The 72,089-nt window shown below is 39.1% G+C and overlaps 3 protein-coding genes across 3 annotated transcripts; 1 reads left to right on the top strand and 2 right to left on the bottom strand.

Moving 5' to 3' along the window:
• Window positions 1–1,933: 1,933 nt before the first annotated feature.
• LOC126969126 (mitochondrial fission 1 protein) lies at window positions 1,934–8,215 on the bottom strand. Its single transcript, XM_050814437.1, has 5 exons — window positions 8,017–8,215; window positions 7,799–7,912; window positions 7,127–7,297; window positions 5,063–5,202; window positions 1,934–2,281 (listed from the first exon to the last, which is right to left on the bottom strand). The coding sequence occupies exons 1-4, from the start codon at window positions 8,059–8,061 to the stop codon at window positions 5,077–5,079; spliced, it is 456 nt and encodes a 151-aa protein (XP_050670394.1). The 5' UTR covers window positions 8,062–8,215; the 3' UTR covers window positions 1,934–2,281; window positions 5,063–5,076.
• A 4,965-nt stretch (window positions 8,216–13,180) lies between these two features.
• LOC126969121 (ubiquitin-like-conjugating enzyme ATG3) lies at window positions 13,181–23,774 on the top strand. The gene is made up of 7 exons (XM_050814432.1): window positions 13,181–13,610; window positions 13,691–13,879; window positions 14,074–14,187; window positions 15,184–15,336; window positions 16,908–17,063; window positions 17,955–18,082; window positions 20,279–23,774. The coding sequence occupies exons 1-7, from the start codon at window positions 13,539–13,541 to the stop codon at window positions 20,430–20,432; spliced, it is 966 nt and encodes a 321-aa protein (XP_050670389.1). The 5' UTR covers window positions 13,181–13,538; the 3' UTR covers window positions 20,433–23,774.
• Window positions 23,775–24,303: 529 nt separating this feature from the next.
• On the bottom strand, window positions 24,304–42,171 carry LOC126969117 (transmembrane protein KIAA1109 homolog). The gene is made up of 9 exons (XM_050814427.1): window positions 42,053–42,171; window positions 39,609–39,808; window positions 37,744–37,881; window positions 36,126–36,284; window positions 34,488–34,685; window positions 32,078–32,257; window positions 30,911–31,041; window positions 29,711–29,814; window positions 24,304–27,341 (listed from the first exon to the last, which is right to left on the bottom strand). The coding sequence occupies exons 1-9, from the start codon at window positions 42,142–42,144 to the stop codon at window positions 27,158–27,160; spliced, it is 1,386 nt and encodes a 461-aa protein (XP_050670384.1). The 5' UTR covers window positions 42,145–42,171; the 3' UTR covers window positions 24,304–27,157.
• Window positions 42,172–72,089: the final 29,918 nt, after the last annotated feature.

The raw sequence follows: 72,089 nt of genomic DNA, 5'->3' as shown, positions 1-72,089 counted from the left end.
TATAAATTTTGATAAATAATAATAATTTTGATATTTTATATAAATATTTGCATATCTTCCTGTGTTATATAATAATATAAAGATCCGAACTCATTTCGAATATTACCATTGTAATGAGATTACTTTCTAATACGAGTATAAAATAGTATTGCGATTGAAATCTCTCGAAGGTTAAGGAAGCAATTTGTTATTTTTAAAGTAATATTCCTTACTTCTGGAATTAATTTGACGTAATTCCAGAAAAACGTTCCAAACCACAATCATGTCGAAATTGAGTTATGAACACAATACTGGTCACGTGATTCATATTAACGGACTGACAAAAAAATGGCAGCCCTAATGTCACTCTTTAAATGACATCATGACTTAGTAGCCCAACCCACATGTGTGAAATACGCTAATATTTATTAAACTTTAAAATCGAATTCCTTAAAATGTGATGTTTGTTGTGTGGCTTGGAACGTTTTCAGGAATCACGTCCCAATTAAAATTATAACCAAATAAATATGCAAATACTGGGGTTGAGCAGGTTATCATCTGTAAAGTAGATCCTGTAGATGAAGCCACAACTTGAGAGTTGAACTTGATTTACCAAGATTTACGAACCATGTGTCACTCTAACGGCTCAGTTGGTAAGAGCGTTCAGACGGAACCCGAGAGGTCGCGTCCCTCGTCGTTCATAAACTTTGGTTATAATTTTATTTTCTACACTCTACATTTATTTATTTATTGTCCAATTAGCACGGCAGTGCCACTTACACTAATTAAACGAAACACTAAAAGGAAGAATTACGAACAAAAAAGGAATATTAAAGAATAATTGAATTAATTGTACAATATCAATGCTCCCCGCGTACCTAAGTATTTCAGAAACTAGGGAAGTCCACCCATCATTGAATGAATCCCATTGAGCACTCTTGTCCAAGAGCGCGTTGAAAGATGCCAATGAACGCGGTATAGGTGCCATGTCTCGGGCAACGGTGCGATGAAGCGGAACCACGAAAAGTTTATTTTGTCGTGGGCGAAGATTATTGCAATTCGGGACACGTATACGACACAATCACTCATGAAGATCTGGAGCATCAACGTCTGCTGGTAAAATTTGACACATAATTTTTAACTGGTCGCAAGTCGGCCAAACCAAGAGAAATAGGGTTAGATACATGAAAGGATGTTATCCATAGAAACTTTTGTACAGTTATCTTAGGAAGGCTTTCTGCACTTTTTCTAATAATAGTCCATACTTTTTCTCGTACGGATCCCAGGTGCTTGTTTCCAGATAGCTTCGGACTATGGCATAATATATTAATTGTATTACGAATGGATTATGGAAGTCTCGAGAGTTTCGCAGTACGAATCCTAATCTTCGAAATGTGTCAGCGTTGCTTTTCAATACATTTATGATAATGTTCTGTATGTTCATAAGCACATTGAGGAATTTTCTAGAAACTGTGACATTCATAATGTTAACACGAGGAACAAACATAAATTTGTTATGGCTACTACTCGGTTGGGTCGAGTTAGTCTTTTATTGGGCGATGCTTCTACAATTTGATCCCAGAAAATGTACAAAACAAATGTGTTACGAAATTTAAAAGAATTGTTAAAAAACGTTTGTGTTGGAAAGGTTATTATAGCATAAACGATTTTCTTAATGACACCACGGACTGGGAATAAAGCGAACACCCTAAGGCTCTTTAATTATAAATGTTTACTGTACGATATCACATCCATATTTTATATAAAAAAAAAAACCACTTAGTTTCTTGCGCCCATTGTTCTCAGGTCTGAGGCAGTCTCTTTTGAATGGGTGGTAGTTTTTGATGTTCAAAAAGTTAATAATTCAATAGTTAACCTAGGTTAGGTTCAGTCCATTTTCACTTCAATTTGTAGAAACTTGCTTATCAGAGCTCTTCGGGAATTAAAAACACCATAGCCATAATAGTTCTAATTTCATTATAATTTTGAAGCGAAACACATCACAATATAAAACATTACAGTAAATTGCCATCACAAGCATCTTTATCACTTAACCACTAAACCCTAAACTATAATAAATTACACATAACAATAAACAAATTAAAATATTTAATTCCCTTCAGCGAATACAAGAATTTCTAAGTTCCTATAAAATGTGTAAATTAATTCGATATAATTTTGTATTATGCTGTGAATATCAAAACAATTGTGATTACTTTTCTTAAATTTTGGTATCAAACTTCTTCATCCTTCTCGTCTCTTATTTTCCAGAAAATAATGAATGCCTGACAAAGCGCTCATTCTGTAACAAGCAGGAGAAACAAGTTTAAAAAAACATTAATAAATGTGAGAATATTATATTCATAAACTTAGTATACCACCGTAATAGAAGTACCCTGTGTGTGATAACTATCCTCGCATAAAAACCTAGGTGTGAGAAAAAGACGGAAGAGATCAAGACCATGAAATTGTTTTGAAACAATTTAGTGTCCATTTGTTTCCTGTCAAATTAGACCGCGTTTCAATTAACGTTGAATGTTTGTTAACGTCTGTGTTTAGTCCATATTGTAATTTTTTATGTAAATATGTGAAATATAATAATATTGAGCTTTAAATATGTAATGTAGAGTGTATTTTGTGTAATATTGTGTTGTTCCAGGCTAGAAACTAACCATATAAAATAACGCTATACTCAAAAAACCTGCCACTTATAAATTATCCAAATTAAATTCATACAAAATTTCCATTCAGAACGTGTCTCTTCAATTCCACTCGACATTGGCGAAATAATTTGCGCCCGACTGGTGCAGCCACACGCCATATCACAAAATTAAATTGAATTGAATTAGTGTTTTTATCGTTATTTTTCTGTGTTTTAACAGATATTTATTAAAGAATATAATGTGTGGTGTCCTGTATTAGACAGTTGTTACATATAGCAGCAATCCAACTAAAGAATCATTTCACAGGTAATTACTGATTCTTCACTCAAATACTAAATATTACATTTGACTTATGCAGTAAACACTTTAAATTTTTCTTTGAGAGACTGTCTATAACCAAGCTGATATATAGCACGAACAGCTCTCTTTTGCAGAGCAAACACTATATCAATGTCAGCAGCATGACCCCATAGTAATATACCGTACGTCATGATGCTGTGAAAATAACTAAAGTACACTAATCTAGCGGTCGCAACATTCGTGTACTCTCTAATCTTTCTAACTGCATATGCCGCAGAGCTGAGTCTATCTGCTAGATGGGTAATATGTGGACCCCACTGAAGCTTTTTATCTAACGTGATACCCAGGAAGACCGTAGTGTCCACAAGTTCCAATCTCTGGTCATTTATAAGTACGTTGGTTTGTACCTCCGCTGTGTTTGGTGTAATGAACCGTAAACACTTTGTTTTTTTACTGTTTAAGTGCAGATTATTCGTCTCAAACCAACGCACTATCTTTGAGAGTGCATTGCTTACCTCGTCATCAATATCCGCACGTCGCTTCACTTTAAAAATAAGTGAAGTATCATCAGCAAACAATACAATCTCATGGCTATCATCCACCACAAACGGTAGATCGTGAATATATATAAGAAACAAGAAAGGACCGAGAATAGAACCCTGTGGAACACCTATTCGCACAGGTTTACCCGAAGACCGTTTGCCATTTACTTCGACTATCTGAACTCTTTCGCTTAAATATGATTTTAACAGATTTAGGGCTCTATTTTTTACTCCATAATGCTTTAGTTTTAGGAGTAAAGTTTCATGGTGGACGCAGTCAAATGCTTTTGACAAATCACAAAAAATGCCCAATGCATCCTGTGACTCTTCCCAGGCGTCAAAGATGTGCTCAATGAGTCTAGTACCCGCATTAATTGTTGATAAACCCCTAGTGAAACCAAACTGATTTTTGTTCATTAATTTACAAAAATGCATTTGTAGCTGTTGAAGCAAAAGTTTTTCAAAAATTTTTCTAAAAACAGGCAGCACTGAAATAGGTCTGAAATTAGCAGGGTCAAAAGAACTGCCCGATTTAAACAAAGGTATAACTTTGCTGTATTTCATGAGGTCAGGGAACACACCCTCATCTATGCATTCATTAAATATTATTGCTAATTCAGGTGCTATAATGTCAAGTATGTATTTAACAATATTAGTCGAATGGCCCCATAGGTCTTTTGTATTTTTTAGGTTAATTAATTTGAAGATTTTTATTATATCGCTACCTGTAACATACTTAAATTTCAAGTCAGTAGAAGATACTGGTACGTGTAATTTAAGCATATCATATGCTGCTTTTGGCGAAGCGTTAAGGTATTTGGTCGTGACAATCGGGATTTCGGAGAAGTATTTATCAAATTCATTTGCAATTTCTATTTCCGAATTTATAACGCGATTATTAATATTTAAACAGATAGAGGTGTTACGGCAATTCGATCTACCAGTTTCATTGTTAATTACACTCCAAGTCGCTTTTACTTTATTATTACTGTTTTTAATTTTATCTGCAATGAAACGTGTTTTCGCTTCATGACAAACTATTTTAAAAAGCTTGGAGTATTTTTTTACATATATTTTAAATTCTTCACTATTATTGTAATGTTTCTCATAATAAAGGTCATATAAGCGTTTACGACTTTTGTGGATACCCATTGTTGCCCAATCATTAAAACTATGTTTGTTGTTTACTGTCACCGTTACTGGAGTAAAAATCCTGTCAAATTCCTCACAGAAGGAATTGAAGACTAAGTTATAGTGAAAATTAGCAGTTTCACCACAGTGTAAAAATGGTATCGTATTTACCAAATTATTTCTAAACCTCTCAAGACGGCTACCCGTAACTGGCATAATCGTCACCTTTTTTGGTCTGACATTGTCCAATCTTGTATTTACTTTTATAAGTTGCCCACTATGGTCGGACTGAAGATTATAAAATTAATTCAACTACCCTCATAATATTTCCATCTATTATATTATGGATGATTAAAGCTGATTTAGGTAGACTAGTCTAAATATGAGAGTAAACATGTGGGGTATCACACATCATGATAGCACAAAGGACATTTAAAAGATACTCACATGAAGGCTAAATGTTATTTGTTAGTGCTCTTAGCGAGTGCAATTCCAAGGCCTACCAGTCCTCCGATAGCAAGAACAGCCCCACTAGCCACCGCTATCCCAATCAGGCCCTCCTTCTCCATTCTTTTATTGATTTGATGCTGAAAATATTAAACACACTTATAAAACCTCTTATATGCTGTTTACTGCAAAAAACAAAAATGTTCCAAATTTTGATGCCTTAACTATAAATAACCAAGAATAAAAACAGTCGGAAACAGAAAAATATCTTGGTCTTGTACTGGATTCTAAATTGATGGCGGGCGCATTTAGATTATTAGCAGTCAAAAATTACATCATTGAGTGGAGATTTGTGTAAATCTGCACGGCGTGTACATGTGGTCATGTGGCCGGCTAGATTATGGGTACGACAAAGAGCCGTGAAGAAGTAATGTGTAAACATTATTGTGTTTCGGTCGGAAGGGCGCTAAGAATAGCTAGTGAAATTACTGGGCAAATGAGAGAATGATTAACATCTTATGTCTCAAGGTGATGAGCGCAATAATTGTAGTGCCACTCAGAAATTTTGGGTTATTCAATAATCCTGAGTGGCACTGCATTGAAATGAGCAGGGCATATCAATTACCAACTGAACGTCCTGCTCGTCATATCTTACTATCATAAATGTTGTTTTTTTTAATCAGAAGGTCAGGAAAATGTATATTATTATTATAGTAATGAAGCAGTCATGCAAAAAAACCGATTAAGTGTTTTTTGTTAAACAATACAAAACAACATAAAAGGAAATATCCAAACTAAATATAAATTTTCTTTGTTTCATTGCCAAAGCACTTTTGATGCTATAATGGTCTTAACCTTGACAAAGGTTACTGTACTTACAGATAAAGATAAAACAATATTGATAAAATCACAATGACATTTGTTTTATATAGTAATAAATATTATAATAGATCCCATATAATAATTATATTTAAATAAAATATATGATTATTAATGTAAAGGCACATAACAATGAAAATTACTGTCCAAACGGATTTTTTCAGATTTGGTTTCAGTTTTAAAACTATAATAATGATTTATTTCTTTTAACACACATTGGAACAAAAATTCGTCAATAAGTTTGATAGATATTCTGCCAATTCCTACACCACCTGTGTAGACGACTTTTTACCAATATTGGCTCAAGTTGAATCTTGGGTCATTTAAAAGTAATCTTGAATCATACAAATTTATTGTGTGTTTGTTTATCATGTATGATTTTGCAGAACCCTTTTGTGTGCCAGTTTTTAACTCACACTTGACTGGTATTAAATTGTTACCTTAAATTTTGAATACTGCATATTATGTCGAGAATTATTCACAAGAATATCCACAATTCTTAATTTTAATATTATTACAGTAGAAACTCAATAAACCAAAGAAATAATAAAGTAATGGTGAAGCATTTGGATAATTGAAAATCCAGATAATTGAATGTATTAAGAAACGTGAGTTTTGTGTACAAAAATCAAGTCTATTAAGGAATTATTTAGAGATACATTTTCAAGATACAATTCATACATTCTTAGATTACATACATACATACATACTGAATTCTGTACTGCAGCAGCCTTAATCATAAAATAAAATATTGAGGCACATTTATGCATACAATTTGTATACACTATGTATTTGACAACTATGAAATGAAATAATTAATTTAATATTTGGTAATTGGCCTTTGACATTAAAAACACTTTTCAGCTGTAGTAAACTCACAGTATCACAGATTGTATTTCAAACACTTGAGAGTTATGAAGTGGTTTATCATGAGATGGTTCACCATCATTTCACATTCATATCAGGGGGACAATACCAGTTCCAACATGTTCTACTGTATATTCAAAACATTATATAATACTAAACCAGATGTCATTAAGGACTTCTAATCATAATTGGTTTTAAAAATATATTAACAGCATTCCATATCAGTAATTTTCAAAATGTAGTGAAGATCAGATGATTGTAATGAAGTGTTATATAATAGATTTGATTGTAAAATGTAATAAAACAGTAATAATGTACCTCTAATGCTAGGACCTGCTGGTTAGCAGGTTCTATTTCCAGGAATGATTTTACATAATGCAGTGCCTTATTGTATTCTTTGATTCTTGCATTGCCTATGGCGAGGTAAAAAAGATAATCTCTTTTGCCTTCTGCATGTGAGTTGAATAAGTCCTTCAGTAATAGAATACCCTGAAATATAGCGGAGAATGTTTACATTATATTTCTCTTAAATTAGGTTGTTCTTACATTTTAGATAGTTTTTACATTAGCTAATAATGCTTTAAGTTAATAAAACAAATAATATTATACAGATTTAGTAACTTCAACATGCGGAAGACAATCAGGTGACTGCACAGTGAAGAGTGCAGCTTTTCCTTTTAAAACTACAATATTTAACAATAATTATTACCTAAATTAAATGGTCATGAAGAAGAAAATAATTTAAATGAGCATTATTGTTTATTGGACCTCCTGTAAGTTTTATTGATCATACACATCACATAATTTAAATAGGTAACACTATCATTTACACCATAACTTGCCTGACATTGGATATATCACATGTAACATAATATATTTATTATAATTATAAAAAATCAAAGTTAACATCATAACAAATGCTTTCATACAAATCAATAACATATTATTCTGGTCAATAAGAAAAGTCATAATATACCTATTAATACAAACCTTTCTTATATCAGTCGCATATTTGCTACGCACAAGGCACCAAGCATATTCAAATTGAGCCTTGTGTGTTACGTTCCCCTGATGTAGTTGTTCATGGTAGACTTTTTCAAACTTCTACAAGACAAGCAAACTTTAGATTAACAAAACAACAATGCAGTATGTATTACTATGAGTCATAGTTGATAGTACACACAAAAAGTGAAAATAACGATTCATACTTGCAAATCTTCTGAAGACACGATTTCGTCTAATACATCTTCCATTACGCCGAAAACAGATATTCTAATTAGATATGATATACATTGATTATGAGGTTGATATTTTATTGTAAAAATATTTGGTCAGCACAGTCGGATTCAGGATAATATTTGACATTAAAATTTGAAATATAGTATTCTGCGAAATATCACGAATTACGAATATCACGAAAAAATAACTAATGTCTGTCAACTGTCATATGCGTAACTGCGTCAGTGTTAATTTCAAAGTCAGATATTCTAACCCTTCACTTGGCAGAGAAAAAAATCATTGACAAAATATAATTCATGCGGCGTAATTTTTGTGACCCATAGACGTCTAGAAAAATGCAGAAAAAAATCTGTTGAGAGTAGTTTTAAAAAAAACACATGTATCCTGTGGGATACAGTGCCAAGAGTCCTTGATAATATCTTATCATTTCAATGTATCTCTAAAGATATATAGCCAGGTTATCGAGACTTACTTGTAAAATAATTTGGTTAGAAAATAAGTAAAAACAAAAGGTACTGCCTTTTGTTGAAATCTAAAAAAAATAACATATACTGTCATTCCTGTAGAGAAACCAAAAATCAATCAAAAAAGCTTCTCTGAGAAACAATATGGCAAAATGAAGCTTTGCTATGGAAATTAAAAAGACAGACGGGCAGTAGGCATGGTTTCATACCGCACTTCATACATATGACCTTAGTATGATCTTCTATCCAAAGTTTGCATCAACCGTTAGGCCCAAATGTCGGAAAATCTGACGTAGAAGTTCGCCTTGAGTACGAGGTTTTTTTATGGTTTTCTAGTTTTTATGGATAGTTATTGTCTCTAAGAATTCAGTAGCCCTTGTATTATATGATAATACTAGCTGACCCGGCAAACGTTGTTTTGCCATATAAACTATTTTTAGAGTTAAACCGTTTCTTGGACATTGCAACATTACTTTATTTTTCTAAATTATTTTAATTTATATATATAAATTTTTATTTAAGAATTTTTAAAATAAAAGAAGCGACCATCAATATGTTATTCGTATTTCGTATAGTCTTGTATTGTTTTCAATAATATACTGTTAAGCTCGTTTTCTTACATTTGATTCTTGCATCTGAACACAATTCATAATAATTAGTAATTATTTTAAGATGTACCCAATGACGTTGTATACATATATATAAGACAATGCACCTCATACAAAATCAAAGCCGAAATATGGCACATGCCAAAGATAACACCATTATAAGCTCCGACTGCTATGTCTATACATTTCTGCGTTCACTCCAGTTTTTAAAATATTATTGGTCAATAGGCAGCAACGTATACATTATTTCAGTTTCAGCTGCGTATTTTGAATTTAGAACCCGATTTGGACAGTGACATCAGTGGTGAATCAGTTAGGTATTTCTTAAACCCAGACGAAAAAGAAGGTTGCTATAAGTTTTACGTTCGTTATTCCGTCCCTATTTACCGATCAAGATTTGTTCTGTCGGAGGTTTTTATTCAAAAATCTCTTTCATATTATAAAGGGGAAAGTTTGTATGTTTATTTATTGGCTTCTGTTTATATTTGTTACTTCGTAACATTCTAAAGGGATTTGGATTTAATTAGTTAAGGTAACCTGAGAGAAACTAATACTCAAATATATTTTTTTTATTACATAAAATAATTCGTTAAACTATTTATTTAAATGTTAGCTTCCTTGAACTAAATAAAATTAGTCTTTTAGACTTAGATATCTTTTCCAGGGTATCTTTTTGGTTTATGTAGTGTAAGCGGACATTAACATAATATATTTATATGACATGTTTTGTCAAATTTTAAATGTGGTTAAATCCAAAAAACTACTGCTTAAGAAGAGTTATTAGTTTTTGGCCATTCTTTCGATTGGCATCATAAGAGTAGGGATGTTTTTTTTTACATTTAAGTCGGTTCTGTTCCCAGACAAGACAAGTAATTTTTAGAAAATCTTTGAATGCAGAATTACTAACTTTTAAAAATAACATAAAGTCTTCTTTCAGTAAAATAGCCTATCTTCGATATTTAAGGTACTTTCCCTTCGTGTCCCATAACTTTGGGACATCCTATATATATAATATGTTCTCCTGGTGCCTCTGTATATATAATATGTTCTCCTGATGCCTATGTAGTAATACGTCGTGCGCTTGGAGTCAATATATTAAGGTATACTCGTGCCATACTTAAGACAATCTCTTCTTTAACTATGATCGCCTGGTACCAAATCATTGTATTATGCTTCCCTCTCATCTCTCCCATGTTAATATTATGAATTGATGTGACTGCTCTTTTTAATAATAATAATAAACTTTATTGGCAACATAATTACACTGCTAAAATTAGTCATAGTTTATAATATAATAACTTTAACAAACAAGTAATTTTAACGTAAAATATTAGATTAAAATTATAAGTTAACAAAATTATGAACTTAAACTATAAAAACCACTAAAAAATAATTAAAACAGACCTAGTAAAATAAAAATAAATAAAACAATTAGATTGAGGAGCAGTGCAATCACTTTAGTATTGCCAATCGGAGGCCCACTCAGTATACGTCGAGCCTTCAGAGACTCGACACAGATTTTCAGTAGGCACCGTGTTACGCAGCACGGACAGCGACTGCGGTATACAAATACTTCCTACATCTTAAATTACAATTTAAATACATATTTCTACACTAAAAGCAAAATTTTATAACTATATTAGCAAAATAAATAATAAATTTTTATAACACAACTACAGTCATAGTTTATTGTTGAAAAATGTAAACTTCGCGGACACAGGGTATAAAGAGAATAAGAAGAAAGAAAAAATAAAAAATAAATTGGCAATAGACACGTTATTTGGCCATAACAAAAAGGTAATATTAATTTATTTTCCAATATTTTCAGAATAATTTTAAATAATAATAGTTGGTTTGTACAATATGTTTGCATGGGAAAAAATATTATAATTTCAATTTGTAAAGATCCAGGGTGTTTCAAGTAATGCTACTTTATGTATTATAAATTGAAGTTACTGTTTTTCTAATACTTATGGGTTATTGATTGCTTAATTGTTTCTGAAATAAAAGAGTCTTATATTTTAATTTGAAACCCGAAGTTGTTTTCAGGTCACAGAGAGGAGGTGGCAAGTCATTCCAACATTTAGTGGCTGTAAACTTAAAACTACCCCGGAAAGTTGCACTCCTGTGTAACGGCATTTGTAATCTATACTTAGATGCTCTTGTGACGTATTCACTAGTATTATCTTTCAACCAATGTAATTTACTATAAAGATATAGCGGCACTTTATACTTTATTATATTGAAAAGAAGCGAAACAAAGTGTAAATGCATACGATAATCCATTTTTAAAATTTTATTATTATTTAAATAAGGTGTTACGTGAGCACGCCGTGGAATGTCGAAGCAGTAGCGTGCACATGCGTTTTGCACACGTTGTATTAAATTCTTAGTATGTGCAAGTAAGCGTGGCCCTACTACTGTATCAGCATAATTAAACTTGGATAAGACCAGGGCTTCGCATAGCTTGATGCGCACTACCGGTAAAATAAAATCTCTTATGCGATAAAGAATCTTTAAACGGTAAAAGCAATTCTGAGAAATATTTAGAACGTGTTTTTCGAAACGAAGCCTTTCATCCATTATAACCCCCCGATTGCGCGCCTCGGTAACTCGTTGTTTTTACACGTACACTGTACTCGTTGTTTTTACTGTCGCTTTTTCGTTTCATCGACTTTCAAATCACAACGATGATAAAGGAGTTTTCATTTCAATAGTATGCATATTTCTGTCTCATTCTTTGCCGGCTTCATCCTACACATTTTTGTATTTGTGTCTCTTACCTGTCGTTTTGTTTTTTTCTCTTACCGTTGCATCCGGTTTGAAATCACAACGATTCTAAAGAAGTTTCACTTCAAAAATATTCGTTTTTATTAAATTATTTACGCTTTTTGAATATCAATCTTAAACAAATAAAATACTCTTACTGATGATAAGTCACACCATTTTTTTTAAATCATTAATGTATCATTTATGCACTTTTTATAGCACACTTAGGCTTGTTGATTGACACACGACTAAGGAGAAAAGTGTGCTTAGATTGTCTTTAAGCACACAAAAGTGTTTCACATTCCGTTTTCAGACTACGAATGATATGTCCATATGTATAGAACGTCATTGGTTGTACCACAGAGTAGGGATGGATACTTACGTTGTACGGAATATAATACAATAAAATAGTTCATTTAATATTGCAATCGGAATATTTTTAAAATTAGTATGTTGAATTTGTAACATAATAATGTATACGTTCCTTGAAATTTTCGTCTTTACGTCCGGTAGTCCAACAATTAACGTCCCTTAACTCAAAAAGTATGGACATTAGAAAAAAGTTCCGGAGAGAAAAGAGATCCGGAGCGCGCCGATGCGGAAAGATTAAAAGTTGTAGAGATTATGTTTAATCTAAATTGATGGATTTTTTTATTAATCCAATATTTTAAGAGTTATCGGCCCAGTTAAAAAATCTGCTTCATTAAATGGGCCATAAATCGTAAACAGTAAGTTTTACAAAAAAGTTTTCAGGAAATAAAAGATACGAAACTTATTCTCTACAGTAATGGTTTCAGAGATATCGGCCAAAAACTTTTTTCACTAGCTCGTCCTAGATACGCAATAGGCCTGCTGGATCTGGCAGCAGTTTGTGATTTTATGCTCAGTAGTGACCCTAAGCCTTCCAAAAAAAAATTGGATCAAAAATATAGTGCAACGTTAAATTATTCTACTTTTACTGGCCAATCAAGTAATTTAAACCGGTTTCGTTGAGTTTTTTGCTGACCACCTATAAATGACTTAGGTTGACCGGGTTGAAGGTGTAATCACACTACACAGTTTGTAAACTCGAATTGTACTCAAAACGTGGTAGTCTACCTTCGACATTGGCTTTGTTTGTTTTTATCTTTGTCGCCCCTTCCACAGAAGTGAGGAAGAATAGATAGAGCACTTTTGTGAGTTTGTATTAAGTGGATGATTTGTAATTTGAAATTTCGCTCATTCATCATTGCTGGCTTTTGATACTCGAAGTACCTAGCTTTGGTACCTAGTTGCTACTTGCTAGTAGTAGTAGCCATAGATAGACGGTCTGGCTTAAGTATAAAGTTGTAGGCAGGAGGCAGAACACATTACTGTAACGAGCATTTAAGAATCCGTTGGTTAATTCTTAACAAATTGTGGATAGTGACATAGTAAATATTTTACTCTTTGTTAATGATAAGACTAGATGGTTAAATATTGAATAGTGATTTGTGACCACCAACGTACACACACTACAGTGTACGTGTAACACGTAGTAAGAGGATCTAGAATTGCCTTTGTAGTTTGTAAGCTAGAAATATTAAATATTGCGATTTCTGGGAGTACAACTGACTACCTACTAAATTTACTTGCGATCATAAGGAAATTAGCCAGGATCTGATAAACAACATGCAGAGTGTTATTAATACTGTAAAAGGAACGGCTTTAGGAGTTGCCGGTTATTTGACACCAGTTCTGAAGGTAATAATTAATAATAAGACATGAAATAGTATTTCATAGATATATTAATACAACGCCTATATAATATTTGCGGTATTTAGGAATCAAAATTTCAAGAGACTGGTGTGTTAACTCCAGAGGAGTTTGTGGCCGCCGGTGATCATTTGGTACATCACTGCCCGACCTGGCAATGGGCAAAGGGGGAGGAGGCCAAGATCAAACCTTATCTGCCAGCTGATAAACAATTCCTTGTTACAAGAAATGTACCTTGCTACAGGAGATGTAAACAGGTAAACAAACTCATAATAATAAAATATCATTAGAAAAATGCAAATAAAAACTGTTTAATTTTATCCTGCACATAACATTATATTTAATTGAGTCAACAAGTTGTGATTGTGACATTTAACATTGTTATTTTCTAGTTGAGTTTGCTTCATGTCTATGGATTGTCTCTTATGACAATGAATAAATAATTTTGTAGATTGAATACTGCGAAGACAATGAAAAAATAATTGAAGATGAACAGGATGAGGATGGGGGCTGGGTAGATACACATCATTATGATTCTGCCGGTTCACCAACAGTTGAGGAGAAGGTATATTAATAACTATATAAGGTGCCACTGGCCGCTACAGTTATTAATTTATTTATTATTAACAAATTACACAAAAAATCTTATACATACATATGAACTTATTCGAGTTTTACAGTGTACAAAAGTTCGTCAGAATACGTAATAATATAAAGATGATTTAAATTTGAAGTGTAATACTTATTACAAAAAAGGTAAAAACTTAAGATTACATACAGATATTAATTATTAAGTTCAAAAAAAAAAACAAAAAAGCATAAGCATTTACATGTTAATATAATGTTTGTGGGTTCTTTGACAAAATATCTACTTAGATTCCTTCAACAGGTTTTTAGAAAAATTTACTAATATTTGTTTCATTATAAGCCATTTTTATGAAATAGGAGAATGAATCACCCGTTGGTAAGAAGTCACCACTGAACAAACTAGTGGGTAGCCTGTGGTCACAGCTCTTAAGCTATCTTACTACTCCTGTTTTAGTAGTTGTATGTTAAAATAATGTCCATTTGATGCTCAAACAAATGCATGTTTGACATCAAAATTTCCAGATTGAAAATGCTTAAACCAATTATAATGTCAATTCAATTTTTAAAAATTCACTCATTTTGATAAAAACAAATGTAAAATAGTTCGAACAATTAATTTTTTGGAAATTTGTTTCTTGTTGTGAAACTTAACCTTTTTTCATGCCATCAAAAGCAGCATTTACATACTGTACACAAAAAAAAGTGTGTACATCTTTATCCTTTAAGGCTGGCAACACTCCTGTGATTCCTCTGGTGTTGCAAGAGAATGTGGGAAAAAATACTTCCCTGACCTATATCATAAACTATACTAAGTAAGAAACTGCCATGTACACAAATGTAAAGGCATTGCTTGCTTGGATTTCTTTCTTTAACTAATTAGTATTTAATTTCAACTCATAATAACTAAATATTCCTTAATAAAAATTATAAACATCGAACACCTGCATATCATCATATTTGACTGTTATAATAGGTATGTGAAATGACTCTGGAAGCTGCTGAGACTGGAGACAGTGATGGAGGTGGTGATGAAGAAGATGATGATGATGAAGAAGATGGAGATGATGGCGAGGCTGAGGATATGGAGCAGTTTCAGGAGTCTGGACTTTTGGATGAAGTTGACCCGGTATGAAGGTTTTGTGCATGCCATTAACCATCCTAAAATCAGGAAAGGTCTAAACTCAAAATTAATCACCAGTATAATTATCTCTAAATACCACTCTATGGTGGTCCAAAAAAGCTAATGTTCAATGGCTGGCTTTTGAGTTGATAACTTGTTCAAATTGGCAAAAAATTTCTTGTGAAATGCGACATTGTGAAACCAGTCATCAATTTGAAGCGGATTGAATTTCATTTTTCATTTTGCTGATATGTCCGGTGATGGAAATTGGCTGCTGGTAACCTGAACAACCTCCTCTAATAAAAGATGATATATCGAATATGTAAAACTGTATAAATACAGTTTATTCTTTATCACTGTTTATGAAATATTTGATATTATTCAAACACATTTCATATATTGCATACAATACCTTTCAAACTATTTTGTTATGTTTATTACAGCCATTATAAAATACTCTATTTGCCTTTTAGTTTCTTGTGCTATGTTTTCCTGACAAGCTCTATTTTTTTCGAACATATGGTAGATTCAGTAATTTAAAAGAAATATTTATTGTGACGATTAATAAGCGCTTAGTTTTAGCTTATATAGAATAAAGTTTATACTTTGAGTATATGCAGTAGAAGATTTAGAGAGACCATATATTTACAATGCCAAAGAATTAAACGGATTTAATACTAGATGATTAGCTCTTTATTATTTTGTTCAAATGGAAGTAGCTACTTACTTAGTACTAGCTGGTACTGAAAAGTGTACACTAACTGAGAAGATATGACAAGGGTACTTTTTAAAAGTTTATCTCCACCCATGCTTTAAATCCTCTATTAAAGATTCTAAAACACCCAAAGTCGTAATAACCATTACATCATCCAAACCAAAGTGTTGTAATGTTGTACTGAATTTCATAACAACACTCCTTGGTATTTTTTTCAATCCCTTCACGCGCAAAGAGTTTCAACAAACAGCCACATTCTTATTGCTCGATGCGTGGTATCTGTACGAATTTCAAAAAAAGAACATTTTCGTTTACGCGCGTTCCACATCACCAGAACGTGGCGCGCCGTAAAAAAAGTAGGTTATTCGAAACCCCGCCATTTTTGTTGAATAAATGAGCGATTCAAGTTTTGACAGCACACCACCGGATATTAAAGATTAAATGCTGATCATAAATAACATAATATTCAAGTGAATTTTAATAATTGCACAATACAAAATGTAAATTACTACTAAAATAAATAATTCTTGAGTTTATTTGTATATAATCAGTAATGGATGATATTAGGTTACTACTAGGACTGGCTGTTTTAATGTTAGCAGTAAGCTGTTTCAGAATATTTTAGAGGATTCATATTCTGGGTGCAGATAAACTGTTGATAATTAGGTATCAAACCCACATTTGTGTTTTAATACCCCTTATTACACAAAAGTTGCATAAATAACTAATAAAACATAAAGGGCTGTCAGGTGTCATTGTTTTAAGATATTATTAGTTTATGGTTTTATGTATGAGTATGTGACTTGTGTTTCATTAGTATGAGCCCATGTAAAACATTAAAATGCTTCCAATATCCTTGTAGTCTACAGCGCTGGCGCCACGTAAAGAAGTAAAACAGAAGGAGCGCAAACAGAAGACTGACGGGGACGAGATCGTACGGACTCGAACCTACGACCTCCACATCACGTACGACAAGTACTACCAGACGCCGAGGCTGTGGCTCATCGGGTATAACGAGGTACACATTTTGTGGCATGGCAGAAACCATTAAGATTACCTAAATACATTCAAGTAAAACTACAACATACATTAGAAATGATAATGCGTTTCTTACAGACACTCAGACATTCATGAAAAATAATTTGATGATGTTTGTCGGCTATATTAAATAAATCTAAAACATATTTTACAACTTCTACTACTAATAAAAAGAAAAGTGTGTGTGTACTTGTACATGCACACAAGAAGTTATACTTCTTTGGCCTTACAAAGCAAAAAACCTTAAAATTATTTATTCCTCATGCTATTCTATTTTTGTAGAAAGAACAATATTGTAAAAATCTTGCACCGATGGCTTTGGCAATTAATTATTAAATAACGAATACGGCTGTACGGGCTTGCACCCTTTGCCTATCCTAATAATGGACGAAGAAACAAAAAAAAATTAACAAATGTCACGCGCATCTTAAAATTTCACTTTCATCATTTTTTATAACGCTCCTAAAGAAGTATAACTTCAAAAATATATTTAAAGAACAAATTTAAATTCAATTATTATTTAAAAAATTACAAAGCCTACGCTTTAATTAATTTTGAATTATGGTTAATGTCTAAACCCTCAAACCTTGATTATAATAATTATTGTATGACCGCGAAAGCCTTATTAAAGTTTAGTTACGAGGACTTACGAGAACATGGATAAGGGACATCAAGAGAGCAAGGCACTCAATTTTACTGTTAATTATTTTGTACAGAAAAGTTATAAATGGTGGGATTTTAATAATAGGATTTGATAATGACGCAGACGATCGTTATACGAAATCAAGTCTCGTACGTCGGTCAGGTGAGATTTAACTGCTATTTAGGAGAAAGTAGCTAATTATTGTAAAAGTATTGTGTTAAAATGTAGGACCGCAAGTTGCTGACAGAGAGAGAGACTTACGAGGACGTGTCCCAAGACCACGCCAAGAAGACTGTCACCATGGAGACCCACCCGCACCTCTCCGGACCCAGCTTGGCCTCTGTCCATCCGTGCAGGTATATAGTGAACTAATGATAAATTGAATGATTTAAAAATGTGAATGACAAAAATGTTTAAATTTGAATTGAATATTTTATTCAATTTCGTACAAGAGAAAGTCTCGACCTATTGTCGATAGTCATGCAGAGTAAAAATGAAATGTATTGAAATACAAACAGAGAAATGGACAATAGAAAAAATTATAAAAAATACTTTTTTGCCATTATTGTTTGAAGAAAACAAAAAGGCAATAAAAGGCATTTTTTTTTCATCAAAATTGATTCCTTTAGAATTGTTTTAAACAGACTTCAAAAAAGGAGGAGGTTCTCAATTTGTCGGTATGTTCTTTTTTTTTATGTTTGTTACCTCAAAAGTTTCGACTGGATGAACCGATTTTGATAATTCTTTTTCAATTTGAAAGCTAATGCTTCCCGTGTGGTCCCATTGTAATTTGGTCCAGATCTGACAGTGGCATCCATGAGATAACCATAAATGTCTTAAATTTGCTATACATACGTATAGCAAAGTGGATGATAAATTTACGAATAACTCAATATGGCGCCAACCGATTTCGATGATTCTTTTTTTATTGGAAAGGATATAATTCAAAGATAGTTTGGTGAGAGTTTGGTTAGGATCTGATTACGGAATCCATGACAAAGTAATGGAACTCTTCTATTCTTAGTAGCAAATTAACGATACCCGGCCGAATCTTTTTTATGCTATCCGGATATTTAAGTCATTTAGTCTAAGTCAAGTTATGGTCTAGTAATTGTCGTAGTCGAATATGATGATCAAGGGACTCCATAACGACTTACAGTAAGGGTGCGATCTGTGAAAGAATTTCTCACTGTCTGTAATCAAATTGTAAAGCACTTACGTTCCGTTTTCAAGGGCACCATAGCTGATGAATTTACTAGTGAAATGATGTTTATGTCATATTATTATATTACGATTCAAAGTGACCAGCGGAAATACGATGCCGCTCCCAACTTTAGGTTTTTGAGAACCCTGAGCGGCTCTGCAATGAACTTCCTGTTTGTCTCGTCAATATTTTACGTAATAATTACGGACAATAATTTTACATAATAACTTCATAAGAAAACATTGATGAAAAATTGCAGACTTTTATGAACTGAATTGAATTATTATCACTAATTTATCATTATTTTGTATAATGCAAAAGAGTTTAAAATTACAATTTTTTTTCGATAAATTGACATTTTTTTGCACTCGTTAGTTGAAATATTTATTTACTTACATTAAACCACACCTCGAGCCGGTCGTGCCTCTCTGTCGCTTTTTTTATGAAAATAAGGGACGAGACGAGCAGGACGCTCAGCTGATGGTAATTGATACGCCCTGCCCATTACAATGCAGTGCCGCTCAGGATTCTTGAAAAACCCAAAAATTCTGAGCGGCACTGCAATTGCGCTCGTCACCTTGATACATAAGATGTTAAGTCTCATTTGCCCAGTAATTTCACTAGCTACGGCGCCCTTCAGGCCGAAACACGGTAATATTTACACATTACTGCTTCACGGTAGAAATAGGCACCGTTGTAGTACCCATAATCTAGCCGGCTTCCTGTGCAAAGGAGCCTCCCACCGGTCGCTTGTTCCTCGCTTTCGATGGAGTCGGTGTCATCCAAGATAGGTTTGTTACTACATACATAGTTATAGGTGAGATGTGCTTGAGTCGTGAGGAGGCGAGAGCGAGTCGCGCCGGAAGGACACCGATTCCAAAAATGACAATAATCGTAACTAGAATTAGATTAATTAATAAGATTGTATAAAAATACGTAATTATTTTTATACTTTTTAATGCATATTATATCTATTGTTTTGAAATAGTGTTTTTGAAGTTGGTTGTTTTTATGTTAAAAAAATTTTTAATGAATCATAATATAATAAAAAAAAAATGTCAAAAATAATTTTAGGGGTGACCCTTATCATTAAGGGGTTTAAAAAATAGATGTTGGCTGATTCTCAGACCTACCCGATATACACATAAATTTTCAAACAAATTGGTTCAGCCGCTGCGGAGGTGTGTGGCAACAAACACTGGGACACGAGAATTTTATATGTTGTATGTAGCCGCAGTTTTTATTGTACTTTATTACAATTGTATTATATATTATATGTATATATTTGATACCACCTCTTGAGCCCCAACTTCAACAGCCTTTAAGATGATGTTATTATTGATGACAGGCACGCGGAGGTGATGAAGAAGATAATAGAGACGGTGACGGAGAGTGGCGGAGAGATGGGCGTCCACTCGTACCTCATCGTGTTCCTCAAATTTGTGCAGACTGTCATACCCACGGTGGAGTATGACTTCACACAGAACTTCTCCATGAACTAGACCATGGACCTCACCAGCACCGCTCGATGAGGAGTTGAACACCAAAGAATAACTGACACATACATGGCATTTACAACCAAACCAGCTTAAGCAGAGCAGTTAAGGAATTTATTATTTTATATAATATAAAATGTGTACTCGATGAAATGTTGAAAAAACACAAAACAAAATGGAAACAGTTAAATATAAATGTCTTAGATCATTTATACGTCCAGATAGACTTTGACAGCTGTGAAAACGTCGAAAAAATTGAGGTTGACAGTTAACCTCTATTTCCAGCTTTTCGTTTATTCATGAAGAGACCGCTATATATAGCAGAGTTGATTAATAAAGGCATAAAAGGCATTTATTTTCTCAAAATTGATTCCTTTAGAATTCTTTTTGATGTCATTTCTAATATACTAGACACTTTCTATCTCTTCGGAAACAAATGGCCCTTTGAGAGAGAGTAGAAGCGGCGCAAGAAACTCTACCAGCATTGTTTTTGCTCTCTTTATAATCAAACTAGCTGACCCGGCAAACGTTGTTTTGCCATATAAAGTATAATTCACGCGATAGTTTTATAAGTAATAAAATATTGCCTATATTATAGCCTGTACATCATTTTGTTCTATTGTCAATAGTTTTTGCAGCGCACGCAAAAATAGGTTTCCGATTTTACACCTTGTGTTACAAAATAGCAATTTTATTACGGATCCTTAATTTAGAAAAAAAAAAACATAGCCTATAGCCTTCCTCGATAAATGGACTACCCAACACTGAATCATTCAAATCGGACCAGTAGTACCAGAGATTAGCGCGTTCAAACAAACAAACAAACAAACACTGCAGCTTTATAATATTAGTATAGATATACAATATTGTATTGTCATTACTAATATACACTCGTCATTGGCGAAATGTAAAGGATATGCTATCAAGCCAAACAATAATAATTATTATTATAACAAAGTGAAAAAAACTACACACTGAAGTAATAAACCTGGCCTGTTTTCATCAGTTGTCTAGCAGCAAGAGGCTCTATCTAGGACATGTAAATTATCGAAGATAAATGTAATAATGAAAAAGATGTGAGTTATTCCTTTGAAGAATATCATTCCAGGGATGATCAGATATTAAATAGGGAACGATAGGGTTATTAGTTAAATATATTTCTAATTATATTTGATTCTCAGTTGATATTTTATTACGCTCAAAAGTTAGCTAGCTAGGCTATTAAATTAGGTCAAAATGCAATTTTGATATAAATACTCTGTTATGTTGATGGCCTTAAGTAATTGTAATCACTATCCCCCTTATTAATAATGGTCGGCTAACTTAAAACAGCCGCTAAGGAGTGTTTTTTCTCATTCTGACTTAGGTCAATAGAAGAAGACAGAGTGAGAATTAGCAATGCTTTCAGTTAGCAGACTATTATGAATAAGGGGGTATAAATTATTAATTATTATCGCTTAGCAAAGATCTATTTTACTGTAGTTAAGTATGTAGGATATTGAACGCTATATTTTTAATGCAAGTACATATCTGTAATGTAAACTGTACATAATAATTCTATACTTTGTTAACTTTGCCAAGGTAATAAGTTACATTTAGTGTCGGTAAAATACAGATTATATCGAGTCTGGACAAAATATTGTTTTATTTTATTACGTAAAGCAATCTTAATAAAACTATGTAAGTGATTTATTTATTTTAAACTATCCTAATGTTGTAATTTTTATTGAGTGTAAATTCCGTTTTTCCGGTTTTGTCTTCAATCAACTCGACACGTGTTTCGTCTCTGCACGAGGCATCCTCAGGAGATGTTGACTCTTGCCAAATTCTAGCACGAGTATCGTGGCGAAACACGTGTCGAATTAAGTAATGACAAAACTGAATTTACGCTCAATTAAAATAAATTTGGATAAATATGTTTTTATTTTGCAAAGTAATTCATTTTTTTTTATTAAAATCTGTTAGTAATTTCTACCTGTGGCTCTAATGTTGGTCTTTAATTTGTCTGGTCACGAATCTAGGCATTTAGGTACTGTTTCAAAGGGAAATTCGTAACGACGCACGCACACAGACTCAGGTCTCAACAAGGCCAATGAGCGGGAGTCGCGTCGACGTTGAGACACGCGTGACACCTGCTATGTGTGCGTGCGTCATATGACTTACTGTATTAGGTTAGCATGTTACATGTTTTATGTTATGTTTGTCGCGATATTACACTGGATACATTTTAAATGGTTTCGTAAAGCATTTATTGAATTATTTTAATTTTTTTTAAACGTGTTGATAAAATGTCTTTTATTCGACTGTTATCTATGATAAATATCAGATCTTGCCCAAATGTACAAAACAATCGGATTTTAATAAATTTAATAATTAATTATGTAATTTAGAACCTTTTTTTATTTCTTGTATCATTGACGCTGTATTTCATATTGTAGTTTTGTATTAAAAGACCAGTTACGCTCCTGTGATTCCTCCGCTATAGTAATAGGTCATTATAGGCTTCGGTGATCATTTTTGGCTGGCATTGCGTGCTTAACAAACGAGTACCGAATACATAAAATATATTTGGAAAAAATGAACCGAAACTCTACATGATAGGTACAAAGCAACATAATTTATACGTAGAAAAGCAATTTGAAGTATTTAGCGCACTATATTTTCGTACTCGAATATATTTCGTAGTTATTTTTAAAAATTGTTTAAAATTGTCGTACTGTCACGCTTCTCAAAAGAACAAACAAAATCTGTCTGCCTGTGTCAACCCAACGCCCTGTTTATATAACAGCTGCGAGAAATTAATAAGTAATTTTAATTGCCGTATAACGGTATGTAATGTACATATTTTCAGAGCGATCGAAAGTCAAAATTTATACAGATAATAATCTGTATTAGTCCTTATCTTGCGAGTTAACAGACAGTCGGAATTAATAACGGAAGCATCACTACCCACAACCGTACGAGTAGGGTAATGTATCATAGACGCACCTAAACACATAGTCGGATTTGGTACGGCGGAACGGACGGTCTTGTAGGTGCCTCTCACCAAAGACCGGGTCTTACTCGGTACGGTCCGTGTCCGATGGTTTGGCCGTACCAAATGCAATCATGTGTTTATATCTAGCATACCCTACCGTCTCACAGCAGCGCGCGGCTTATCTGTGGCAAAAACAGTTTCGTTGGGTGCGCCCCGAACACTGTTACTTCTACTGGTACTTGTGTGATGTGACCTTAATATAACCGTTAGTTCCTCACTAAAATGTACAGTCACTTGTTTTAAAATAACCGCCAGCCGTTTTGATATTACGCTGTTGTATATTTGATATTAATAAATATGATCTATATGTATCGATTTTGTTTTATTCTCCTATTTGTAGCTATTATTAGTAGTTTATCAATATCACAAGTGTTTTAATCCCTAATTATATACAGTTACATACACATATTTATCTACCCACATATCGCCTCCATGATGCATTCAGGAGTCGCATATTATGACCACCGTAAATTTTAACCGATAAGTTTTCTGGCAGCTGTCATAGTTATTTTTTAATTAAGAGACAAACTAGAGTCGGCCCCAACTATCATATCGTTCGATATCTTACATGCAACATTTGTTTTTGTTTGTAAATTGACATTTCATTTCGAACTAAACGTCATCTGAACTGATATTAGAATATCATATCAAATTTTTTTTTCGGAGACGTTCGATATTTTAATGATATAATATTTTCGAAATCTATGATATTATTTATCAATAATAACATTTTTACTGGTAAAATATATGTTTTATCGTGGTCATAATGTGGTTTTATGATATTTGAATAATTATAAAAATACAAATTAGAGGGGGAGGAGAAATTATTTCTATGATAACTCATATATTCAATAATTTTAATTTTATATCACATCCATTATGTACAAATAATATTTCGTACTAAAATACATTAAATAGTAAAAGCAGCAACAACCATACACAGAATATAACTTCTATACAAAGGATACAGCTACCAACATTCATTATAATAACTAATTAGTCTATAATACAATAAATAAGAAACGATAAAACCTGCAGAGTGAAAACATTTTATATAAAATATGCAACTATTTTTTTTTAAAAAAAGGTAGTTAAAAGTATTTTTAATAAAATTACAAAAAACGCTAGGAAGGATTTTTGGAAGATTTATTGCTATTTTTAATTTTAGGACAATTAAACTAGTGATAATCTTGGTAAGGTAGTGATAAATTTGTATATAGAAAATTATTATTACAATATTCGTTTTCCTTTTAAATCTTCCATGGAAAATTATTATTACAATATTCCTTTCCTTAAATCTTCCATCTCTGCAGCGAAATTCCACTAGTAATTTTCTATTCCCGTAACATTCATAGAAACACTTATTAATAATACGAATAATATAAAACATACACTTTTCTCCTAAAACATAAAACTGGAATGGAAACAAACAAATCGATTAATAATTGACTATTTTAAATTACCTAACAATAATAGAAAATTCCCAATCACAGATATAAAAACTATTGAATAGAACATTTTTATATTTTGTTCGCTTTTAAATTATTGAACGAATATAAAAAAAATATCTATACACATTTGCATTTTGAAAAATAAATTAAAATTAAAACTATTCTAAGAATATCTAGGCAATCATATTTTTTTATAATTAAATAAGAAAGCAAATGTAAGTAATGTAGCTAACATACAAAATTATTTCAAGGTACATGTGAATATTTCATTTACACTACATGAATTAAATCAGTCTAAAGTGCTACTGGCAAAGTTCCGAGTGTCGACTTACCTAAAGGTACCGTCATATAGAACGGACTTGTGTCGACATTTAGTACCAACATCTATCTGGGTACTTATAGACATATAACTTATTATAAAGCTTAGATTAAGGAATGGACTCCACTGCGCTCCAACTAGATACCGCAGGCGGAGTCGCAAAGTGCGGAAACTAATACTACGCCCAAGTGGCCGTATTCGAGCTAGTGTCGAACAATGTATTCGAGCTAGTGTCGAACAATGTATAACGTTAACGTGCCACATGTTCTGTTAAACTTTGATTGACTAATAATTGAAACTAAAATACCGGGTTGCGTAGTAAAACTTTGCAAAAATAATACTACAAGAAATAAGAAAGACACTGGGTTCACGTATCATCAGTAAGAATTTTGTATTTTATTAATATCAATGTAAAATAACACGAAGCGTATGTTACAAAATTTGAAAGATGCAGTTGAGTGTCAAGATGCCACGCACACAATCTATCTAATAGTTGCCGTAGTAAAAAAGCTATTGTTCTTAGGTAGTGCGGTATCTAGTTGGAGACCAATCCTTAATCTAAGTTATAAAGTAATTATATTCATTTCTGAAATATTCCAACATTCAGTGTGTTCAAAATCAATACTGTATAGTCTGAATCACAAATACACAAAACGATAATTAGCTGCGTTGCTGAAAAGGTCGATGCATCCAATATAATAAAATTAGACGTAATTCCAGAAAAACGTTCCAAACCATAATCATGTCGAAATTGAGTTAAGAACACAAAACTGGTCACGTGATTCATATTAATGGACTGACAAAAAATGGCAGCCCTACTGTCACTCTTTAAATGACATCATGACTTAGTAGCCCAACCCACATGTGTGGAATACACTAATACATTAAACTTTAAACACGAATTCCTTAAAATGTGATGTTTGTGGCTTCGAATGATTTTCAGGAACTACATCCAATTATAAAGATAAACTAGCTGACCCAGCAAACGTTGTATTGCCGATATTAAAATCGCGATACAAAACTAACTGTTGATCGTAGATGGGTGAAAATTTGAAGTTGTATGTATTTTTTAATGCTGACTCATAATCAAACAAATTTAAAAAAAATAAAAAAAAAATTGCCGTGGACCACCCTTAACATTTAGGGGGATGAAAAATAGATGTCCGATTCTCAGACCTACCCAATATGAACTCAAAATTTCATGAATATCGGTCAATCCGTTTCGAAGGAGTTTAACTACAAACACCGCGACATGAGAATTTTATATAAGTATTAGATTGTATACATGTTAATACTTTTTATGAAATATCTAAAACGCTTTTAAATTAGGACACGACTCATATATTGAATGCAGGACCTTGCATACTAATCTGTTATGTATGTAACAGCCATTGTAAAATATTCCAACGGATTTAAAAGAGTGGCGTAAGTTATAGGTATATATGACATATGTCTTTGTAAGCCTTATGGTGTGTGTTATATCCCACGCGTTGCAGCACAAAACCACTCGTAATATTTACGTTTCCATAGCGTGAGTATGGCAACAGTACTTTTTATAGATGATATTTGAAGAGTGTACCATTTAAGTCTTAAGTTTTACCAGTGGGAGGCTCCTTTGCACAGGATGCCGGCTAGATTATGGGTATCACAACGGCCTATTTTTGAACTGAAGCAGTAATTACTGTGTCTGAAGGGCGCCGTAGCTAGTGATATTACTGGGCAAATGAGCCTTAACATCTTATGTCTCAAGGACGACGCAATTGTAGTGCCGCTCAGAAATTTTGGGTATTTCAAGAATCCTAAGCGGCACTGCATTGTAATGGGCAGGGCGTTTCAATTACCATCAGCTGAACGTGCTGCTCGTCTCGACACATATTTTCGTTAAAAAAAATCCGACGTCACTAATATGGCAGCCTGGTGGTGATCACTTGTGGTGCACCAGGTGCAGCAGTCGCAGCAGTGACACCGCCAGCAGCTTGTCGAGCGGGTCGAGTGCGCCCCGCTGCAGCCACTTGGGGATGGTGGTGCGAGCGTGTCGGAAGCCCAGCTTCTGCAGGATGTAGTCCACGCCGTACGGCTCGATGGACTTGCCGGCCCACGACAACAGTCTGAAAAACATTCACGACCCCTATAGCCCAGTATTTAGGGACCCTGCCTACTGCGCTAGAGGTCCCGGGTTCGAATCCCGGTAGGTGCAATCATTTATATGATGAACATGAATGTGTATGTACATGTATGTTTAAGTAAGTGTATTGTATTAAATATATCGTTGTCTTGTACCCACAGTACAGGCTATGCCTAGTTTGGGGCCAGATGATTTATGTAAGTGTCAGTATTATTACTATTATTCACGGGTCACATGTCGCCACTACATCTTCGGACATCTACTACGACCCGGTTACATAATCTCTGGACCTTACGTCGATGACGTCACATGGTCGCTTTGTTACGGTGTGCAAAAAAAGCAGCACTATAGGATATTATTATTAATAATAATCAACTACGATTTATTTTTTCTGTATTATAGATTGATGTAAAGATGTTGTGTTGTGGTGATGATTATTATTATTATAACGATTTAAAATCTATGAAGGAATCCGGGTTAAGTAAAAAAGTATTTATTTTTCTGGAAGTAGGTACTATTATAGCGACACAGAACAACGGAAGCTACGCAACTAAACAACAAAAGTCAAAACGTAGCAATGAAAACTTTAAAAAAAAACAATGATATATTGACGCAACAGGACGAGCACGAAGGAGTGAAAGGGGACCGGGAGGGGGGCTTCACGTTCCAGTGAAGGCCAGAGATAAGGTGGCCGTGAAAATCGCAGAAATATTCAAGAGCAAAATAGAATTACTGGTATCAAGAAAATATTCGTTCCTTAGGCCTTTCGATATTTCCGTACTCATTTAAACTGATTCTAATAAGAACTCCAAGTATAATCACACAACAGTATCATTCTTGGTTGGACGCAGGTGTAGAAGACTGCGCGCTATTCATGCAACTATTCTATAATATATTATAACGATGACGTAAGAATGTCCTTTTGTTAAAATCTCAGGTTGTGGCTTCATCTACAGGATCTACTTTACAGTTGATAATCCGCTCAACCCCAATAATTGCATATTAGGAAATTGACTTGAGATGTCGCTCTTGTAAATCTAAACAATATGTTATGTTTTTAAAGTGATAACCCTCACTTCTAGGATTAATACACATTTTTGTGAAAAACAACATTTTATTAACGATGCGGGATTCGAACCTACGACCTCCGGCGTTCCGTGCCGGTGCTCTAACCAACTGAGCTAACCGTTCGAGTACCGCCTCGTTACAAAATTCTGTTTGCTTTGTTCAACTCTCAGGTTGTGGCTTCATCTACAGGATCTACTTTACAGTTGATAACCTGCTCAACCCCAATACTTGCATACTAGGAAATTGACTTGAGATGTCACTCTTTAAAAAATTAACCATAAATCTTTAACAAGACATTTACTACTAGTCACTCGAACAGTTGGCTCAGTTGCGAGAATGAATTAAGTCTTAAAATTGTTTATAATGTCCTCCATTATTTATTTTCCTTCTAGGAAAGCTCGTTGCCATGAGACAGAAAGCCATTTAGAATAGATGTCGCCAAAAGTTTAAAGAATCTTGTTTATTCTATCAGCATCTAGTGAACCAGAGATCTACAAAATAGGTCGAAGTGAATAGCAACCCAATGATTAATCTAATCAACTGTAAGATTCCTCCACCTCAAAAACTGACCTTACAAAGAAACCAGAAAAACAGTAGAGTGATATGTGGAAGGGCTAAGTAAAAAATGAGCTGCTTGCTTGCTTTAACTGGCCTGAAGTGTGATGTACATCAACAATCAAAGTTACTACCCCCTTTTGAAGTCGGCAGGAAGCTTACTGCAGCCCAGTATCAACTCGAACCATTTGACCGCGTGTAACGCAGAGCTGCTTAACTTGTCGGTTCAGTGAACGGCTCGATTGCTTCATGTTGCGTGAGGTTTATTATCAGTCTTAAGATGCAGTTATCGCAGGGAATGTTCCGAAGAGCTCTGACACCTTTGCTGCCGAATTCCACTATCTGGATATGTAGCGTTCCTAAAATATACAGTTTTCAAGCAACTTTCTCCCACTGTACAAAGTACATCCTGCTCGGTGTTTCCAGGACTATACGACATTTATTTCTCCAAAAGATACATACCTAAAAGCTCAGATCATTCATACCTTAAAATAGATTGTGACAGCTGTGAACACGTTGAAAAAATCGAGGTTGACTGGTAACCTCGCTTTTGAGCAATGCACGCACACTAACACAAAGTGTCATACAAACCGCGAGTGTAAGACGTAGCTTGTCACGCACACTAAAGTCATAAAGCCTGGCCTGTTTTCATCGGTTGTCTAGCAGCAAGAGGCTCTTTAATCACAATTAAAATCACAATAATTCAGGGTGGACTGTATCATCACTCACCTGACAGTGGGCTCCAGGTGCCACGTGAGGCAGTGGTAGTCTCGGAAGTCGATGGGCGGCAACGCGGGAATTACTTCACCGTTACTGGCACGCCCACCCGGCATCTGACAAAAATATTTAAATTTATAATATTATCTGGAAAACAGACATACCAGTGGGAGGCTCCATTGCACAGGATGCCGGCAAGATTATGGGTACCACAACGGCGCCTATTTCTGGCGCCGTAGGTAGTGAAATTACTGGGCAAATGAGACTTTAACATCTTATGTCTCAAGGTGACGAGCGCAATTGCAATTGTTCAGAGTTTTTGGAGTTTTTCAAGAAAATTGAGCGGCACTGCATTGTAATGAGCAAGGCGTATCAATTATACACATTATACAGTCATAACAAAAAAAACATTTAGACCCATATTCTAGAACAATTCTCAGTTAGTTTGTTAGATAAGTATTAACCAGGTCGCGTACCAAGCGGCCACACCGCGCGATGGCGCACGAGCCATTCGTATCTTACCGACGTCAAGGTCAACGGGCTCGGGTTACAAAATAAAATTTATTGCTTTTAAGTGTTTGGGCTTGTTTATAAAAATGAACGTCGACGCTTTTGTTTTTAAACAAGCTAGCGCTTTGTTAGATAACATAAACAATAGATACTGCGTAATTTAAACAAATTTCGTATAAAGTAGGGCTGTCATGCATTTTCTATGATTTTTTTAGATTTACCTACAGATTACATTTCGATTATTACTAATGAATGTAGTAATTTTTTATAATTAAAACATACTTCAACGTTACTAATTAGCAATATAATAGTTACTAAAACATCATAGATAATACAAAAAAGAATTTTTAAATCGACTACTACAGATAATTTTTCTGGCTGACCGCATTTTGACGGCTTGTCGTGTTTTACACAGATAAAGTTTTAAAATTTAATAGTCTGTTAAATTACCTTTCTTGTGGTATATCATAGGATCGTTGGGCCACACTACTGCCATAGTCGAGGATAGTTGTAGTACAAAGAGTGACACACCTCACTTCGTCCTAATTACCCAAATGCCACCTGGCGTCTATCGAGAGACACGAAGTCGCGTATGGTCGATGCTATCCGAGCGCGACGTCATCCGACACATAGAATTCGGATCGCGCGACAAAGTCGAAGGATAAATATCGCCTAATGAAAACGGAGCTTTAGAGTACTCACAAGGCGCTCCTTCTCCTTGATGTAGCCGGAGATGAGGTCGTGCAGGAACAGAAAGGCCTCGGCGTCAACCGACACGAAGATGTGGTCCTCGAACTCCGTGATGAAGCTGCACTCCACCACCGGCATGCGATCTAGGAGCATGAACCACAACGGAGACCACATCAAAACTTAAATAATAAATTCAAACACGATTGCTAATAATCAAACATTTGCAGTGTTACTAAAATATCTGTTCGACGGCTTTTTATATTTCAACAGTCGGATGATTAGAAACTTTGTCAATTTCGTAAAATAAAGTAGTAAGTAAATTGTTTTTTTAAATGTGCTCAATATTAGAATCTGACAAATCATTATTTGATGGAAATTTAAAAATAGCTGGTAGAAATATAAAAAAAAAATCGTTTCACATATACAGAGTTCAGTGATAACAAAAACTAAAATTGAGAAACTTATTTTTTACTGTTTTTAATTTTCAATGCTTCATGATCAATGTAAGTAGTGGGGCATTCCACGTGAAACGGACAAGTAAAAATTTTGAAGTTTCCTGTTTTGGTTATATTCGATTATGTAACACATACATATATGTCCCGGACCCAGACATACAATATTTTTGTTGTACAATATATAGTGAGTGAGTTAACAGGTACGGAAATTTTGAGTAACTTACAAGTATGCGTTTTTCAAACCCAAGGACAAAGTTGTTGTAGTTATAATAAAATATTAGAATATATACTTGAGTTAATAAGCTTCTTAACTTTATTTTTGGACCGCTGCTGTCGCAGATTTATTTGGATTAAGATCGGCGTCACGCTGTTGGTATCCGCCATGTTGTTTTAAGTCGATCAGTGCACACGACCGGCGCGGGCGCTAGCTTGAAGACGAATGCGACTTCTAAATGAGCGCACTACTGATGGACAATAATAACTAACTTCAATCATGTCACAGATATTGACGTACACAATGACTACTTCAAACTCACTTTGACAGATGACATTCGCCACAGTTCAGCCACAATACACAGAATAGAATATAATCATACAGGCCATATTAATATAATATTCTTATTCTCCGACACGGTAATTACAAAGTCAAGCATTATTGGAAACAACAACTATTTTACCAGTCCGCTTCACGTGCCCAATGTAACTACCGTGTATATTTTTGTACCGTTCTCGGTAGGCGCGCGTGGCGGCTGGCGATGTGACGTCCGCAAGTGTAGCTGCAGTGCGGGTAGCGCGAAGATAACCTCACGCACGTGCCCGCTCTTGTGACCGCCACTCGTTCCCGCGCTACCCGCAGTCCCCGCACTGCCCGCCTCGCGCTCCAGCGACGGAAACAGCTCGATTGCTGATTGGAGAAAAACGAAATTTACGAATTACAAAGCTATACACTTAAGGCCATTCCCAATATTCAGTCTATCTCTAACTTGAGATAAAAATCGTAACTAACGTTGACTTTTCTGTCCCAATCAACTAAAAAAATCGTCGGAAACTCACCTTAACAGTACACACTGTCTGTGAATGGGACGACGTATAGCTTACCAGCGATACAAGTTTGTATGAATATTTCAATTCAGGCGTAAAATAAATATATGGCACCGATATAAGGCGATAGGAATGACTTATCGGGTATATTGGGAAGGCTTCAGATTATTGACAGCTAATTACTGACAGTAGAAGGTAGTAATTTATCTTTATCTGTAGATAGTATATTGGGGACGGCCGTTATTGTACAGTTAAAAAGAAATCATTGGTGGGTGCAATGCAAAAAACACACACTTAAACAAAAGAAAATAGCACACTTATTAATAAAAATCATTTTCGTATTATTAAAAACCAATGATGAATAACTTAGGTTATTTTATTGTGATACAGAATATATAAGTGAAGAATATTAATAGTTCACTCATTTCAGCTTTAATAATAATAATAATACACACACTTCACAAATATTTTCTAGCCTCAAATTACACATATTGAGCATAGCCTGTACTATTGGTACCAGACAACGATTTATGACTCAGAAACAAACACTAAAATTCATCATACAAACCTTTGTACCTACCGATATTCGAACACTAACGAACTTAGAAGTCAGGATCACTAACTACTGGGCTTTATAGACCAAGAAGAAAAGAATACATCATGCACTGGACAGACCACCCATCAACATCATCTTTGGTGGGCTACATAATAAAAACTTCACAGTCGACCGAGTCAGGATTTATTAAGTACTCTTAACTTAACTCTCTGCGTTGGGAAATCGACACAAGAGTGGTAAATACCGCAATTTGCATTAATGTGTAAGCATTCCTGTGTTTCGGTCTGAAGGGCGCCGTAGCTAGTGAAATTATTGGGCAAATGAGACTTAACATCTTACGTCTCAAGGTGAAGAGCGCAATTATAGTGCCGCTATGAATTTTTGGGCTTTTTCAAAAATCCTGAGCGGCACTGCAATTTAATGGGCAGGGCATATAAATTACCACCAGCTGAACGTCCTGCTCGTCTAGTCCTTTATTTTCATAAAAAAAAAAACAAAATACAAGCATAAAACCGTGACAAAAATAACACACTTATTAAAGTATCATTTACGTATTACTAAAAAACAATGATGAATATAACTTATATTGTGATATAGAACATATAAGTGAAAAGACCAAGAAGAAGAGAATACTACATGCACTGGACAGACCACCCATCAACATCGTGTTTGGTGGGCATTGTAAAAACATGATAGTCGACCCAGTCATGGTTTATTTATTTATTAATTATAGACACACCAACAAGTTATTCTAAACTCAATAAAAATAAGAAAAATATAAAAATACAACTCTGTTGTATTATTAAAAATAATGTTAGTACAAAAAACGCAAAGTACTTTAAAGGTTAATAAATGTTAAGATAAAAATTATTTCTCATGTTGAATATGAGTAAAACAACCCATATATATAATTAAACACTATTATAAATAACACTGTTGCAAAGTCTTTTAAAATGTATCACCGACATCCCAAGCACATCCATGAAGCCAAAATTAATATTGAAGAGCTCATTAAATAATCTCATAGAGCGCTGCAGTGGTGAGTGAAGACCAATACTTTACTAAGTATCCGGGGTCTTAAGGCGACACTAAATGCCAGCGACCTTGAGCGATATGAGTTCACGGCGACCGGCCCGCCATCTATGTAACAAAGCCAATATTTTCAAAATTCTTGCGTGGATAACAGTTTATATGCTTACAATCCTCGTTATTCACTACTAATCTGAATAAATGAACCTACACAAAAAAGTACAAGCTATAAGAATAACTTTTCTGAGAGAAGTACCAAAAAAATGCGTCACGCCATGCCAAAAAACTTGTCAAACTTCAACTATAACCAACAGCAAGCATTAGCAACCTACAAATAAGACTTAAGGATATGTGTAACAGGATTAAGTAGTGTTCATAGCTCGAAATGCTATACTTTCACCAGAAAACTTGTCTAAAAACACCATGTTTGCGTGTTTTCTGCTTACTGTTTGCCTTAACTTGTGTCGATTACCCAATGCAGTGAGCACAAGTTAAGAGTGGTAAATACCGTCGATCTCGCTGTCGGCGAAGGCGTACTGGAACCACTCCCGCAGCGTCTTGAACTGCGGCGGGAACAGCACGGTGCGCGACATGCGGCAAACCGTGGCCAGCGACTGGTGGCCGCTCCCCGCCTCACCTCCCGCTCCGCTCGCGGCTCCTCCTAGGCTGGCTGTCAGCGTCTGTACCGCGTGCACTTCCACCTCGCCTGACAACACGACACAATCACCAACATTACTAAACTTAAGGCCGCGTTTCCATCTGCAAGATAAGTTCCGCGAGAAATGTCTGACAGCAGCTTGCAAGTGTAAACCCCCATTGCAAGTGCTGTCGCGACAGTTTGTCATGCGCTCCTTGCGAGTAGTTGCGAAAACATGTCTAAACATGTCTGCATCGACTCGCGACAGATCTCGCTGCTTATCGGTCTAGTTTTGTATATCTCGCAGCAAGTATCGCCCGCACGGCTTGTGTTTTTGTTTAAATTGAAAATAATAAGTCATCGGCAAAGTCGTGAATGGTCTCGTGAAGAAACTATAAAGTTAATAGGATTTTATGAGTGCAATCCTTCTTTGTGGGACTATCGGCATGCGGATTATAAAAACTCTCGTTGGTAAACACCTCCGCGGTAAGTTGCGATTGTATGATCCGCGAACTTCACGCAAGACATTTATAGCAGAAATAAATTGCAGGAATTAGTACAACATGTAAACACTATTGCAAGAACTACTGCAAGACCTCCGCGAGTTTGCTTGCAGGTGGACACGCGGCCTAAGCTTTTGTCAAACAGACAGCGAATCGAAAGCGTGGTGAAGCGTTTTCATTGTGTTATGTTTAGTATCGTTTGAATCTAGTCACATAGACAAGCGATAGCAAACCGAATTCCACGCACGACACGCCACAAATTAGTATATCATCCCCACCTGGCTGTGTGGCTGTCCTCATCAGTGCGGTTTTTTAAGGAGCTTTCTTCCACGTACAACAAAGCTGTGGAATGAGCTTCCTTGTGAGGTATTTTCGAGACGATACGACATGGGTACCTTCAAAAAAAGCGCATTCACCTTCCTTAAAAGCCAGCAACGCTCCTGTGATTCCTCTGGTGTTGCAAGAGAATGTGGGCGGCGGAAATCCGAAAGGCGTGTCACGCCAGGACAAACCAGAGGCATGAGCGAGATAGTTGTATTAGCTTTGTATGCACGAGGTCAGACGCGACGGTTGTATTTATTTACAAAACTTTGACACGTGTGGCGTCCCGTAACGCTTCGCTTTTGGTTTGCTGTGCCTACTTTGTAGTTTGACGTCTTCGGTTCGAATTCTCCGTACTTTCAGTTCGGTTCGTATTTATGTTCCTTATGTTAGGACAGTACCTTCAATCTATGTATCGCTTTCCGGAAGCGATATATCCCGAAACCGCTACATGGATTTAAATGAATTTTGTAAATAATTACTGTTACTTAATAATAACTTAAAAAAAAAATCTTTGTTTTCTGTATTTCTAATGTTTATAATCTTTCTTGATGTTTCGAGGCATATAAATACGGGAAAGCGTGGTTGGAGACTTTTCATTAGTTTGAAACCAGAAATAACCCAGTGTATAAGTGATATAATCTAGTGATTACTCTGGACTCTTATCCAGAAGTGGACAAGTTACCTTCTTCTGTACGATGCTGCTGTGCTTCCGTGGCGAAGCTGATGCAGGGATCCTTGAGACTGAAAAGCGCCCAAGACTTGGCCTTCATGCTGGTGCCGTGAAAGCACGCCAGCGATATGTTTGAGCCCAGTAGCTCCATGCTTCCACCCAAGACACAACCTGAAACATTACATTCTCTTGAACTGGATTTTACAGTCAATGAGAGAGAGTACTCTATTTCTTTATTTCCTTTGGAATCCTGACTGCTGTAACCTTTCATATTTTATATTTATTTACTTTGCTAGCAAAATATACTTTCTTGTAAGTCAAAAAAGAAAAAAAGGCTATATAACTTTTTGTTGCTTTAGAAGAATCAACGGATAGGCCTGTCGGTAAGTGAATAACGTATCCAAGTAGCAATAACAAGATCTATACTTTGGATTAGATTTTATATTCTATCTATTCTTCCTACTGTGGTTTCTGTGGAAGATATAGTCAATGTCACGGTAAAGTAGACCAAGTTTAGAGTATTTGTTTTCAAATTTTAGTGGTAGTGATCGGTGCTAAAGTTAAAACAAGCCTGATTCGGAGGTCCGTGCCGATCACGCGCCTAACACGGTCCCGCTTTTTAGGTTTCCACCGCGTGTGCCACTATAGGTCAGCAGAGTGGGATGAGATGTATTATTTTTGCATCCTGTCCGTAGAGTCAGATCTGTTTTTCGTTGGATGATGATGATCTAGTTGCCGTTGCTGATGCTGTTGTGGTACTAAACGGTACAGAACTCTTCTTTCCATCCTGCTCAGTGCCTATCGGTGCCAGGTCACAACCTTGGTTTGACCGCTCCTGCAAAATGGCCTCTCGCCGAAAGCAGAAGTGCAATCAGGCTTGAGTCAATGCGGTGAGACTTCCAGCGAACTTAAAAAAAGAAACACTATAATCATGCCTCCAGGTCCTTCAAAAGAGTTACAGGTGACGCAAAGTCGAAGCACATTGGCAGAATTTGCGAGAGACTTGCCATGCCTTGACTCGGGAAATTGTGCGTTCTGGCCACTCCAAGAATGTCCAAGGATAGTTTTGCCAGGCAGCCAGTCCGCCACTGCACATGGACGATGAGTCGCTCGCCCATGACGCAAAAGAGAAAGCCGATATTATGGGCTCCCTCTTCGCCTCCAACTCGAGTCGACTCGCCCTTCCCTTCATCCCTTCTTTATTACAATATTGGTTTGTCTACAAACGTAAAATAGCACAAGAAATATGTTTTAAGTATTTTAGTTTTATTATAAAAATACACACACTTTTCTTATTATCTGATATGAGTATTAGTGCACTCCTAGTGCTACAAATATACCAGTGGGAGGCTCTTTTGCACAGGAAGCCGACAAGATTATGGGTACCACAACGGCGCCTATTTCTGTCATGAAGCAGTAATGTGTAAACATTACTGTGTTTCAGTCTGAAGGGCGCAGACTTAATATCTTATGTCTCAAGGTGACGAGCGCAATTGTAGTGCCACTCAGAATTTTTTTATGTTTCAAGAATCCTGAACGGCATTGCACTGTAATGGGTAGGGCGTATCAATTACCATCAGCTGAACGTCCTGCTCGTCTCGCCCCTTATTTTATAAATAATATAAAGTACCTTGCGAGTTGTTGGGCGTGGAGAAGGCTGCGAGCGGCAGCGACGTGGCGGCCACGAACTGCAGCACCTTCTGCCAGTGACGGTGGTGGCGCAGCTCCTGGTGCTGCTGCGGCTGACTCTCGCCGGGACTCGAAGCAGCTGCGGTCACATACAAAATTTAATAAAATTCCTGATGACGTAACTTGCTTAACGCTTAATATTCAAATGTCGTGAGCCTTCTTGAGTGTAAATTACACCAAGAGACCTACACGAGGCATCCTCAGGAGACGTTGTCAACACAAAAAAGGTGTCGAATTGATTGAAGATGAATCTTGGCGGGATTTACACTCATAGATTTAAATCTCATGTTAAAAAGTTAACTAATTCATAAAGCTTATTATAAGTTAATTGATTAACTTAATGGCGAGAATGTGTGGTCCTAAAAATATAACATATTGCTCTTGTGTGCCCTTGATTAGTTTTTAAGATATATTTATGACATTAATGAGTGTACAGTTTGTACCTATATTGAATGAATTTTGATTTGAATAATATTGCTTTATTTACAAAATTGCTATTTTTTTAGGTTAAGGAAATTACACAAATAAAATTTGAAAGACAAAATTTTATGAACGATGCGGGACTCGAACCCACGTATTTTAAATAATAATTATAATTATAATAAAGCCTGTTTAATTTCCTTAATAATTTGTTATGTTTTTAAAGTGATAACCCTCACTTCTAGGACTAATACACAAATAAAATTTGAAAAAAAAAATTTTATGAACTATGCGGGACTCAAATCCACGACCTCCGGCGTTCCGTCCCGGTGCAAAAAACAAAGCATATAAGATTTTATGACGATACGTCACTCGAAGGATTAGCTCAGTTGGTTAGAAACATACATATACAATAGGTTAAAACACTTTAAAAACATAACAAATTATTAAGGAAATTAAACAGGCTTTATTATTATTATAATTATTATTTAAAATACTACTACGTATGTACGACTAGGCGGGTCACACCCTTTATAGTTTTTATTTCTATTATTATTATATTTAAAAGTTTTACTATGACAAATTGCGTCTGGCAACTTATTACTTCTCTTAAATCCTTGCACGATTTAATTTTAATAATTTATTTTATTTTTAATTTCACTTTAGTATTTAGACAGTATTTTTATTTTATTTGATTTTGATAATTTGATTTGAGTATGTAGGTAATTATGTCTGGTCACTGACAGCTGAAACACATCCTTGCTGCCTGTATTGTCTTTAAATAATTAATAATAAAATTAAGAAACACATTTGTAACTTTTATTACTATTCTTTATTGAAATATTTGGGAAATAAAGTTATTATTATTATTTTAATAATCCAAATATCTTTTCAGCCTTATTTTGTGATTGTGTGTTCACTATAATTCTGAGCTTTATTCTGTTGAATAAGAAATGTGAGACTCCTGCTTGCTAGTCATCTATTGTAGTAGAAAGCTACAAAGAAGAGAAGGAAGTGCTCTGTGTTTTGGAGATAGGATTTACCTTACTCAGTGTTATGTTATGTGTACTATGTGCTAATAGAAAGAACTACGTATCCAATGAATCCATTTGGTTTTATTTATTTATGACGTACTTATAATTCAGATAAACCATTTATTTATTTTTTTATGGAAAACGTGGACAAACGAGCGTATAACAACTAGCAGTTGCCCGTTGCATTCGCAACTAAAGGTTTTATCTCAATAAAATGTTTAAGTAGGGGTAACAGAGAGAGTTGTCATACTGAAAAATGCAAGGCAAGCCTTTGAGCCATTAAGTTGGCATAGTGACCTCCCATTCTGCACGGACGCACCCCAAGAAAGGGAAAATGACTGGCGATACTCACGCTCCTTCTTGTCTCTTCTCATGGTTCCATAGTTGGGATGCAGTGAGCTGAACACGCGTTTACTGGACTTGAACTGCTGCGTGAAGAATTCCTCAAGCTTCAGCTGCATCTTCATCAGGTCGGGCGTGGTGCTGCGGCTCATCAGGATCTGCAGCTGCTGCCAGCTCAGTGTGCAGTGTGTTAATATCGTCGCTGGCCGGCTGGAAAATAAGGCTATGTTAGGTTGTATAAAATATTTTTTTTTCCACCTCGATGAAAAGCTGTGTTATAGTCCCTGGTACGAGGGACAAAAGTGACCGATTCTCTCCCGGCAAGACGACTTTTGTCCCTCGTACCAGGGACTAAAAGCGGGATTTTCATCCAGGCGGGAAAAAAATCATATACACACCACTTGAGATTGCCTCCTGCGATTGTCAATATTGCGCGGGTGAGAATGAGCTACTTTTCTTCCTAGGTACGTAATATACTATTTTCTCAACCTGATTCTGATTGTCAGAATCTTCCGTGTTGCGAAGTGCTGTTTGACCTGATTCGTGCCGCAGAATGCTCTACACGCTACAATGTTGGATATCATCCCCATAACCTGGATGTCCTGCGATCCTGTTCAGTGCGGTTTCGAAGAAACTTCCTATCACTATCGAATGAGCTTCCTTGTGCACCGTTTTCAGGACGATACGACATGGGTACCAGCACGTACAGTAAATTATAACATTGGTAACCCTTTTATGGTTTGCTGTTGAAGTATAATGTGGGCCGCTGTGATCACTCAAGGTCAGATGACCCGTACGTACGTTCGTCTCCCTCCCCATAAAAATATAAACCAAAACATGGAACAAAATTATGTTATGGCAGGAGTTACGCAGGCCCAACACGGCTAAACCTGCATACGTTGCCACCCCGTACCCCGACGTAGTGCTGATCGAGCACCCATTGTCTTTTACATTTCTTTAGTTTCATTATAATATTGTTTAATCAGTCTTGTTCCAATTTTTCTGTGAGTAACATTAAATATTGTTAAATAAAGTGCTTTTTAAAAACTTAATTCCCGACGCCCGATACATAACTCAGGTCTGAATCTATTTAATGTCTTCCGGAATGCCGTCAATGACACTGAATGAATATAGAATTTCTCAGATTTGTAAAAGCCATCATGCTCCCGACATTCTTCTTTTTCCTCTTCTTCTTAATTCTTACAGACGCTATAACAAATGTTAGTCCTCAAATGTCTCGTGGCAAAGGGACAGAAATTAGCTGACCTCACATAGTAACAAGGGAAGACAAAATTTATCATTTCAAGCAACGGAGGATAATTTTAATTCTATGGTGATAACATTGAAGTTTGGGTAGGTGTTTATAAAAGGTAAGGCTTAGGTATATACACAGAGAGAAGTAAAACTCTTAGCAAACGCTTCACAAATCGACCGAGTTGTAAAATAACTGTCCCTAAAGTCTCACTAGTAACAGTAGTTACAACAGTTATTGTACTGTTACTAGTGAGACTGTAGGGACAGTTATCTGACACTGGACAGGTACTCCTCCTCCCTTGTGTTTATAATTTACAAGAGACCAGAATCATTTACAATATTTTTAAAAAATTATAAAAAGAAGCCCGCTGTTTTGCACCCCTTCTTTCGAGCAGTGTCTAGGGATACGTAGATATTGGCAGTATTGTGACAGCTGTCTTCTGGCGTCTGTACACGGCAAGATGCCACGGGGACTCGGTAGCATACAAACATAGAAGCGCGGGCGTATGGGAGGTTAAGAAAGGAATTTAAAGTATATTTTTTTTTGTGTTATATACCGTAATACTAAGCTTACCGTGTCACATTCAGTCCACATTCTTTCTAAAGATCTTTAAACATAGAACGAGACGAAATAGCGTTTGAGTAGATACAAGAACGATCTGTGAGTCGATATTGTACACTCTACTTACCAACTAAACTAAAAATTACCTACTACAATGTCACTACAGATTTATGAACCTGTGTAACTGTTTGTACCTCTTTTAAATCTTATACCATAATTTTTATTAACATTATTTATTATTAATAATCATATATTTTTAGATTTTTAAATTTTTTATTAAATTATAATAAAAAAATATATCTACACTGCCTTTATTTACTGATTTTAATTTCTATTAAATTATATTCATAACTATAATTTAAAAAATTACTAGTCGTTGCTACTCCACGAGTCAATAATGTTGGCGCTACTGAAAACCAGTGCTACACTGGCGCCACGCCATTACTGAAATAGCTCCATTTGGTGACATTCACTGCCGCACAGTACCTTTTTCGTTTTTAGTAATAAATTGTGTTATTTAATTGGTTTTATTAGTTAGTTCTAAGAAATTATTAATCATTCTGGTTTGTTATTTAATAATTGTGTGGTGATGGTTTGTTATCAATAAATATCTATTCTACTCTACTTTATCGCTGTACCTGGCGGCGGGGCGGTGTTTGCGCGGCTGCCACTGGTCCCGCAGCGCCGCGCGAGGTCGCGACAGTCGCGCCAGCAACACGGGCGTGCCCATGTACTCCAGCCGCAGCTCCAGCGCGGCCAGTCGCACGCCGCACACGTGCGCCGGGTTGTTATCAATAAATATCTATTCTACTCTACTTTATCGCTGTACCTGGCGGCGGGGCGGTGTTTGCGCGGCTGCCACTGGTCCCGCAGCGCCGCGCGAGGTCGCGACAGTCGCGCCAGCAACACGGGCGTGCCCATGTACTCCAGCCGCAGCTCCAGCGCGGCCAGTCGCACGCCGCACACGTGCGCCGGGTTGTTATCAATAAATATCTATTCTACTCTACTTTATCGCTGTACCTGGCGGCGGGGCGGTGTTTGCGCGGCTGCCACTGGTCCCGCAGCGCCGCGCGAGGTCGCGACAGTCGCGCCAGCAACACGGGCGTGCCCATGTACTCCAGCCGCAGCTCCAGCGCGGCCAGTCGCACGCCGCACACGTGCGCCGGGTTGTTATCAATAAATATCTATTCTACTCTACTTTATCGCTGTACCTGGCGGCGGGGCGGTGTTTGCGCGGCTGCCACTGGTCCCGCAGCGCCGCGCGAGGTCGCGACAGTCGCGCCAGCAACACGGGCGTGCCCATGTACTCCAGCCGCAGCTCCAGCGCGGCCAGTCGCACGCCGCACACGTGCGCCGGGTTGTTATCAATAAATATCTATTCTACTCTACTTTATCGCTGTACCTGGCGGCGGGGCGGTGTTTGCGCGGCTGCCACTGGTCCCGCAGCGCCGCGCGAGGTCGCGACAGTCGCGCCAGCAACACGGGCGTGCCCATGTACTCCAGCCGCAGCTCCAGCGCGGCCAGTCGCACGCCGCACACGTGCGCCGGGTTGTTATCAATAAATATCTATTCTACTCTACTTTATCGCTGTACCTGGCGGCGGGGCGGTGTTTGCGCGGCTGCCACTGGTCCCGCAGCGCCGCGCGAGGTCGCGACAGTCGCGCCAGCAACACGGGCGTGCCCATGTACTCCAGCCGCAGCTCCAGCGCGGCCAGTCGCACGCCGCACACGTGCGCCGGGTTGTTATCAATAAATATCTATTCTACTCTACTTTATCGCTGTACCTGGCGGCGGGGCGGTGTTTGCGCGGCTGCCACTGGTCCCGCAGCGCCGCGCGAGGTCGCGACAGTCGCGCCAGCAACACGGGCGTGCCCATGTACTCCAGCCGCAGCTCCAGCGCGGCCAGTCGCACGCCGCACACGTGCGCCGGGTTGTTATCAATAAATATCTATTCTACTCTACTTTATCGCTGTACCTGGCGGCGGGGCGGTGTTTGCGCGGCTGCCACTGGTCCCGCAGCGCCGCGCGAGGTCGCGACAGTCGCGCCAGCAACACGGGCGTGCCCATGTACTCCAGCCGCAGCTCCAGCGCGGCCAGTCGCACGCCGCACACGTGCGCCGGGTTGTTATCAATAAATATCTATTCTACTCTACTTTATCGCTGTACCTGGCGGCGGGGCGGTGTTTGCGCGGCTGCCACTGGTCCCGCAGCGCCGCGCGAGGTCGCGACAGTCGCGCCAGCAACACGGGCGTGCCCATGTACTCCAGCCGCAGCTCCAGCGCGGCCAGTCGCACGCCGCACACGTGCGCCGGGTTGTTATCAATAAATATCTATTCTACTCTACTTTATCGCTGTACCTGGCGGCGGGGCGGTGTTTGCGCGGCTGCCACTGGTCCCGCAGCGCCGCGCGAGGTCGCGACAGTCGCGCCAGCAACACGGGCGTGCCCATGTACTCCAGCCGCAGCTCCAGCGCGGCCAGTCGCACGCCGCACACGTGCGCCGGGTTGTTATCAATAAATATCTATTCTACTCTACTTTATCGCTGTACCTGGCGGCGGGGCGGTGTTTGCGCGGCTGCCACTGGTCCCGCAGCGCCGCGCGAGGTCGCGACAGTCGCGCCAGCAACACGGGCGTGCCCATGTACTCCAGCCGCAGCTCCAGCGCGGCCAGTCGCACGCCGCACACGTGCGCCGGGTTGTTATCAATAAATATCTATTCTACTCTACTTTATCGCTGTACCTGGCGGCGGGGCGGTGTTTGCGCGGCTGCCACTGGTCCCGCAGCGCCGCGCGAGGTCGCGACAGTCGCGCCAGCAACACGGGCGTGCCCATGTACTCCAGCCGCAGCTCCAGCGCGGCCAGTCGCACGCCGCACACGTGCGCCGGGTTGTTATCAATAAATATCTATTCTACTCTACTTTATCGCTGTACCTGGCGGCGGGGCGGTGTTTGCGCGGCTGCCACTGGTCCCGCAGCGCCGCGCGAGGTCGCGACAGTCGCGCCAGCAACACGGGCGTGCCCATGTACTCCAGCCGCAGCTCCAGCGCGGCCAGTCGCACGCCGCACACGTGCGCCGGGTTGTTATCAATAAATATCTATTCTACTCTACTTTATCGCTGTACCTGGCGGCGGGGCGGTGTTTGCGCGGCTGCCACTGGTCCCGCAGCGCCGCGCGAGGTCGCGACAGTCGCGCCAGCAACACGGGCGTGCCCATGTACTCCAGCCGCAGCTCCAGCGCGGCCAGTCGCACGCCGCACACGTGCGCCGGGTTGTTATCAATAAATATCTATTCTACTCTACTTTATCGCTGTACCTGGCGGCGGGGCGGTGTTTGCGCGGCTGCCACTGGTCCCGCAGCGCCGCGCGAGGTCGCGACAGTCGCGCCAGCAACACGGGCGTGCCCATGTACTCCAGCCGCAGCTCCAGCGCGGCCAGTCGCACGCCGCACACGTGCGCCGGGTTGTTATCAATAAATATCTATTCTACTCTACTTTATCGCTGTACCTGGCGGCGGGGCGGTGTTTGCGCGGCTGCCACTGGTCCCGCAGCGCCGCGCGAGGTCGCGACAGTCGCGCCAGCAACACGGGCGTGCCCATGTACTCCAGCCGCAGCTCCAGCGCGGCCAGTCGCACGCCGCACACGTGCGCCGGGTTGTTATCAATAAATATCTATTCTACTCTACTTTATCGCTGTACCTGGCGGCGGGGCGGTGTTTGCGCGGCTGCCACTGGTCCCGCAGCGCCGCGCGAGGTCGCGACAGTCGCGCCAGCAACACGGGCGTGCCCATGTACTCCAGCCGCAGCTCCAGCGCGGCCAGTCGCACGCCGCACACGTGCGCCGGGTTGTTATCAATAAATATCTATTCTACTCTACTTTATCGCTGTACCTGGCGGCGGGGCGGTGTTTGCGCGGCTGCCACTGGTCCCGCAGCGCCGCGCGAGGTCGCGACAGTCGCGCCAGCAACACGGGCGTGCCCATGTACTCCAGCCGCAGCTCCAGCGCGGCCAGTCGCACGCCGCACACGTGCGCCGGGTTGTTATCAATAAATATCTATTCTACTCTACTTTATCGCTGTACCTGGCGGCGGGGCGGTGTTTGCGCGGCTGCCACTGGTCCCGCAGCGCCGCGCGAGGTCGCGACAGTCGCGCCAGCAACACGGGCGTGCCCATGTACTCCAGCCGCAGCTCCAGCGCGGCCAGTCGCACGCCGCACACGTGCGCCGGGTTGTTATCAATAAATATCTATTCTACTCTACTTTATCGCTGTACCTGGCGGCGGGGCGGTGTTTGCGCGGCTGCCACTGGTCCCGCAGCGCCGCGCGAGGTCGCGACAGTCGCGCCAGCAACACGGGCGTGCCCATGTACTCCAGCCGCAGCTCCAGCGCGGCCAGTCGCACGCCGCACACGTGCGCCGGGTTGTTATCAATAAATATCTATTCTACTCTACTTTATCGCTGTACCTGGCGGCGGGGCGGTGTTTGCGCGGCTGCCACTGGTCCCGCAGCGCCGCGCGAGGTCGCGACAGTCGCGCCAGCAACACGGGCGTGCCCATGTACTCCAGCCGCAGCTCCAGCGCGGCCAGTCGCACGCCGCACACGTGCGCCGGGTTGTTATCAATAAATATCTATTCTACTCTACTTTATCGCTGTACCTGGCGGCGGGGCGGTGTTTGCGCGGCTGCCACTGGTCCCGCAGCGCCGCGCGAGGTCGCGACAGTCGCGCCAGCAACACGGGCGTGCCCATGTACTCCAGCCGCAGCTCCAGCGCGGCCAGTCGCACGCCGCACACGTGCGCCGGGTTGTTATCAATAAATATCTATTCTACTCTACTTTATCGCTGTACCTGGCGGCGGGGCGGTGTTTGCGCGGCTGCCACTGGTCCCGCAGCGCCGCGCGAGGTCGCGACAGTCGCGCCAGCAACACGGGCGTGCCCATGTACTCCAGCCGCAGCTCCAGCGCGGCCAGTCGCACGCCGCACACGTGCGCCGGGTTGTTATCAATAAATATCTATTCTACTCTACTTTATCGCTGTACCTGGCGGCGGGGCGGTGTTTGCGCGGCTGCCACTGGTCCCGCAGCGCCGCGCGAGGTCGCGACAGTCGCGCCAGCAACACGGGCGTGCCCATGTACTCCAGCCGCAGCTCCAGCGCGGCCAGTCGCACGCCGCACACGTGCGCCGGGTTGTTATCAATAAATATCTATTCTACTCTACTTTATCGCTGTACCTGGCGGCGGGGCGGTGTTTGCGCGGCTGCCACTGGTCCCGCAGCGCCGCGCGAGGTCGCGACAGTCGCGCCAGCAACACGGGCGTGCCCATGTACTCCAGCCGCAGCTCCAGCGCGGCCAGTCGCACGCCGCACACGTGCGCCGGGTTGTTATCAATAAATATCTATTCTACTCTACTTTATCGCTGTACCTGGCGGCGGGGCGGTGTTTGCGCGGCTGCCACTGGTCCCGCAGCGCCGCGCGAGGTCGCGACAGTCGCGCCAGCAACACGGGCGTGCCCATGTACTCCAGCCGCAGCTCCAGCGCGGCCAGTCGCACGCCGCACACGTGCGCCGGGTTGTTATCAATAAATATCTATTCTACTCTACTTTATCGCTGTACCTGGCGGCGGGGCGGTGTTTGCGCGGCTGCCACTGGTCCCGCAGCGCCGCGCGAGGTCGCGACAGTCGCGCCAGCAACACGGGCGTGCCCATGTACTCCAGCCGCAGCTCCAGCGCGGCCAGTCGCACGCCGCACACGTGCGCCGGGTTGTTATCAATAAATATCTATTCTACTCTACTTTATCGCTGTACCTGGCGGCGGGGCGGTGTTTGCGCGGCTGCCACTGGTCCCGCAGCGCCGCGCGAGGTCGCGACAGTCGCGCCAGCAACACGGGCGTGCCCATGTACTCCAGCCGCAGCTCCAGCGCGGCCAGTCGCACGCCGCACACGTGCGCCGGGTTGTTATCAATAAATATCTATTCTACTCTACTTTATCGCTGTACCTGGCGGCGGGGCGGTGTTTGCGCGGCTGCCACTGGTCCCGCAGCGCCGCGCGAGGTCGCGACAGTCGCGCCAGCAACACGGGCGTGCCCATGTACTCCAGCCGCAGCTCCAGCGCGGCCAGTCGCACGCCGCACACGTGCGCCGGGTTGTTATCAATAAATATCTATTCTACTCTACTTTATCGCTGTACCTGGCGGCGGGGCGGTGTTTGCGCGGCTGCCACTGGTCCCGCAGCGCCGCGCGAGGTCGCGACAGTCGCGCCAGCAACACGGGCGTGCCCATGTACTCCAGCCGCAGCTCCAGCGCGGCCAGTCGCACGCCGCACACGTGCGCCGGGTTGTTATCAATAAATATCTATTCTACTCTACTTTATCGCTGTACCTGGCGGCGGGGCGGTGTTTGCGCGGCTGCCACTGGTCCCGCAGCGCCGCGCGAGGTCGCGACAGTCGCGCCAGCAACACGGGCGTGCCCATGTACTCCAGCCGCAGCTCCAGCGCGGCCAGTCGCACGCCGCACACGTGCGCCGGGTTGTTATCAATAAATATCTATTCTACTCTACTTTATCGCTGTACCTGGCGGCGGGGCGGTGTTTGCGCGGCTGCCACTGGTCCCGCAGCGCCGCGCGAGGTCGCGACAGTCGCGCCAGCAACACGGGCGTGCCCATGTACTCCAGCCGCAGCTCCAGCGCGGCCAGTCGCACGCCGCACACGTGCGCCGGGTTGTTATCAATAAATATCTATTCTACTCTACTTTATCGCTGTACCTGGCGGCGGGGCGGTGTTTGCGCGGCTGCCACTGGTCCCGCAGCGCCGCGCGAGGTCGCGACAGTCGCGCCAGCAACACGGGCGTGCCCATGTACTCCAGCCGCAGCTCCAGCGCGGCCAGTCGCACGCCGCACACGTGCGCCGGGTTGTTATCAATAAATATCTATTCTACTCTACTTTATCGCTGTACCTGGCGGCGGGGCGGTGTTTGCGCGGCTGCCACTGGTCCCGCAGCGCCGCGCGAGGTCGCGACAGTCGCGCCAGCAACACGGGCGTGCCCATGTACTCCAGCCGCAGCTCCAGCGCGGCCAGTCGCACGCCGCACACGTGCGCCGGGTTGTTGCCCGGCTCCTCCTCCACGTGGACTGAAAAGGTGCTCTAGTTATGTCTCCGTTACCTATATTACATAGATATATATACAGACATCTGCTAGTGCGTACATTTTCACTGAATAGGGAAGTTTAGTTCTTTTTGCCTCGCTCACCCACTGTTTTTTTATGATAATAAGGGACGGGACGAGCAGGATGTCTAGCTGATAGTAATTGCTGATGCAATTGCGCTCGTCACCTTGAGACATAAGATGTTAAGTCTCATTTGCCAAGTAATTTCACAAGCTACGGCGCCCTCCAGGCCGAAACACAGTAATGGTTACACATGACTGCTTCACGGCAGAAATAGGGAGCTATTTCGGTACCCAAAATCTAGCCGGCAACCTGTGCAAAGCAGCCTCCTACTATGTGACATCAACTGCCATCTGCAAAAGCGGTACGAACTAGATTTTGAAGTTTATTCCTTCTGGTGTTACCGATGTCCACTTTCCATCATATCAATAATATTTTCCATCATATTATTAATAGAAAAATGTCTTTAAAAAGACCTGCGTTAAACCTAACAAGAAGTTTTCTATAACTTCTGCCAAGGCCGTCAGCGGTCAACGTGAAAATATGTATCTATAACACTTAAGTGGGCGGTACCGTGGGCGTGGAGCGCAGCTAGTGTGATGGCCCCGCCCACAATGCCGGCGCGAGCGTCCAACGCGGAGTGCCCCAGTGACAGTCGCACCACCATGTGCTTGCGGTGCGTACTGCCGATGCTCAGTCGCCCGCCCGCGCCCAGAGATCTGCTCTGCCAACTGAAAACAATTCATTCAATCATTAAATAACCTTACAGTTGCTATACTTCTAAGATACAATGTCTCTCTCAGAAAGCAGTACTTGAATGTTTGGATATCATTTGTAATAGTCGCCTCGACGCATCCATTTATTAATTACACTTTATAATTGTATCATTGTAAGATAAACATACATCCATACAGTTCATGAACTCTGAACAAAGTTCATAGCAGACTTCTCTTCCACGGATATTTTCGGCTTTATAGAACTGACTGACCGGAGAGAGGTGCTGTAGAACTATAGGATTTCCCATTCATACAACAAAGGACACATTATATCAAGAGTTTAATTTTTTCTATAAGGATAGTGTTGAAATTCATGTCAGGTAAACCTCCACACAGTTCACAGACTCTGTGAGTCTGTCAATAAAGTTTACGTCCTAGATGCCCAGATGGCGCTAGCTATAGATTAAAACGGACTATGATTGTGCTTTGTGTATTGGGTGTAAGGCTTAGTATTACTATGTTAAGTGTTCGCTTAATTTTTTGCCACGGCGGTGGATAATAAAAAAATAGAAGTGTTTTTGTGTGTTTCATTGTGAACGTAGATAGTGAATTCAACAAAAATTTAGTGCCGAAACCCGGGATATTCAAAAGGACAACAGATATAAGTTTCTATGTGGTAGCGGTGAGTTGAGTGCTAATAAATCAAAGTGAATTTGGACCCTAAAACTGTGAGTAAATTAACTTATAAAATTACTGATATTATTTGAACTTGTAAAATTTTAAAGTAAATTCAAGGACTTAGAATAATTCACTAAAAAGTGCACAGACGGGGAATCCATGCCCAAAAAATTTGAAGTGTTAAGTTTTAAAAAAGACTTAGAAAGATTTCGATGAATGCTTCATTGACTTAGCAAATTTTCAACAAATATATTCCATCGACTTAGAATAATTACCTATCTCATTGAATTAAATTTCTCACAACTGACAATATGAGTGTGGAAAAATCAATTGCCATTCAACAGGAAAGACTTAAGAAATTAAATCGAGCTGAGGCTAATTACAGAAAAAGTCCTAAGGAAAGGGTCACAAGAGGTTATTTAGAAACAAGGTTGGAAATAGTTGAAAGCTTGTGGAAGGAGTTTACGGAGACTCATTGGCATATTATTGGAACAGCAAATGAAAGCCAAAGCTCTAGTCTTGACTACTTTACGAAAGGCACGTACGATACGTTTGAAGAAAACTATACTTATTACAAAGGCTGTTTGAAAGAAGCTATTCATGCCATGATTCGTCGTGACGAATCACAAGCATTGCCACCACAGTCGGTGGTTAAAGAGTCTAAGTCCAGTGATGTCAAACTTCCTAAAATAGAGTTACCTAAATTCAGTGGAAAATACGAAGAATGGCAACAATTTTACGATCTTTTTTGCTCACTTATTCACAACAATCGGAATTTGTCAGCCGTTGAAAAATTGCATTATTTAAAGAGCACTTTATCGGTTGATGCGGAAGCGCTCATTCGAAATTTACCAACAACTGAACTTAACTACAGCGCGGCATGGAAAAAACTAACAAACAGATATAATAACAAAAGGTACAATTGTAATGTTATTCTCAAGAGTTTATTCACTCAAAAGCATATCACCAGCGAATCTGCCTACTCCATAAGATGTTTGCTAGATGGAACAACATCGTGTATCACGTCTCAACAATTTGGGAATTGAAACCAAAGAGTGGGACGCAATTCTCGTTTTCCTAGTCGTGTCCAAACTAGATCACGAGTCACTCCGCCAGTGGGAGATAACTGTCAGTGGTGTTTCATCTGACACATTGCCTAAATTGGATGAATTAGAAGTATTCCTAGAGTCACGGTTTAGGACACTGGAAATGATTGATAGTAGCAAACAAATGTCTAAAACTCCTCACAACAATGCAAAACGTATAGAGAAAATTAAATCATTCGCAGTTCATGATGACGCTACGAAATATCAATGTATCATGTGTTCAGGAGATCATTTCCTCTATCAGTGCAAGGGATTTGGACAACTAGCGCCGCAAGAGAGACAAGAATACGTACAGAAAAAATCTCTTTGTTTTAACTGTCTAGCACCCACCCATTCAGTTAAGAAATGTCGTTACACAACAAGCTGTCGTAGATGTGGTAAACGACATCACTCTTTGCTTCATCAGAAAAGAGAAATACAACAAGGGTTCACAAACACAACAGAGAACAATCACACATTCACACAATCAAAGCAACCTAATCAAGGAAACAGTCAACCTTCATCACCCAATCAAAGGGTGAATGTCGTTGCCAATTTTGCAAGGGAAGAAACAGTCGTCGGATTGGCCGACGTTCTTTTGACTTGTTTAATGCAACCTGCATTAAACAAGTTCAGGCATTAAAATTTAAAGAGGAAATCAGGCAACTAAAGTCTGGAGGTCATGTACAGAAGAAAAATGAACTGCACATTCTCAACCCGTTTTTAGATGAAATGGGACTTTTGAGAGTAGGTGGTCGAATAACTTTATCTAAGTTGAGTTACGACGAGAAACATCCCATAGTGATGCCTGACGTAAGTCATCTTACCCAGGTCATCGTACAGGACGCTCATATCTCAACAATGCATGGCGGAGCTCAAGCAATGCTCAATTACCTCAGAAGTAGGTTTTGGGTAATACATGCCAGGCAGTTAGTTAAAAAATGTTTTCGCCGTTGTGTCACATGTATAAGATACTCCCAACGCAAAACCACTCCTCTGATGGGTCAATTACCAGAAGTGCGGTTGCAGCCAAGTAAGGTTTTTAAGTCATCAGGTGTAGACTATGCGGGTCCCATAAATTTCCGATTCTCTCCTGGTAGGGGAGGCAAATCCTATAAAGGTTATATTTGCCTTTTCGTGTGTATGGTGACTCGTGCCATTCATATAGAAGCAGTGTCTGACTTAACTTCAAAAGGCTTCATCGCTGCATTTCGTAGATTCGTTGGTCGACGAGGACGTTGCACTGATCTACATTGCGATAACGGCACAAACTTTGTCGGTGCTGATAAAGAGCTGCGAGAAATATTCCATACAACCAAATCAAAAGTCCCTCAAGAAATTGCGGATGTTTTGGCAATGGAGGGTACAACTTTTCACTACACACCTCCTTTAAGCCCAAATTTTGGTGGAATTTGGGAGGCTGGGGTTCGCTCGGCAAAGACACATTTTAAGAAGGTACTCTAACCTATGAGGAGATGACCACAGTGTTGGTACAAATAGAGTCTTGTCTGAATTCACGACAATTGAGTCAGTTAAGTGACAATCCGGTAGACCCTCTCCCCTTGACACCCGGCCATTTCCTGGTAGGAGAACCTCTTGTTAATGTTTGTGATAGTTATTACATTAATCATGCTGAAAATGTAAATTTAACAAGTAGATGGAAATTAGTTCAAAAGATTACTAATGATTTTTGGCGTAGATGGTCCAAAGATTATTTATTAAATTTAGATAAGAGGTATAAGTGGACCATAAAAAAATCCGAACCTGATGTTGATGATATAGTTATAATTAGGGAGGATAATTTGCCACCAACAAAATGGATTCTCGGTAGAATAGTTCAAAAACATCCAGGCAAGGATAATGTCACGCGTGTAGTTACTATTAAATGCAAGGATAAATTGTTGAAACGTCCTGTTAACAAGCTTTGTTTCCTACCTAAGTGATAAGCATTCTGATAAATTGGTTTAATTTTTGTTATTCATAGATTTCTTTTTGTTCTTGTTTCTACCTTGTGTTACGGTGGGCGGTTAATGTCCGTCTTTAAGAGTGTTTAGTTAGTTTAGACTTAATTAGTAAATTAATTAAATTATTTCTTTAGTTTTCAAAACAAATGCTTTCACAAGCTCAGTCCCTCACGGTGGGGGGTAGTATTGTATAAGTTTATCATTGTTCCCATTACTTATGCATTATGTATTATCTATTACAGTTTGTTATGTTTAGTTGTAAGCTGTTACTCGTATAAGTTAAATTCTAATGTACATTTGTAGTCAAGTTCCATATATTATAATTTAATTTGAAGGCCTCGTCCTTGGTGGGCGGGATGTTGAAGTTCATGTCAGGTAAACCTCCACACAGTTCACAGACTCTGTGAGTCTGTCAATAAAGTTTACGTCCTAGATGCCCAGATGGCGCTAGCTATAGATTAAAACGGACTATGATTGTGCTTTGTGTATTGGGTGTAAGGCTTAGTATTACTATGTTAGGTATTCGCTTAATTTTTTGCCACGGCGGTGGATAATAAATAAATAGAAGTGTTTGTGTGTGTTTCATTGTAAACGTAGATAGTGTATTCAACAGATAGGACAATCGACAGCACCAGAAGCAGGTTATGATAAAAGCGACAAGTAATGATAGGACTGACCTGACGTTGCCCATAACGTTGCCCATGTTCATGTGTATGTTCAGTTTGTTGAAGTTGACTGCGAATAGTACCAGGGTCTCCCACGCGGCGCCCCACCGCGCGCTCTCTGCCGCAAAAATAAATCAAAACATTATTAATGATTCTATGACAGAAATCTCCATGTCTTTTTTGTTCTATATAAAATTTTGAAGCCTACATAGAGATCACCTGTCAATTACTCTTATAGCGAGGCATAACTTCCTTCCTTAATATATAAATACTAAAAAATGAAATATTTCTCTTCAAAAATTTTTAGAGTGATTTGATGGTAGTTTTATAATTCCCGAAATTTCTAGTCGATTTTTTCTTCAACAATAAACTGGTGAAAAATTTGTTATAATAAAAAAACAATGGAGCCGAAATTTGTCAAGCGGATATTACCTATACAATAACATTTTAAAAGAAATAATATAAATAATTAACAACCTTTAGATTTCTGTGTTTCGAGAGTTCTCGCCTTCTCTCGCGGCGGCATCACTGGCGATACGGGCATGTTGTTGCTCATTGACCTGTAACAATTATACTTTATAGCTTGATAATGACCAGATTGATATGTGTCAACATTGTCAAAAAAATAATAATAGGGAAACAAATAGGTAACATGGTGTGATAATACTGGAAAAGCTTGACTACATTAACGGTAAATGCTGTTAATTATAGTGATCATTTTTTAAACAGTATTCACCGCTTACCGTTGACGATTGATCAGAAAGCGGTTTTATTTTATCAAAGATATTTATGACTATAAATAATGCAAGTAATGGCCACACTGTGTGCACAATTTCAGGAATTTCAATACAAAATTGAATTTGTAGACGTTTGTTTTTCTTTGTCTGAATTATGCTTCAATAAAGTTTATTTTTTTTAGACATGAAAAAGCGACATCTCAAGTCAATTTCCTAACATAGAATTATTGGGGCTCCATGTACAGAATCTTAACCGAAAAGCAGATCCTGTAGATGGAGCCACAATCTGAGAGTTGAACAAGATTTACGAACCATGTGGCACTCGAACGGTTGGCTCAATTGGTAAGAGCGCTCAGACGGAACCCAAGAGGTCCCTAAATTTTGGTTACAAATTTATGTTAGTAAACTTGATTTAAAAATTCGAATGTGATGTTTATTGAGTGTTGTGGTAGTTTTTTCTTTATTGAGTATTGATGAAATATATTAATTGTTAATTATCTCTAATAAACAGCATTTGCCGCTACTTTTCGCTGCATACTGTGACATCATAATGTAATGATCGCGATAATGGGTTCAGAGTTTATGCGTTAGTGTATCCCCTCCATTACAGCCATTACAACATTGAATACTCGCGCGTGAGCGAGGTTTTAAGTGGGTTTGGTTTAGAAACGAAAGAATTTTTGTGAGAAAGAACGACACGTCACCCATTGTTCATATATCTTGTGAGGGTTCTTTATCCAAATTAAATTAACTTGTATGGACTTGCAATGTGGGACCCTGAAACTCAATAATATATCAATTTACTACCAAAGCTTTCGAGGAATAAGATCTAAGCTTGACGACCTCTATTTGAATAGCTTAAAATGTACATATGACGTGATTATTGCAACGGAAACATGGTTAAACGATTCTATTTTTGATGGCGAGATATTGAATTCCTATTACAATATATACAGACGTGACCGCAATAAAACGCAATCAAATCGTGAGGATGGCGGCGGGGTTTTGATAGCAGTTTCCAAATCAATACCATCATATAGGCAAATTTCTTGGGAAAGTGACAACGTGGACCTTTGGATTACATTGAAAGTTAGAACTGATACAAATTCAAGATTTATCAACATCTGTGGTGTATATTTACCGCCTCCCTTAACTTTACCACAATTGGATAACTTTCTCGACAGTGTTTCTAATGTTTTAAACTCTTCTAATAATAAAACTATTGTAGTTGGGGACTTTAATCTTAGCTTTTTGAAATGGTCTATGAGCACCGACTCCGAAACATATCCGGAATTAATTCCTTCTAACTATGATAACCTATGTTAGGTTACAGTTTTGTAGACTTCTTATCACATTAAAAACTTTAACGATCGAATTCTTGACCTAATTCTCTGTAATTTTAAGGGGGGTAAAGTTAGTTGTCCAGAAGAACCTTTATCAAAAATTGATATACATCACCCACCTCTACTTATAAATTTTGATATAGTCTGCCACTCGAACCTAAAAGCAGTTCCTTTCGCTACCTATAGCTTCCGGAAGGCAGACTATGATTACGTAATTACTGAATTAGACAAAGTAGACTGGCAAACTGAACTGGAGAATTGTGATAATACCAATACGATGGTGGATAAATTCTACAAATCTATTCAGAATATTATAGAAAAGACTGTACCTAAGTCGATTCATAAGAATTATAAATTTCCCATATGGTTCTCTAAGCCCCTTATTCGTATGTTAAACGAAAAGGAAAAATTAAGAAAACGATTTAAAAAAATATAAAAATCCAAGAGATCTGTTTGAATACAAAATTCTTAAAGACCGAGATGATAAGCTAATGCCTACTTGTTACAAACAATACATTAGGGATATTGAGAGTGGTATTCATGGTAATCCTCGTAGATTTTGGTCATTTGTCAAAAATCGTAAGAGCTCTTCATCATCGCTTCCCAGCAAAATGAGTTACAATAATATGACGGCTGACACAGGTGAAGATATAGTAAACCTATTCGCTGGTTATTTCTCCTCCCTTTATCAAAGTACCCCTATTAATGTCTCTTATGATTGTGTTAATACAGCTCACGGGCACTCCACTTTGAGTAATATATATATCAATGAACACGTGATTATTAAAACCCTTTTGTCTCTCAATCCTTCAAAGGGGGCTGGCCCTGACGGTATCCCACCAATATTCATAAAAAAATGTGCAAAACAACTAGCCCTTCCACTAAAAATTATATTTTCACATTCCTTATTAACATCTTTTTCCCCTAAGTGGAAATTAGCTAATGTCGTACCAATATTTAAGAAAGGAGATAAATCTGATGTTTCTAATTATCGCCCCATTTCTCTATTATCTATATTTCCGAAAGCCTTTGAAAGGATTCTACATAAATTTATGATTTGGCATTTTAAAGAACTTATTTCTAACGCTCAGCATGGTTTTGTTGGTGGCAAATCTACTGTGACAAATCTTATGAGTTTTGTTAGTAACCTAGCTGAAAGCGTCGACAGTGGTATTCAAACGGATGTCATTTACACGGATCTCAGTAGTGCGTTTGATAAAGTCGACCATAACCTAGTCCTGACTAAGCTTTTCAACTACCGTATCTCTAACCCCCTATTATCTTGGTTTAAGTCATACCTAAGTGGTAGGTCTCAAAGAGTCATCACGAATGGTTATACCTCCACGTGTTACACCACATTTTCTGGCGTTCCCCATGGTTCTCTCTTAGGGCCTTTGCTGTTTGTCGCTTTTATTAATGACGTAATATCGGTTGTGAAGCATAGCAAGGCGCTACTGTATGCTGATGATTTAAAGTTGTACAGATTAATTAAGTCGCATAATGATGGAGCGTTGTTACAAGAAGATCTTTACGCTGTTAGTGACTGGGTCAGAAGTAACAAAATGATCCTCAACGCTCATAAATGTGTTCATATTAAAATCACGCGAAAGAAAAATGTAATATCCACAACATATTTTGTTAATGACCTTGCCATCAATGAAGTAAACACTGCCAGAGATCTAGGAATTTTAATTGACACTAGACTTTCATTCAAACCACATATAGATGAAGTTGTTGGAAAGGCGACGAAAATGGTTGGGTTTATTAAGCGTACTTCAAAAGATTTTAAACAGATTAATTCTGCCATGTGTTTATAACGACCGATATATTGCGACCGAACAAATGCATTATTTGTTCGGTCGCATTTGGAATATGCTTGTGTGATTTGGGACCCCTTTTACATAATTCATGTTGATAGGTTGGAAAAAATACAACGGTCTTTTACTCGATTTCTGGTATACAAAGACACAAAACATAGCGGTTCATGTTTACCATACAGCCAGAGGATAAATATTTTTAAATTAAAATCTCTCGAAAATCGTCGTCGTATTCAAGATTTTCTATTTTAATTTAAATTATGTAATGGTATTGTTAGTGCTCCAGAAATATTACGACAAATTGATTTCAATATACCCCGCCCCGGTGCAAGGCTTATTAATCGTGAATTCTTTCATCTTGCTATTCCGAGAACTAATATTGGTCTTCACTCTCCACTGCAGCGCTCTATGAGATCATTTAATGAGCTCCTTAATAATAATTTTGACTCCATGGATATGTTTGGGATGTTGGTGCTACAATTTAAAAGACTTTGCAACAGTGTTATTTATAATAGTTTTTAATTATATATATGGTCTGTTCGCTTTACTCATATTCAACATAAGAAATAATTTGTATTTTTAACATTTATTAATCTTTAAATTACTTTGCGTTTTTTGTACTAACATTATCTTTAATAATACAACAGAGCTGTACCTGTAAGAAAGCTATTCTGTTCATAATGTTCGTTTTATATTTTTCTTATTTTTGTTTAGTTTAGAATAGCTTGTTGGTGTTTCTGTTATAAATAAATAAAAAAATTACAGTGGGCGGAAGGTACGTACGGTTGCGTGGCGTCGACGCTGACGTCACCGAGGAACAGCCTGCGCATGATGGAGCGCCGGTACCAGGCGCGCGGGAACGCCAGGATCTCTCCGAGGCGCCGCATGTCGTACTTGAATGACGCCGAGCCCACGTCCACGATAGCTGAACATTATTCGTTGTTACATTTTAATGGATAGTTTCATGGCAAAATATAGTTTGCTTCCAATGACGCTCTACACACATTTAAGGACATATCATCCGCAGTCTGATAGCGGTACGGCAAAAGTGTGCTTAGAGAAAATGTTAGCACACTTTTCTCCTTGGTCGTGTGTCAACTGTCACTGTCTAAATCAAACCTGAACTGAATAAATATTTTACATTACTGCTTACTGACCAAGAATATTTTAAACAACTTGAGTAAATGCGGCAATGTATAGATATAGCAGTCGAAGCTTATTTTGGTGCAAATTGTGGCATGTTCCATATTTCGGCTTTGTTTTTATACGACGTGATGTATCTATATGCATAGAACGACATTGTTTGCTTGACAAAAGTACTTACTAGAGAAGCGAACACTGGCTTTAGACGTGTCCTGGTCGCTCTGGAAGTCGAGCTTCCGGAACCGGGAGAGGTGGAACTTGACGAACTCCACGTTGATGCTGAGCGAGTCCTTGCGCTCAGTGTCCGCCAGGGGCGACCACTGCGCCTCCTTCAAGCTGGACTTCTTGCCGCCGTACGGGTGGAAGATATACACGGAAAAGTCTGCCAGACACCCCGTTACACTCAACCCGCCCATCGCGATCGCTGGCTCTAGCATCTCTCTGTGGAAATCAGAATAATTTTGTTATTTTTAAAGTATACACGCGAGGGCACAGCGGCCGGTGTCGAGTCGAATTTCGCTGATTCAAAAATCGCTGGCGAAGCAATGCAAGCCCCACGTCGTGTGTTGATGTTATTGGCCTCTATTGACCTACTTACAACAGTATTGTTGCGCAAAGTCTCAACTTCAGCTTGCAGGTCCCTGATGGTGTTCTGAGTTGCCTCTAATTTCAACACTCCATCTGCCAGGCCTGCCTTGAGGTTTGTGATGTCCTTCAGCAAACAAACGTCGACATGGTCGAAGGTGACGGTGGGTAACTTGTTCAAGTTCCTTGCCACGAAAGACGGTTCGTCGTCAGGGTCTGTCACCTTCAGGAGATTTATCATGTCCTGAAGACCTCTCTCCCGTTTCATCCCACGGACGGCATCTGGTCGGTTTTCATCAAAACCTTGTACAGGAGCGTCTTGGCTTTGATGATCTCCTCTCTTGAAATTTGATGCACAGAGCTGGATTATACTGATCTCGTCCATACTATCAATTGCGTGCTGAAGGAATGCCAGCAATTCATTGGCTATGAGTTTTTCGGAACTCATAGTCATAAAAACGAACAGCGGCGGTTGCCCCATAGATCGCGAATATAAATTATATTCGTAAGTTCAGTGAGCATATATGTTATCGAGCGCGCTCGCCACTTAAAAGTTATGGATCTCGATACAGTATTGGTCTCCTCCATTTACATCCATTCTGTTCTATATTGATTTTATGCATCCAGTCCTTTCCTGCAATCTTTAATATGTCATCAGTCCACCGTTTGGTTGGTCATCCAAGTCTTTAATTATGGGGCAATAATACGCAATAAAGTACTATGTCGAAAGGATCATGATCCTCAGCACTGAGGAAACCGATGCGAGGAGGAGGAGGTATAAATTATAATATAGGTGAGAGAATACCACATTTGCCTAAAATATTATAGAGGCGGTGTGATTTCAGGTCATGTCAACAAAATATTAAAAAAGCATTCAATAAGAATTTGGTTGGGAACTCACTCGTCGGTGGCTCGCTTGGAGCTGAACACCATTCGCAGGCTGGGCAGGTGCAGCAGACACTCGACCCTGGACGCGGGCAGGCAGCTGAACCGGAAGGCGGACGGCCGCGTGTGGAAGTGTACGATCACGTCCACCGGGAAGGATGCGTACGCATACTGTCCGTACGACACGCCCTCTGTCTCGCCCTCGCCCACTCGCTCACCAGAATTCGTCTCTGTGGGTGTACGTACGCACTGCTTGATAAACCGCTCTAGCCCCCTACATTCAAAATGGGTTGCGCGATTGACATTTACTATAAAAGACCCATACGCTAAGATGAGGACAGACCGCCAAGTTAGTTACGTTGTTCAGAGCAGGTAAATAAGTTGTTAGTATGCGAGTAAATACTGTTAGGATTTATTAACTAATTATAGTAGTCTTCATTTATTCATTATGTTTAATTCAGCTTTGCTTATGCACTTTTGAAATACACTGGCCTTCAAAAGTAAGTACACACTTTTAAAATTGGGATAACGTTTTAAGTTCACAAGATATACTTTCGAAATAAAAAGGACTCCAAAGAGAATTTAATTTTGTACATAAAAATTTTATAGTCGGTAACCTTCTTTTAAGAATTGGCTGAAAAAAAACTTCAAAAACAAAACCATTCCTTTTTCAAAGTGGACGTTTCCGAATTACAATTTTACCATTAACATTTTTCTTTCTGTTTTAAATTTTTTTCAAGATCGATGGGTCTTGTTTAAAAATTTATGCTAAAAAGCACATAACATTTATTTATCATGCCTCTTTCAGTTGAAGAATGTGATAGGATCATAGCTTTTCTGGAACTAGGCATCAGTATGCGTCGCACTGCAAGAATGGTGGGTGTGACGGTACGAACGGTCCAGAAGGTAAAGCGAAGGTACGAAGAGACTGGACACCATTTGAGGAGACCTTGTAATGGCAAACCCAGGTGTACCAGTGCCCAAGAAGATCGTTATATTATTTCCACTGTGTTAAGAAATCGCCACCAAAATGCAGTTGAAGTCCAGCAACAGCTACTTCAGCCCCGGAGGGACTACATTAGTGACAGTACAGTGAGAAGAAGACTTGCTGAAGCAAATTTGAAACCCCGAAGACCAGCGAGTGGCCCAAAACTCGAGAGCTGTCTCTCGTGTAGCGAGAGCATCGAGTAGCGAGACTGCGATACGCCGGTGAACACATGCAGTGGGATGAAGAAGAATGGTCAAGAATTTTGTTTGCAGATGAGTCTCGATTCTCCCTTTACACTTCTGATGGAAGGCGAAGTGTTTACAGGCGAGCTGGTGAGCGTTACCTTCAAGCCTGAATCTCAGAAAGAGTCCAATACGGTGGAGGCAGTGTACATGTATGGGCTGGCATATCTTCAGAAGGTCGCACAGAGCTAGTAGCCATAGAAAATGGCACCCTGACTGGGCAAAGATATGCTCAAGAGATTCTCAATGAGTATGCAGGGCCGTATTTAGCAAATATGGGTAATGGATCGATGCTGATGCATGATAATGCCCGGCCACACACGGCTCATATCGTACAAGAGTATATTCAGGAGGTCGGTATCAGCGTGATGGCTTGGCCATCAAGAAGTCCTGATCTCAACCCGATTGAACAACGCCTGGGATGAGCTTGGGAGGCTAGTCAGAATTCGCAGACCACCACCTACTACCCTCAGGGCACTAAAGCAGGCCCTGGTAGAAGAATGGGAGAATATTCCCCAACATCGGCTCCGAAACCTAGTGTTCAGTATGCCAAACCGGCTCGTAATCAGAGCTCGAGGAGGCAATACCAGTTATTAAAAATTAAATAACATGTAATACATTTTAGTTGAATTTTTTTACACTAAACTAAAAATGTCTATTTTCATTGTTTTATCTTTTTTAAGAAAAAAATGTTACTAATGTTTAATTCTAGTTTCTAAGAATTAAAGCCTATAAAATTTGCAACAAAACGTTTTTAATCTTAAATCTCTACCTTCTATAGTTAAGAAAAAAAATTAATTTGAAAAGTGTGATACTTACTTTTGCAGGCCAGTGTAGTTTAGTATTAAAGTAATTTGTCTACTCATAGCAACAGCTCGATTTTATTGCATCATCTTTTTACAAGACATCTTTCAAACAGGATAACATTTTCTATTAGCTTGTATTTTAACATACCTAATATTGTTTCTATTAGCCTTCAGCTTTTATTTTATTGTAAATTCCGTTCTGGTTGAATCTACACTATCGGCAATTCTTCCATGTGTTAATATAGAACCTGTTCGTGTTGCCGACGTTGGTGCCCCAGAACGGAAATGAAAGACCACGTGTTAAGTTCCGCTGCTCTTAATTTCCAGGAGTAAAATATGCAGTAATATATGAAGTAAACTACGAAGTATAATACGTACTAAGATACACCGTTCGAGTAATGTTACGGAGCTCAAGTTACGGCAACTTCATTCCGATAGAAGCAGCTTGAACGCGGCTTCGGTAGCTGACCAAATGGGGGTCCACTGCGTGACCCCTTTCTCCGACCCGGGCAATCCCAACATCTTCGGCCAAACACACAGGGGAGTACTCACAAGCCAAGAGTAAAAGCAGATATTAAGGCCCTACTCACGACCATATGCATAAATTTGTGTGCCACAAGCCAGCCGCGGCAAAATTTGACAATAAATTGCTCGGTAAGCGAATCTGGTTTTATTTACCTGGAACCAAGTAAAGCCGCTTACCGGCACGCTGCCGCCATTTTGGCGTATTAGCCGCTGGACGGTACAACATAAATAAATTATTTAACATAATTATTATTAATAATACATATTCTAATTTCAATGTAGGTAAAGACTATTTAATTATAATTTCCCGGAAATTTTATTACTTTGTGTATTTCAAGAAATTGTTTTATTTTCCAAATATTATTAATAGTCAAACCTGGAGTCGGCATAGAAAAGGAAGCCTTCGAGGGTATCGGTTCCAGGGTTTGCTCTAAGAACTCCAGGATGTGAGGACTGATGATGGTCTCCTCCGGGATGCTCTGCAACAGGATCCACGCGAACAGGGCCGCTTTCTTGTTGCCAAATTTGCGGCCAGCCAGGGTTGGGGGAGCGCCCGATTGTGGCGACTCTTCGGGAAGTGTTTTCGATTCGTAGTGGACCTACAAGTTGTTTTATTATAATTATAGTTAATTCAATAATTATAGTTAGCCATATAGCCATAGTATTAGTGTTATTTTTCAAAAGCAATTAGGGAGTATTTTTTGGTAATTTTTATGATCACCATAATTGTCATATATTTTAGAACAACAAATTGTAACTTAAGTTGCAGGAAATTGTATTGTTTATGATGTAGTGTGTTTAAATAAATAAATAAAGGCGACAATAAATTTTAACGTTCATTCTACCCACACCACGCACAAATTATGGTCAAAATTCAAACTTATATCGTATTTGTCTGTAGTCTGTCAGAAGGTAGATATATTCATTTCGTCAGTCCCTTGGTTCAGAAGACTCCTGCTAGAAAAAGCGGATTATTGCCTCAGAGACTGTGGGGTTGAATTGTATTTATCAATAGACTTAAGTTATTGTTTTTGGTTTTATATAAAATCTAGAACACATTTAAAAGCACGCTGTGTTCACTTTCACAAGGAGGCACTCGCCCCTACACGTTAACATATATTTTCTGTTTTATACAATACTTAGAGCTTATCCCGTATAGTGAACATAATTTAAAAAAAAGTATGTGCGTGTAATCTTTACGCGCGATTGAAGTAAAACTTAATTATAATTAACTTTAGACATTATTAACAGATACACATATATATCTAATATATAAAATTCTCGTGCCATGGTGTTAAACTTTGAACTCCTCCGAAACGGCTTGACTGATTCTTGTGAAATTTTGAGTGCATGGTAGGTCCGAGAATCAGACAACATCTATTTTTCATCCCCCTAAATGTTTAGGGTGGTCCATACGAAATTTTTTGTATTAATTTTTTGTTATTTTTTTTTAAATTTGTTTGATTATGAGTCAGCGTTAAAAAATACATACAAATTCAAATTTTCACATTTGCTGGGACAGCTAGTATATATATATATATATTGCTTATCAGAAAGCTTATAGACAAAATATGTTATTTTCGTTTGCCCTTGTTTGTCCCACCTATTCTAGGACATCCAGTATATAACAAATACTCTTAAAAAGTTGAAAGACCATTAAAAATATACTTACATTAATTAAAGCCCGGTTATTAATAAATAATTGAATAAAAAGAATTGAAATTATTAATATCACACATATCAATATAACGTTGTTATTGAATATTAACGAATATGGCTCTAGACTGCGAACTTTTATTTATTACTTATTACAAAGCAGTCATAAATGAACAAATACGCTTGGAGATTTTTAGAAAACTGAGCAATTTGAAGCAATTTTTTAAACCATTAAATTATAATGGTTAAAAATTGTTTCAATTGACTTTCTTCTGCCGGAAGTGCTAACGTTACTTCCGTCAGAAAATATTCTGAGCTACCCCCAAGTCACGCATAAAGAAGTTTTACTTCAAAAAAAAGGCTTACCTTAAGCTGTAGTCCCGGCACTCGGAACACGGTGACATCTGGCGGCGGTGGCAGGCGGGGCTTGCGTCGTGCGCTGGGTGAGCCGCCCGAGAGCCCCGAGGTACTGGGGGGCCCCGGGGCTCCGCCCGACCCCACGCTGGGGGCTCCCACGTCCAGACCCGAGCCCGCACCAGACAGGCCGCCTGACGCCGACCGACCGACCCGCCCGCGACCCCTGACGTCAACATTGAAATTACAGACACGTGGAACATTCCATCTTTGTGAGCATCACCATGGTGACGCAACCAGTCGCCGCTACCAGCAGAATATATACTTTTTTTATAAAAATAAAAACGAGACGAGCAGAACGATCAGCTGATGATAATTGATACGTAGCATTGTAATAATGCAGTGCCTCTCATGATTCTTGAAAAACCCCAAAAATTCTGACCGGCACTACACTTGCGCTCGTCACCTTGAGACATAAGTAATTTCACAAGTTACAGAGTCCTTCAGACCGATACACAATAATGTTTACAGATTACTACTTCACGGAAGAAAATAGCCGCCGTTGTGGTACCTATAATCTAGCCGGCATCCTGTGCAAACGAGCCTCCCACTGATAAAATAATATACAGCTCTATAGAGAGTTACTCACCTGTGACCAAATTTGGTGGCACGAACAGCGACGCGAGCATAGAATGTTACTGGACGCGCCACCATTAATATAGAACTGTATGGTGTCTCACTCACGCGGCCGCCAGTAACGTTCCCATCTCAGAAACGTTTATTATCGAAATTCAGAGAAGACCATCTATTTAGAATATGTCCTCATAAGATTATTCGGATAGATATTTAAAAATGAAATGCTAAAGTTAATAAGGATGTACCCACCACTGTTTCTTTTCTCTTTTAAACTTTCTTTTCCTACTTACATGCAGCAGTATTTCTATTTCTTCGAGGTACATTTTGATACCGCCTCAGTGTGGTGTGGCGACTCTAGTGTCTGTATGGTGTCTAGTTTGGTAGCTTACGGAAACTACGGTGGCGTGGTGGTTACACATAAAAAATCCATCTTTAAGTCTTAGACTGGCGGCCGCAGTGTGACGTCATTGGGCGGCATTATGCTCCAGATTATATTGTCATACGCTCATAATCGCACTTCGACAACAATCCCCTTAGTGATTCGCTTAGTATCGGAATACTACGTCTTGAAATCTCTTGCCAATTTCAACAAAGCCGATTGGCTTCGAAGAAACTGGGATCATAAATGGAGCAAGGCAAAAACGACATGGTATATACGTTGACGACACCACTTAAATCATGTGAGTCATTTACTCATTACGTCCTTCGTTTCAAAGAATGTGTAAAATGTTAGAAACAATGACGTCAAACAAAAAAATATTTTAAAATTTTTTCTATATGTCGCATTTCCTCCTCGGCTCTAATGATCAATCTCAATTGTGATGTGGGATGGAATCCCAATATTGTATTTTTTGTTAAGGTGTGACCATTGTTAGTGTAACAGCGTCGATGGCACAATAGGCGGCATCGTTACTGTCATCACAGTGTGACTGGTAAGATCTGTGCCGTCCACGCAGCAATGTATTCGGATTTCAAATTCAAATGACCGTTTGCTCGACATTTTATAAGTTTGGCAATATTCTTTTGACTCCTTTGGTGTACATGACAGTATAGAACCGCAGTGACCTCATACCATCAGGTGAGCCTTATGCATGATCGTTTGTCCTCCGAAAAGGGGTGCACTTAGGGGTAGATATATATATTGTTTTTATGGTAAAAGTATTTATTTATTTAAGGTACTAAACTTATCTATGATACTTGCTAAATAACTATAATTAATGGTTCTACTGGTGAGTACGCGAATCCCTACTATTAATTGGTTAAAATGGTTACTCGGACCAGTCCTGTAATGGTTATAGGCAAATGGTTAATGGTAACTAGGACCGGACCGATCAATGGTTACTCGCGTACTGTATCTCTACTATGCATTGGTTATAATGGTTAAAATGGTTACTCGGGCCGGTCCTGTAATGGTTAATGGTAGCTAGGACCAGCTCGATCAATGGTCACCCGCGTACTGCCTTACTAAAGGTAGACATGGTTTTATTACAATTAATTTTATCTACTAAGCAATATTTGTAATATAATGGTGTTCGATGGATTTTCTTCGAACACTTTGCATTTCCAAAAAAAACCTTACTTTACTTTTTCCGTACAAATTATGGTAAATTCCCACTTCTGGGATTAACTATATGATTTTAGTTTATAATTAAAATTGCAAACGATGCGGGACTCGAACCTGCGACCTCTCGGGTTCCATCCGAGCGCTCTTACCAACTGAGCCAACCGTTCGAGTGACGCTTGGTTCGTAAATCTTGGTATGTCTCGTTCAAGTCTCACCACGTGGGTTACGAAGTTTCAAGGCTAGTTTTAGTATCTGAATAAAGAGTGATGGTATATATCGGCGGAAGTACAACACATCTACTATAAAAACGAGAATAATTCGGTTTAACAATTTTAGTTATAGTATGTTCATAAATCATCCTTTGATTAAATTGTGATGTGAAGTTATTGTAAAATAACCAACATGAACAATAACTAGCCCTATACGTTCACACGGTCGACAGTAAGGGCAGTCGTACGGTACGGACCTCTCTGGGACGTCGAAACGCTGCCCGTGGAATACGAAGTTGAACAAATAATCGAGCAGTTTTCTTTCGATTGATGAGTAGCAAATCAACAATTGTGACGTCACACTTTTTAAAAACAATACAGAGGTTCTTCCCTCGTCATATACATACATCTTGAGGTCGTCGCTGGGCTCCTTGGTGTGCAGCACACACTTGCCGCTGTTGATGTGCACCTTCACGTCCAGGGAGAAGTCGATGTTGGGCTCCTTGCAGGTCCCGCCTCTGCTCTCACCCTGCGCACTTTGTTTCCTGTCAAGAATAATAACTTTTAATATTTTGCTGATGCTAAGACCACAGAGTATCAACTGATTAAACTACCAACAATAAAATACTATTTTTTTCGCAAAAGAAGCAGCAGATAACTTCAAGTTGTTGTTACTCTTTTAATTATCTTCTTCGTATAAATTTCATTATTAATACAAAAATAAAATTTAATTATTTTACACTTTTTGAAGAGTTAGTATGTGCATGGGAGCGCGTGGGAGGCAAAGTTCTGTTTGCAATATTCCATGAGATATTGAATGTTGGCAATGACGAGTTAAAATTCACCAACTGCGACTCCATCATTGCTTTCCTCTCTTCTGATTTCGATATTTTTTCTCCACAATTTTTTTAAATATACCATTACCGTGCATTTCTGACACGATGTATTAATGAAAGTTTAAAAATTATTCTAACTATTTCATAATTGGTAATTGATTATAATTAGCAACTGTTCTCAGACACCTTGACAGTAAGGCACAGATAATACAGACTAGCCTATGGAGTTGGGACGCAACCATAGTGACGCAACATTTATAATTTATCATAATCATCATCATCAGCCGGAGGACGTCCACTGCTGGACAAAGGCCTCTCCCAAAGATTTCCACGATGATAGGTCCTGCGCTGCCCTCATCCAACATATCGGCAGTCTTAACCAGATCGCCGGTCCATTTTGTGGACTTTATTGGTCCAACGTCCGTCGAACTATTTACCCTGCCCACTGTCACTTCAGTTTCGCAATCATTTGGACTATGTCGGTAACTTTGGTTCACCTACGGATCTCCTAATTTTTGATTCAATCTCGCAGGGAAACTCCGAGCCCAAGAGCCCAAGCAAGAGAATTATATTACATGGACGGCATTAACAATCTAAACCAGTCTCAAATTAACTGGAACACACAAAAAAATCATCACAATCGGTCCAGCCGTTTAGGAGGTAGTTCAATTGTGAACCTAAAGCATTCTCGAATACACCTGAAGACACACAGAAAGTTTCATTAAAATCGTTCAAGCCGTTTAGAAGGAGTTCAGTTACAACAGACGCACAAAAGAAATATATAATTATATTAAGATTATAATTCCAAAATTATAATTACAACACATAATAATAATATGATATATAAGTCAATTAGGAAATGAGTTCATTGGTCAATTTGGTCTCTCTCTCTCTCTCTCTCTCTCAACTCTCACATTGTTTTTGTTTTATATTTTACAAAGCTACCCGTGAGAATCTGTAAATGGCTTTCTGTTATTTTATCATGTGTCAGCTGTAGATTCTCCAAAAACATAAATAAATAAATATTAAATAGTATCCATGTGAAGCGCACCTGTCGCTGGGCGGGGCCTGCGTGGGCTCGGGCGTGTGGGGCCACACGTGCGGCGCCACGAACGACACGGAGCGACCCGCGCACACTCCGCCCGCTCCTCGCACCGACCCGCTGCGGGACGGACCTGGCACGGACAGGCACGCGTTACTTACAACTTGTGTTTGTATGGAATAGGAGGACAAACGAGCGTACGGGTCACCTGCTGTTAAGTGATCACCGCCGCCCACAATCTTGCAACACCAGAGGAATCACAGGAGCGTTACCGGCCTTTAAGGAAGGTGTACGCGCTTTTCTTGAATGTACCCATGTCGTATCGTCCCGGAAACACCGCACAAGGAAGCTCATTCCACAGCTTCATAGTACGAGGAAAAAGCTCCTTAAAAACCGCACTGTGGAGGACCGCCACACATCCAGATGGTGGGGATGATATCGTAACTTGTGGCGTGTCGTGCGAAGGTGAAATAATAATGAACAACTGACGACGAGTACACATATCTACGATTTAAGAACTTTATTTCTCAGAAGAATATTACAATATTCACTTATAGAGAAAATATATTCTTATTACTATATAATATGTGAGCCGTGAGAATATAACAATATCTATAATATATCGATTCTTTTTTCTTGTTTCACTATAAATATTAACAAAGTAAGTAAAGTGGAAAAAAACAGTAAAAACACACTAGCTGAAACACCTCAAAAGAAATAACTAACCAAATAATTATAATCTAAAGAACATTCATAAATAAGTTACCTACACTACACTAATGAATATCAACTAGAGACACAATACTGAATACAATAATACAAGAACTTTAGTGAATTACGCGATCGAGCGGCGCAATGCGCATGCGCAGACCGTCTATTATTATTTATTTATTCAGAAACAGACAGTCTCACAGTACTACAACCTAAAAAACACTAAAACTTTTGTTAAAAATAACACATGAAATAGAAGAGCGGAGCCCCCTGGTACTGGGCATTATTTGCCTAAAAGGTGACTCCGCCCACTGGCTGCTGTAAACCTATGTTTTTAAGAGAAATAAATTATTATTATTATTACTACATTAATTAGTAGATACCAGACGGCACGGTCCGGCACTCTCGGTTTTGGTGTATCTGAAAAACACAGAAATCAGGACACTAGCCTGATTTCGGAAAGGTAAAACAGGAAACGAGAGAAAGTGAGAAAGAGTATGTGTAACAAGTCGAATGAGAGAGAAGGAAAAGGGCATTATTTGCCTAAAAGGTGACTCCGCCCACTAGCTGCTGTAAACCTATGTTTTTAAGAGAAATAAATTATTATTATTATTACTACATTAATTAGTAGATACCAGACGGCACGGTCCGGCACTCTCGGTTTTGGTGTATCTGAAAAACACAGAAATCAGGACACTAGCCTGATTTCGGAAAGGTAAAACGGGAAACGAGAGAAAGTGAGAAAGAGTATGTGTAACAAGTCGAATGAGAGAGAAGGAAAACAATTCGCAAGTTTTTAATTGCCGTTGTTTTTTATATATGAAAATATAGCACACACACAGACGGGATAAGCAAAAAACCCTCTCATTTAAAGTGATAAGCCATGCGAACTCAGAATTTTTGACAACCCAATTTGCGTTCGTCACATAGGGTGTTAAATCAAATCAAACCAAACCACTTTATTCGTGTAAGTCAAGGAAATGAAACTTATGAAAGTCAAAAGATTTCTTTTTATATTTACCACCACTTCGGAATAGATGGAATGGATAATGAAAAGAAGTGTCAGGAAACTCATTAACAATCTTTTAAATCAACATTTACAGCTTCATCGTTTTACAAATCCTTTTAATTTGAATATATGTAAAGTGATGCAACAAAAATACTTAAACATCATAATATACTAAATGCCTTACACAAGTAAGACAAAAATGTAAACAGTAAAGTAGATGCATCAATCCACGCATACCCGTTTGTAAATAAAGGTATTATGCGAGTTATTAGCGATTATAATAAATATAACAACTTTAATTTAAAAACATGAAGCAAAGTAGCGTTTGTTCACAAGCATAATGCATGGAGTAGCCATCGCCTCCATCATCCAAATTTTAGGAAATGACCCGTCCCACCGCCACAAGCAGTGGCATTTAGCCAGCATGACGAAGCCTATCACGAGAACTCAACCAAATAACAAAAAAGAATATTCATCTACGCAACAGTACACAAACAAGCACACGCCAGGAAATATCAAGATGACGACATGATCATAATCATATCATTACGGACACTCCTTTGCAGTTGGTGGTTATTTGTGTTTGCCAAAGATGGACATTACATACAGCCTGTAGAATTTGTTTTTGGTTTGAAAGGTTTGTGATCTATCATTCATTTAATGGACTAGGAAATCATAGTAATCAAAGTAGCGAATTTAGGTCCCTAAAAACTACTACACTGTTATGGAAAATACATACATGCTAGTTGCAAATAAATATATGTACTGCTACAGCTCCACGAGGCGCCCTCTATGATGTCCGCGAGGCGCGCGTCCTCGTCGGGCAGCAGGTACTGACCTGTGGCAGTGAGCGTCTCGCTGTCGACGGAGCTCCACGAGGCGCCCTCTATGATGTCCGCGAGGCGCGCGTCCTCGTCGGGCAGCAGGTACTGACCTGTGGCAGTGAGCGTCTCGCTGTCGACGGAGCTCCACGAGGCGCCCTCTATGATGTCCGCGAGGCGCGCGTCCTCGTCGGGCAGCAGGTACTGACCTGTGGCAGTGAGCGTCTCGCTGTCGACGGAGCTCCACGAGGCGCCCTCTATGATGTCCGCGAGGCGCGCGTCCTCGTCGGGCAGCAGGTACTGACCTGTGGCAGTGAGCGTCTCGCTGTCGACGGAGCTCCACGAGGCGCCCTCTATGATGTCCGCGAGGCGCGCGTCCTCGTCGGGCAGCAGGTACTGACCTGTGGCAGTGAGCGTCTCGCTGTCGACGGAGCTCCACGAGGCGCCCTCTATGATGTCCGCGAGGCGCGCGTCCTCGTCGGGCAGCAGGTACTGACCTGTGGCAG

The sequence above is a fragment of the Leptidea sinapis genome, chromosome 17 (genome assembly GCF_905404315.1).
Source record: "Leptidea sinapis chromosome 17, ilLepSina1.1, whole genome shotgun sequence".
Classification (NCBI taxonomy): domain Eukaryota; kingdom Metazoa; phylum Arthropoda; class Insecta; order Lepidoptera; family Pieridae; genus Leptidea; species Leptidea sinapis.
The sequence above is the reverse complement of the archived record's forward strand: the minus strand, read 5'-3'. Positions and strand labels throughout refer to the sequence as shown.

What these genes read in the sequence shown, in the direction of transcription:
- LOC126969117 (XM_050814427.1), bottom strand. Translation starts at nt 42,144, where the DNA reads ATGGGCACGCCCGTGTTGCTGGCGCGACTGTCGCGACCTCGCGCGGCG. An exon ending in AAACACCGCCCCGCCGCCAG is followed by an intron (nt 39,809 to 42,052) that starts GTACAGCGATAA and finishes CTTATTTTCCAG; the next exon opens with CCGGCCAGCGACGATATTAA. An exon ending in TCAAGGAGAAGGAGCGCCTT is followed by an intron (nt 29,815 to 30,910) that starts GTGAGTACTCTA and finishes TATTTTTGTCAG; the next exon opens with ATGCCGGGTGGGCGTGCCAG.
- LOC126969126 (XM_050814437.1), bottom strand. Translation starts at nt 8,061, where the DNA reads ATGGAAGATGTATTAGACGAAATCGTGTCTTCAGAAGATTTGCAA. An exon ending in TGTCTTCAGAAGATTTGCAA is followed by an intron (nt 7,913 to 8,016) that starts GTATGAATCGTT and finishes CTTGTCTTGTAG; the next exon opens with AAGTTTGAAAAAGTCTACCA. An exon ending in ATGCGACTGATATAAGAAAG is followed by an intron (nt 7,298 to 7,798) that starts GTTTGTATTAAT and finishes GCTATATTTCAG; the next exon opens with GGTATTCTATTACTGAAGGA.
- LOC126969121 (XM_050814432.1), top strand. Translation starts at nt 13,539, where the DNA reads ATGCAGAGTGTTATTAATACTGTAAAAGGAACGGCTTTAGGAGTTGCC. An exon ending in ATTTGACACCAGTTCTGAAG is followed by an intron (nt 13,611 to 13,690) that starts GTAATAATTAAT and finishes TGCGGTATTTAG; the next exon opens with GAATCAAAATTTCAAGAGAC. An exon ending in TTTTGGATGAAGTTGACCCG is followed by an intron (nt 15,337 to 16,907) that starts GTATGAAGGTTT and finishes ATATCCTTGTAG; the next exon opens with TCTACAGCGCTGGCGCCACG.